Below are 72089 nucleotides of genomic sequence, written 5' to 3' on the forward strand. Positions count from 1 at the left end.
ATTTTTGCAACGTAACAAACATCAATAAAATATGATTAAAAAAAGTATAATAATAGTATATAAGATAATCAGAAGACGGCAAAGTTTAGGTAGTGATCCCTCAGCGGGAAAGTTTTGAAAATCAGCTTGCACAAAATAAGAAAGAATGCCCAAAGAAGTTGATAATGAGTTACAACTTAGTAACAAAATACTTCTCTACCTTGTCCGTTTCAAAGTTAGAATTGGTAGTGTCGCCTTTTGTTACATGTAGTGAGATCAACATACAAAATGCCACTAACTGTTATTGGAAAAAATGAATTTGAAACTTGTCATTCTACCATAAAAACAAAATTTCTTGGCACTTCAATACAGTCCTTCTGGATTTGGGTGCGATGTCAATATTCCAGAACCGCAAAGAGGGCCATAAACGTTTTTCTTACGATTTCAACGTCATACTTGGGCGAATCAGCATTTTCTACAATGAAAGTAATGAAACCTAAACAGAGGAATAGACTGGCACATCTTGAGGATGATTTGTTGGCTTGTCAAACATAAGGCACCGTGTTGACAAACTCTGTGGAACTCACCGAGCGCAGACTTCACAATAATTTTAGTTGAGTTTTTAAATAAACAATAATATATATATGCATTTATATATTTTTTTTCTTTTCTTTTTTTTGTCGGGTCTTCGGTAGAGATAGATCAGTATTCCATGTATTTACTTTTGTGTTTCACTGATGCCGCTCGACATGCTACTTGTATTTAGAAGAATGCGCCAGCTTGCGCGTTAACATCGGTCTATGTACACTGGATATCTTATGCTTAGAATCAGATAATAATATTAATAATACCAGAATATAGTATACTACTTACTATACTATTCGTACATGTTCCCGCATGTTCAAAAATTTGGGAATGTTATGGCTAAATTTAAATGTGGACTTTAGATAAGTTCGTAAAACTTTACACAAAATCTAAATAAATTATAATCTGAAAGTCAACATCACCTGAAATAAATTAAAGTCACTGTCATTTTCTTGTAAGTTCATTACAATGCGTTTTACCTGATCGTCCCGCAATCCTTCTTTATGGAAATCTTCTGCTTGAAGGTTTTCTGCGTGTCTAACGCATTTTCTCACCATCTGTTATTACGGAGTTTATGGCAGCTTCCAATAACGTTTTTACGTTATTTATTTGAAATGTACTGATTTTGGCTGCCACCTAACCTTTTATCTGAGCCCAATTATCTCGATTGGTTTATACTGGCAATGATCCGGTGGTATTCGAACGACTTCCAAATGATTTCAAATCTATTATAAAATAAATCTAATAAAATAATCTAACTAAAATTATATCATTTACTATATAGTAGATAATACAACAATAATAATATTATCATTATCAGAATCATCACCGGTATCATCATTACTATTAATAAAAGACAAGCGTGTCGTGACCTCGTGGGCGTTCAGTGAAGTGTGGCGTTGTCTAAAAAGCTTGAGAACCTTCAATAAGGAGGTAACCTTAAATACCTTTTTTCATAGTTAATATGATATCAACAAGATTTGTAAAGGAAAACATATTAAGATTGCAGAAGTTGAAAGATATATAATAGATAACTTGACTGTTGACTGTATGTCCTTTTTTTTTTTAGAAAGAAACTTCTAGATTTTACTGGAAGAGAACTTAATATTTTCATAAGCATTGGTTATAGTCATAATAAAAAATTCACTCTCGCGATGAACGCTAGATTTTGTGGGAGGGAACTTGTATTAGCTTCCTAATAGACACGGGCATTCCACCAATACCTCTCAACCGATCGCCCAACGTTGCCAAGTCATCGCGCATGTGCATGGAGAGCTTGCTCCCGCCATGTATAAATGAAAAAGATATTATGTAGCTGCAGTCTTGCAACCACCTGTTAAGCGACCCTTTCTTTTTCAGCGTACAACTCTGACAAATGTAGGAGTAGTAAATAATATGTCAGATCAACTATTGCATAGAACAAGAAGGAATTTGTATGTTAGTAAACTAATCCTCTCAGCGCTAAATAGAATTTGATTTGAGTAAAGAAATTTTCTTTAAATAATATTTGTTTTAATAAAAAATAAAAAACTATTCTATTACGGTTCTTCAATGTTTACAGTTATAAATACAGTATACTTTTTTCACAAGAATTATACATAAGGAAATCAATTATTCTCATTTTAAGACCACTCCCTCTGTTTATATTAAAAAAAAAAAAAAACATTTTAATTATCGATTCATAGTAGACAAATTGATCTTTATTGTTACTTTTTTATCTTTTTTTTATATTTGATTTCCTGCGATTATATAGTTAAATTTAGTGACAGTAATGTTATACTAAAAAGGATTTATGATCCTTTAATGATGTATCATATTTAAAACTATATTTATACCTTAATTTATCATAAAATTGTAATAAATTGACAGTAAATATTATGAATAATGATCATGATGTAATAATAATGATAATTTTAATAATAAAGCCATTCACCGAGTGCGTTGACGCATTACCTTGATCCGGTGAGACGCCCTCTATTAAACTATAACAATTTATATGGGTATATAACTTATTTATAGATATTTATTTTTATCAGACGATTTTTACATTGCATGTCATTCATTCATTCATATTCTAAAAATAGTACTTATAAAAATGATTACCTTATGTTAACATGTTGAATTAATTAACAAAAATTCTTTTTTCGATATACGCCTGTTTTTATTGGTTTGTTTATGGTTGTAACTGATGTGTGATATTTCTCCTTTCGATCTGATCTCTAAGGATCGCGTTTAAGCTCAGATTTCTTTATTTTCCAAAAACCCTTCAACCTTCTACATATCTTTATTTTCATTTTATCACTTAATTTACGATTTGACGTTTTCTTCTGCTCTTCTGGAAATTCAGATTCATCTATCTTTTTTTTTTTTAAAGTTTAAATGTCCAGAATTCTCGGCTTTTTGATACATTGAGTATTTTTAAAATCCTTTTCTGCTTCTCTAAACCAGCTTATTGTTTTCCTTTTTTTCAAAAAAATTAAAAATATTTTTGGTTAATCGCCCATTCATTTTGTACAGGTGAAAACAGATTTTCATCTTTTTTTTCCTCATTGTATGTTATTCTTTTTCGAAATCTTCATAGATCTCCTCTGTGTGTTTTTTTTTAATACCTTTATTTATAATCGCATTAAGAATTAAAACTCATTAGCGACTTATCAGAGTAATGTAACTGTACCGGCAAAAGTGTAGTCTTGAACAAACTCTGGCCGAAACATGTGATTAATTGAAATCGAACACCAAAGAACACTGGTATCGACGATCGGTTTTTCTTAATCTATAAATATTGTTTTCATATTTTGGACCTTGTATATTTAAAATTCCTTTTATGAAAATTTTTGTAAATTCTCCACCCCATACTTAACTTCCGGAAGTGTTATTGTCTTGTTTCAGTTTTGTGTTTGATTTTTTGTTATATATATGTTTTCTTTGTTAAATTATATGCCATTTACATCTTCCGTAATAAAGTTTTAATTCCTGTTGTTTTCTAATACATTTGGTGTTACAATTTTCCCTAGATTTTTAGTTTTTGTATTCTTTTAATTGTTTATTTTTCTATTTGAGAACCATTTTGTTTATCTTAAGAAATTTGATGTGTTTTTATTTATACAAAAAAACAAAATTATATTAATGTTTTAATATTATCCTGTTGATAACAGTAAAGATTATTTAGTAATGTAAACTTTTGAGATAGAAAAGAGTTTCGGTACATTTTAGAAGTTTCTTTGTAGTAAGATTTGAGTTGTCAGATGTCTTCTACTGACCTGAAGACTAAATAACCATAAAATGATGTCATATTATTTAATCATCATCATCTCACGATTATCTGCCCTAAGACAGCTCATTTGCACCATATCTTCTTCATTATCGTCTATTCCCGAATAAACGTTTAAGATCTTTGATTGTTCGTATTTTCTTTTAGGTCTTCTATAACCTTTATACTTTCCACTAATTTTTTTTTTGCCCTCCCTTATACTGATTTTTAGAATTTTTAAATCAATTCAAAGTTTTACTGTTTCTCATTCATTCTTTTTCTTTAGTCAATCTTTGTCAGTCCGCTTAATTTTCTTCAATCTCCTTTTCATGCCATATTTCTCTTTATTTTTATACTCTTTCTTAGTGTCCGTATTATTGTTTTTTTTTTTTTTTTTTTTTTTTTTTCTTCAGTCATTTGACTGGTTTGATGCAGCTCTCCAAGATTCCCTATCTAGTGCTAGTCGTTTCATTTCAGTATACCCTCTACATCCTACATCCCCAACAATTTGTTTTACATACTCCAAACGTGGCCTGCCTACACAATTTTTCCCTTCTACCTGTCCTTCCAATATTAAAGCGACTATTCCAGGATGCCTTAGTATGTGGCCTATAAGTCTGCCTCTTCTTTTAACTATATTTTTCCAAATGCTTCTTTCTTCATCTATTTGCCGCAATACCTCTTCATTTGTCACTTTATCCACCCATCTGATTTTTAACATTCTCCTATAGCACCACATTTCAAAAGCTTCTAATCTTTTCTTCTCAGATACTCCGATTGTCCAAGTTTCACTTCCATATAAAGCGACACTCCAAACATACACTTTCAAAAATCTTTTCCTGAGATTTAAATTAATTTTTGATGTAAACAAATTATATTTCTTACTGAAGGCTCGTTTAGCTTGTGCTATTCGGCATTTTATATCGCTCCTGCTTCGTCCATCTTTAGTGATTTTACTTCCCAAATAACAAAATTCTTCTACCTCCATAATCTTTTCTCCTCCTATTTTCACATTCAGCGGTCCATCTTTGTTATTTCCACTACATTTCATTACTTTTGTTTTGTTCTTGTTCATTTTCATGCGATAGTTCTTGCGTAGGACTTCATCTATGCCGTTCATTGTTTCTTCTAAATCCTTTTTACTCTCGGCTAGAATTACTATATCATCAGCAAATCGTAACATCTTTATCTTTTCACCTTGTACTGTTACTCCGAATCTAAATTGTTCTTCAACATCATTAACTGCTAGTTCCATGTAAAGATTAAAAAGTAACGGAGATAGGGAACATCCTTGTCGGACTCCCTTTCTTATTAGGGTTTCTTTCTTATGTTCTTCAATTGTGTTATTGTTGTTGTTTGGTTCCTGTACATGTTAGCAATTGTTCTTCTATCTCTGTATTTGAACCCTAATTTTTTTTAAATGCTGAACATTTTATTCCAATCTACGTTATCGAAAGCCTTTTCTAGGTCTATAAACGCCAAGTATGTTGGTTTGTTTTTCTTTAATCTTCCTTCTACTATTAATCTGAGGCCTAAAATTGCTTCCCTTGTCCCTATACTTTTCCTGAAACCAAATTGGTCTTCTCCTAACACTTCTTCCACTCTCCTCTCAATTCTTCTGTATAAAATTCTAGTTAAGATTTTTGATGCATGACTAGTTAAACTAATTGTTCTCTATTCTTCACATTTATCTGCCCCTGCTTTCTTTGGTATCATAACTATAACACTTTTTTTGAAGTCTGACGGAAATTCCCCTTTTTCATAAATATTACACACCAGTTTGTATAATCCATCAATCGTATTACTGTTTATTCAATATTATTTCATATTACATACAAACGAAAAAAAAGATTGGTTTTGAAGATATATATATATATATATATATCTTACAAATTACTTGAACGAAAAAATTGAGTTTTATAACCTAATACGGTAAGCAGAGTATGCTTGTTGTACTGAGTCTGCTTATTGTATTATAATACAATTAATAAGCAGAGTTTTCTGTTTATTGTTTCAAAATTTATTTAATGATATTGGATGAGAATTGAGTTTTATAACGTATTATATTACGTTAAGCAGAGTATCCTTATTGTATTGAGTCTGCTTATTGTATTATAATACAATCAAAATTTATTTAAAAATATTGGATGAGAATTACTGACTAAAGCCATCCGTATTTTTTTTCGCTACAAGATTAGTTTTCTAGTAATAGAATTTAGCTTAGATCTCCTATATGTCTAATCATCTAACAAGTATGTGAAACAGTTGCATCTCGAGATGCCCATTCGTTTAATAAACACATTTCTCATGTTCAAAATCTTATTCCATTCTGTTTTTAAATAAAATGTTGAAATTACCTTTCATGCACCTTGAGATTTTTATAAATATTATTATTAATACTATATAATAAAATATCATTTTCATTGGTATATATACATTAGAAAAAAGAACGACACAAAGACTCGAACTCCGAAATCTCTCGATTATGAGAGTGTTACGCTCGCCAGTCGGCTGTTACTGTTGTGACTGTAATTATAGAAATAAGCTACTTGAAAATTTTACTTAGAAATGGGGCGAAGTTGGATGCTGCATGTTGGAATTAAGTTAAGTATTCTCCCTTACCACCCTTCAAAAGGGAATCGGTAAACTTCGATGTAAGTTGACCTTCTTCCCCTGTTAATAGTTTTCACTCTTAGTCTAAGAGACGAGAAAGGATTTTTTAAAAAATGATTGCCTTATGATACCTGCTCTTGTTTTCCATATAAGCGAATTATCTTGTTGCCCTTTGCCAACGGATATCTAACAGCAAAGACCATTTTATTTTCTTGCGTTATGATTTATATAATTTAGGTTATATTTTTTTTATTAAAAATAAAACGTGGGCCAGATTTTAAGTTAAACAAATTTTATGTGAAAGGAGAATTTTTTATTTCCCCCAAAAAGTATTACAGTCACGTCAGCGCAACTCTAGATGCACCATAACTCATTTTTTTATGCAGAAATTAAAGAAGTACCCGAAAATTAGATAGTGGGCTCTTACAAGAGCAAACTGTCAGAACCAGAAAACTTGTGGCATCTAACTGAAATACAAATAGTCTATTCAGACCCCACCTAGTATAATAATAGTATTGGATTAAATTATGCAGCAGATATTTATAATTTTTTACTGGTATAAAATGTCAATAAAGAACATTTTCCTTTTTTCATTCTTGTATGAAGTAAAGGAAATATTGTGATCGCGAAAAATTTCGGTATTCAGATTTCAACGGAATTTCCATTTTGACCATCCCTGAATCCATTTTGACTAGTTTTGGCGTGACGTCTGTACGTACGTATGTATCTCTGATAACTCAAAAACGATTAGCCGTAGGATGTTGAAATTTTGGATTTAGGACTGCTGTAACATCAAGTTGTGGACCTCCTTTTTTGATTACAATCGACTTGACCAAAAACGCCCATAAAATTGGATTTTGGACTTCTGCAGCAATAAGCCCTCGTTGAGAGCTTTTTAACGAATATATCATAAGTGGTACATATTTTCATTGGTTCCAGAGTTATAGCCGAATAAAAATTTAATTTATGATATATTTTGATCTTACAATGGGAAGGCACATGGGTTCGAATTCGATTTCATCTGTTTTTTTTTTTAACTCTTTTTTTATTTTAAATATTGATTTATTAATAATTTTTAAACTGGAATTGTCAAAAAATTTTACAATAATTAATAATTCAATAATAACTAAAAATATATTTAAAAAAATCAGAAGTGAAATAAAATGTTATGTACTTCTCATTTTAATTCAAAAATGTTTATAGAGGTTAATAATTATTAATAAATCTGTATATTTATATTAAAAAAGAAAGGAAAAAAAATATATATGTATTCTTACATGAAATCGGATTCGAACCGATGTGTGCATGGTTACGGATCCGACACGTTCTCACTTAGACCACATGTGGTATCCACATCTTATTTTTTTCTTATTTTATTTATATAAAAATAAGTATATCAGCAAGGTTTCATATTTAAAATATAAATCATTTAATATATAGATAATATAAAGAACGTATATAGATTTTTATTTCTTAAAATGGAAACATTCTTACTTTCTTAAATATCGCATTAATATTGATAAATATTCAAACAATTTTTTTATTGTTATGTACAGACTAAAATCTTGTTAGTTCCATTAGTTTCTTTCGTCGTGAATGTAGGGCAAAGGATAAAATTTCTGGCTTTCCTACACAGTCGATAAATTTTATGTACCAGTTATACTGATTTTAATTGGTTTAGCCATAAAAAAGATTTTTCTCAAAATTAGGAGTGTTTAAAAATATAAAATTTCTTAAACTCTATTTTATTTTGTGTTGCAGAATGCTTTAAAAAAAGGTCCTTTAAATCCTTTTTTTTTAAAAGGACTTTAAATTGATATTTCTTGTGTTAATTAACTTGAAAATCCATTACAAATATTTAAGAATAAAGTATTCTGTGTATGAAATCGTGATTTTAGTCCTTTAAATGTGTTACAATGAGATATAAATAAAAATAAAGGTCGAGTAGTAAAATGCTTCCTGGATTTATCCTATTTCTTGGAAAACTTGTTTTTTCTTTATTAGAACAAAAATTTATATATACGACTGTGTGTGTGTGTGTGTGTGTGTGTGTGTGTGTGTGTGTGTGTATATATATATATTTTATACTCAATAAAATATTAGATATTTGCTGTCACCGTTAACCAGTTAATTATGTTTGAAAACTCCTTTAACGTTTAAAATGGTAATAATCTTTTCTTAACTAATTATTTTTTTATTTATGTAAATAAACTGTGATTTGTATGTAGCAGTACGCGTTGTATTTACATTGGAACAAATTTAATTATCTCTGTTACATAGAAAAAAATTTTTATCTCTTATTTTGCTTGTAATTGTAGTGTTTTTATTCAATGTCCAATTAAGATACCATCTTTCCTATTCATTTTATGTATTTTCTTTAATTGGTATTTTTTCTTTCTATCGACTGTTGAAAGCATCTTAAGTTTGACCCAAATAATTTATTTACATTTTAATTATAAAATCTTACTGATTTACTTAATTGCATATAAATAAAGAAAAAGAAAATATTCTTCTTTATTGACATTTTATACCGGTAAAAAATTATAAAAATCTGCGTAATTTTATTCCAATACTGTTTTACTGGTTGGGGATCTGAATGGACTATTTGGAGTTCAGTTCAGTTGGATGCTACAAATTTCTGGATCCGACAGTTTGTTCATGTAAGAACCCACTATCTAGTTTTCGGGTACTTCTTTAATTTCCGCATAAGAAAATACGAGTTATGATGCATCCAGGATTGCACTACGTGACGGAAAGGCACTGCTTTTTTTGGGTAAGTAAAAAATTGCCCTTTCACAAAGAATTTTTTAAAAATTTAAAGTAGGTTTACGCGTTTTATTTTAACATAAACAATATAATCTAGATTATAAAAATTATATTAGAATTTTTTTAAAATTTAAAGTAGGTTTACGCGTTTTATTTTAACATAAACAATATAATCTAGATAATAAAAATTATATTGCCAGAAAATGGTCCTTGTTGAACCATTTTCAACAAGGACCATGAACGGTGATAAGGTGAACGGCGATAAGATAAGTCGCTTAAAATTCTAATTCACGATAAAGATTTGACATGATAAGTTTTGCTTCTTATCTAAGTAAACATCGAAATGATCGTCCATTTTTCATATGTCATGTAGTCAACCGCTTGTGGCTGTGGACCGTATTTTTGCGATTTGCTGTAAAACAAAATCTTATTCAGGTACAGGAAAATTAGAGTGCACCCCTGGGTGCATCGTACGCGTTTAAGTTGGTTAATGTAAAATTGTTAAGAGAAAAAACTTTTAAAGGATATACTTTGGAACGAGTAGTCAACTTGTCTCTGAATGGAGATTTTATTTCGTACTGCAGTCTGAGGTATAGATCATCCTTTTTCAATACCGATTGTTATTTTTTTGGTTAATTTTTTCTTTCTAGTTTTGAACTTTGTAAATACAGGTCAGACTGATAGGTAAGTCTACGCCATTGCTTCTTTGGTGTGATATAAGAGCTGCCTGGAAACCGATCTCGGGATCTATCTGATGGCTATTCAGTAAGTTGAATGGACCATTACAAACAAATGTCCTAAGACGTATCATAAAATGTTAATACATCCAAAATGGCAATTTTTTTTTTTAAATTGGTCTTTTCCCATTCCGATTATTTTTTAATTAGAGGTAAATCAAAATCTCCGAAGGTTAACCCGAGAGGATGAAACAAAAATAAATTAAGAAATTTATAAACTTTGTAAAAAGAATTTTTGTGATGAAATATTTTTAAAATGTTTATTATTTATTTTTTATTTATTATAAACGTGTACAAGATTCATTAGTTTAACCCGTGCGATGTACAACATAATCTCAGTATTCTCCATCTCAACATCTGATTTTTTTTTTTTTACCGACTTTTTGAACAAACGATTGTATTTTTTTCGCTCGCATGTTGGGATCGGGGGTTTAATTTAAGGTCGAAAAAATTTGAGGGGGCAAGTTAGAAACTAGGTTCGTTATGATGAACTTGACGTTTCTTTATCTCTGTATCTATTGTTTGCAATATTCAACCAAATTTAAAAAAAAAATTAGATTAAAATATTAAATTCACATTTAATTAACGAATAATCGGTCTTCTTGAGCAGAACTACAACTTTTTTTTTTACATACATCTGAAAAAGTGTTAAGGTGGCCGGTCGTAACCGTTATTAATGAATAAGCAGTAGTATTAAACACCAAAAACTAATAAAATTTTCCTACTTAATATTTTTTATTTTTTATTATGAATATATAAAATTTTATAAAATATACTAAAGATAGTTCAAAAACTATACACTAGTAACTACATGCAATTAGATTTTTTACGGTGTATCATCCCTCAGCCATCCGAAAGTTTGCTTTTCTGTATTAAAAAAAAAAGCTGACAACAAAGTTGTAATAATTTTGTGGCGTTGGTTATAAGTGGAAAAATAATTATACATGAAAAAGTTACCTACAATTTCTTTTTTGTGGTGGGGATAGTTTACGATGAAATTTTATTGTAATATTATTACTTAAAGTTTATTATTATATAAACTTTTAATAGTATTTATATTTCAAAAAAAGTTTCGAAAAAGACAAAAAATTTATATTTTTAAACTTTAGTCGGCACCCCCATTCCCAATGTTTCCCCCAAAGTATTTTTATTTTTTTGTGGATCGCTTGAACCACTTCTATGCCTAGGAAGACATTAAAAAAAAAATCAGTTAAAAATATGTAATAAATAAAAAGATAACTTTTCGATTTTTTGGGGAAGGGGAAATGTTGTCAATTTTTTTTTAAATCGTAAAATAAGCATGCACTTAGCTGAGTTTAATGTAAAGTGGGGTTATGTTTGCAGAATTTTGAGAAAATTTCCCTCCAAATACTCACTCATCTCCTGTAGTTATTGACCCTAAAAATTTTACCAACAAATTGTCCTATATACACAAGTCTCCGTACAAAAGTTAATCAAAATCGGTTTATCCAGTCAAGTGTTACGTAGCTTCAAACATGCCAACACACGTACGAACTTTTCATCTTTTTATAAAACAGTAATAAAAATGTACTTAGAAAACTTTTTGTTATCTAAATTTTTTAATGTTCTAAATAAGATTATAATGTTAATTATAAAATTCAAAATTTACACTTTCAACAAAAGTAAAATACACAAACACGTAGTATTTATTTTTCATTAATTTTTTTAATTTTACTTCTGTAAAATGTTTTTTTTGGTCTGTTGTAATATGAAATTAAAGCCTTAAAATAAAAAAGTTTAACATTTTTTTACGTTTTTATTGCTAACTTTTAAAAATGTATAAGTATCATGATGTCTAGAGGTTGAAACTTTATTGCTTATTTAAATTTTTTCACCAATAAATAAATAAGAATTTATAAATATTAATTTTTTTATTACTGTGCAATACGAAATAAACATAATAAAAACGTCTGATTATAAAACATAAGACATTTTATACATATTTTTAAAAAAATACATGAAAATGTAATACAATAAAAGCGTAATATCTAATTTTTAAGTATTTTAATTAGACAGTGTTTTTTTCTTTAACATTTTATTTGCTTTTTCTCTCGTATTACATATTTTTCTTTTCCGGTTTCCTACCGAAGCAAAGTAGATGTTAAAAATGTCATTAAAATATTCTACAACTGTATAAGTCCGCTTGATATCGAAGTTTGTGAAATTCTATTTTTGCATCACTACCATTTAACTTTGATAGTTATTCTTTGCTTAATTTCTTTAATATGAAGCTCTAGAGCAAAAGAACAAAAAAAAAAACTATTTCATTTTTAAGAGATGGGGGTTATTTTTCGAGAAAACATTTTTTTTTTTATTTATATATTGTAACAAGACCGGTATAAAAGATCTGAGTAACGTAATTCGTACCAATTAAGTAGAAATTAGTAGAAAATATAATAATGGGAGGAATCCAGAAAGTGGCTAAAAGATACCCTTTTACTGCAAGTAACAGGTCCGTTTAACAATCGTATTTGTAATACTGTCTACTGACACAGCTAAACAAATGTTGTTCCGTGACCAGGTTAGGAATGCATGCGAATTAAAGGGCTCGGTCGATCGTTCTCACGCTCAGCTGCGATCTGGTCCTACAGGTAAAGAAGATAAGAGTATAAATACTTCGGGGAAGACCAGTTGAAATTAGTTCTGCAAGATGTCGGTCTAAGCGAGACGTTACGACGTCAGCCTGCGAGATGCGAGTCTACGGTGTCATTCTGCGAAATGGAGTCTGAGCGAGACGTTATGATGTGAGTGTGCGAGGAGAGTTCTGTGAGGTGTCAGTCAGCGAGAGTATTCTGCGAGGAGGTCTGTGAAGGAGCGAATTTCTAAGGCACGTTCGACGCGATTAAGATGACGTCTCAAGTAATTCCAGTACACGTAAACAAGAAATGGTTCGGTGAGTTACTGTAAAACCAGAAAGTGAAAGAGATAATGTACTAAATTTCATTCATAAACTTAGGGTAATTTTATTTGTGAACAGCAAAGGTATTTGCAGTTAAAGAACTTTATAATTGTCTTATCTGTTGTACTATTGTTGTTAAGACAAGACTAGTTGTTAAAAGTGTTAAGATTAACGGTCATGTAATGTCTTTGGCAATGGGACTTAATACTGGTTTTCATTATTTATCTACCTGTGAATAAATCCTGACGATTACTTTAAATATTATTTTGTATGTATCCACTGTTTATTATTATTTTGGTTGTGATTACTATGATTATTATTTGTTTTACTATTGTCGTTCATTATTCTTATTGTCATTGTTATTATTAATCTATCCTATTTTACTTATGTTCTTAAAGCAATAAATTGGAATTATACAAACATTTTAAATTGTTCATCTCTCAATATCCTGATCGACCGCGAACACGCGACCCAATATACGTTATAGTTAATAAATTTGCTCTTATAAAGTTTTCTCTGAAATGCCTCTGAAGAAAATCAAAATTTGTTTTTACTTCCTCTTCCTTAACGAATTTTGAAATTAGTATGACCAGTGCCCATGTACAGAAATATTTTAGCAAACTTTGAAGAAAATTGGTTGCGTCAATCCTGAAATGTAAGGCCAAAAGCAGTGCAACTCACATCCGTACGCACATACATACTTTTTTTGGTCTAGATGTATTGGTTGGACTCTAAAACGTAAAGATTTGCAATAAAACCCGAATTTCATTTTAGACATGGGTCACCATATTTTCCCCTTTAATGTAACTTTTCTAGCTATATTCTCCGGGAAAGTAATATACTTATATATATGTGTGTTTACGGTTTTATTTTAGATGTAATGTTTTCAGTTGCTTTTTTACAACGAAATTTTTGTTTGAGTCAGTCTAATAATTAAGTTTTATCCTAATACATTTACTTACTTTCCTAATGTTTACGTTGCTTACTGTTCAACTAGTGAACCGTAAGCAACCCTTTCACGGCCTGATGAGATGAAATAATAAGTATGTGATGAGGTGGTCTTATACAGACTTAGGCCGACCAATCCTGAGATGTGTAGTTAATTGAATCCCAACCACCGAAGTACCCCGGTAACCACCATCTAGTATTCAAATTCGTATAAAATCAACTAACCTTTTTAGGATTTTAACCTCTAATCCTTTTGACTTCGAAAATCCGTTGTTAAACAACTAATTTGTGACGAGTTAACCACTAGACCAGTCGGGTGGGCTATTGAAATTATATACTAATATTATTATTTTAAGTATATAAAATTAATTTAATAGCCATTGTTAATATAATTTATAAAACGAATAGTAGAGGAAAGAAATTTTGGTGTAATGTTGTTAAGGAATTGATTAATTTTGAATTGAGATATCAGAGTTTAATTAATTTGGTAATGGGGAAATATGTAGAAGATAGAAATTAGAGGAAGGCAAACCGATGAGTTTGTAGAATGTACTGATTATTTTGTGGTTAAAAGATTAAGAAGCTAAGAATTAGTTAAAAAAAAAAAAAAAAACCTAAATGCTATCTTTTCATTTATATATGTATCCAATTTTCACTGCTGTCTTAAACCGTGACCTCAGAGACAGACAGAGAAAGAAAGAGCGAGAGAGAAACTTAATTATAGCCTGTACATAATCTTACATAATGATTTTTTTTTGTTCTTTATTTTTAACATAAATTCGTTGAATTGAATTTTCCTATAGCAACTTTTCAGAATTATGATTCAGTTGATTATCATTAATACTTTTTATTTTAACATCGATTAATTATTAACTTGATTGACGTTGATCAGTTTTAATTAATGTCAGAAAATTGATTTTTTTTCTTTATTAAAAAGTTGTTTAATTTATATGTTTTCTGCATTCACCTCTGAAGTATGTGCATTTTTTTTTAGTCAATTGTAACTACGTCATCATGAGCCAGATGGTGTTTCTGCCTGGTATAGGAATAAATCATCTTCGGTAAATAATTATTCAGTAATAATAATAGTTTTATTAACGGTATAATTTCCACGAGTCAATGCTAACAGATGCATTGCAGCTAATTAAAGTAGATTAAAAAAAATCTATGAAAACTATTTAATAATGTACATTAACTGCTAATTCACATTCTTGATTTTCAATTCCTTTACGAAGTAAAGGAAGTATTGTGACCTCGAAAAATTTCGGTTTTCAGGTATCAATGGAAATATTTATTTTGACCATCCCTGAATCCATTTTGACTAGTTTCGACGTGACGTCTGCATCTCGCTTAACTAAAAATCGATTAGCCGCAGGATGTTGAAATTTTGGATTTAGGTCTGTTGTAACATTTAGTTGTGGACCTCCCCTCTTGATTGCAATGGACTAAACCAAAAGTGTCCAAAAATGCCCAAAATCCAAAGAAATTTGAATTTTTGACTTTTATTAACTGCAGTAATAAGCCCTCATTGAGATCTTTTCAACGATATGTCATAAGTGGTACTTACTTTCATTGGTTCCAGAGTTATAGCCAAATAAAATTTAATTAATGAAATATTTGGATCTTACAAAGGGAAGGCACATCCGTTCGAATTGGACTTCATTTTTTTTTAAATTTACTGATTGTAAAAAAAAATTACGATAAATAATAGTTGAATAATAACAATAAAAAAAGAAAGAATATCAGAAGTTGTTAATGAAATAAAATTTTATGTATTTTAATTTTTTTTTAAATGTGTATATGTAATTTAGTAGGCGTACAAGGAAGTCATGTGGTGTCCACATCAGATTTTTTATTTGGGTCTTTATTTTTTATAATTTTTCAATATAATTTCCACCACACATACACTTCGTCATCCTTCGAAACCAGTCTTAAAAGAAATCCTGCCATGTTTTGTGGAAATCTGGGTACACTCGTCGTCCCAAGCCTTTAGTAGATTATCATCGCTCGTAAAATGCCTCCCTTTCGACTTTGCTTCATCTGGGGGCAACGAGAAGTCATTTGAAGCGAGGTCAGGACTGTAGGCACAGTGCTCCGTTGCTGGACAAATACTTGGAAGAAACTTTATAGCGGTTCGGTGGAGCGTTTTCGTGGTGAAGAAATTACTTCTCAGTCTTTGAGTTAGAGCGCAGCTTATTGAGAGCTTCGTCAATTTTACATGGGCATTCTCAATATACCACATTCCTGTAACTGTCGTCTGAGTTTCCAACACAACTTGTTCTAAAATAATCCGGCCACCATTCTTGTTTTCACTGCTGCATATTTTCGAAAAATCCGCAGTTTCACTTTGTTTTGAGACGTCATAATAGTACAGCCAAGTTTCGTCACCTGTCACAAATACTGTTACATAGAAAGATTTGCCATTTTCAAAGTTTTTCTGCGTTTCACTATACCTTAATACAGGACGTGCCATCTGATCGTCGGTCAATTTATGCAGCACCTAATGGGTAAAAAGCTTTGAATTTTGAAGGTCATCTCGCAGAATAGCACGAACTGTTGGTGCATTAATGTCCAAGCATACCTCTATTTGGTGGCAGGTCACATATACCTGTCTTGTCTTAAGCGTTTTTCTCGTTAAGCATTATTGCACCAATGCTTCCCTTAGCGCATAGGAGTCATTTCCTCTAAACACTTACATTTAACCGAGTATAAAATTTCCAGGTATTCAGTTTTCGACCACTACCAATTTTTCACTAACAGCGAAAAAGTAAATAATGACACTGAGACAGTGACTAGTGCGTCTACAGAGCAGGTTGGGATCTGTCTAAATACGTGCTAATTTGTAACCGTCTGTGATGATCCGTTCCGTCGTATTGAAAAACTTTCCTGGTGCCCTTTGTGTATAATTTTTAAACGGTATATGTTTACCACGCCTATAAAAATGTTTGTTATTATTTTATACAATATACGTAGGATTCTACTCCTAAATTAACCTCTAAATGAAGAATAATCCCTCTTTAAAATCTTTTTGTAATATAGCCGAACAATTGGATTAATTTCATAATCACTCTGTAATTATACTATATGAAAAACAAACAAATTTGTTTACGGTAAATATCATTGCTTTCTAAACTGATAAAATAAAATTGTTTGAACCTCGTCGATGGGGATACATAATAAAGGTGCTTGAAGAGCAAGCAAATTTCAAATATATTATATTTCGTGATAATAATGTTATGCGTGAAAAGTAATTATAAAAGTTCAAAATTTATTCGCTTATTGGAAGAGATCATGAAAATATTAACTAAAATAATTAAAGTAAATTTGAACATAATTAAAAAAAATTAATACTTATGTTCTCACGTTCAAATCCTAATAAAGATAGTTGCTTGTATTCAGATTTGGATACTAGTTAGTGGATACCGGTGTTCAGGTGTTCATTGGTGGTTAGGTTTCAAACGTCTCAGGAATGGTGTCGACCTAACCCATCGGGTTGGTCTAGTGGTGAACTCTTCCTTAATCAGCCGATTTGGAAGTCGAGAATTCCAGCGTTCGAGTCCTAGTAAAGTCAGTTATTTTTACACGGATTTGAATACTAGATTATGGATACCGGTGTTCTTTGGTGGTTGGGTTTCAATTAACCACACATCTCAGGTACGGTCGAACTGAGACTGTACAAGACTACACTTCATTTACACTCATACATATCATCCTCTGAAGTATTATCAGAACGGTAATTACTGGAGGCTAAACAGGAAAAAGAAAGAAAGAAAGAAAATAAAAGGAATGTTCGACCTGAGTTTGTTCAAGACTACACATTCACCGGTACAGCTACATTACACTGATAAATCACTGATTATTTTAATTGTTGATGCAACTATAAATAAAAGTATTTAAAAAAAATTACGTATGAATTATTTATTTGAAATATTTTAAAATTGTATCAATGGGAATTTTTTTTTGAGAATTTTTTGAAATTTACAAATAAAACAATAATATGCTGTAACTGCATGGTTGTATTTAAGGCAATCGAAAAAAAAATTTTCGTAAATTTGGAGACCCGTTTTTGAAAATAAAAAAATTAGCCTGGTATAGAGATAGATGCTATACAATTTGTATAACCCTAGCGCTAACTTATTAACAAAAATGAAGACTGAATTGTTTCCCGTTGTCTTCTTTTCTGAGCCAAATAATATATCATTTTATCGTTAACATATTGTTTTTTATCATGACAAATCAACCGAAATGCATGTGGTACTCAGCTTCTTCACTCTGTTCATTATAGATATCGGACGTCATTGTCAGAGGAAGGAACTCTGGTAGATGTTTCTTGTATCACAAGGGAGAGATTGCTTAAAGCAATAAAGTAATGTATCTCGTTATGTTAAGAAACATTATATTATGCAGGTATCCAGACAGGTAAACTTAATCGGCCGGTTCAGACGTGAAAATAAACAAAAAGGTTCATGTAGCCAAATGTCCTAGCTTGTTCATTTTCCCCTCTGTTCATTATTTGTATATTTAAAAAATAATTTACATCTTAAGAATGAAATTAGATATTGTAATAAAATTTGGCGCACAGATGTACCGCAAAATATCTTCTACAAAATAAATAAATAAGTTTGAAAATTATAAATTGGCGGGCATTAAAATGTTTAGCATCATTAACAATTATGTAAATATTATAGTTGTTTTTATTAGTTTCAGTTTGAAAAATATAACGGCCAATTTTCTCAAATCAGCGGAAAAGAGCTGGAATAGGGCTGAAATTATTATAAGTGGATCACAAAAATTATGCAGTCTGGTAATTTTGTGCTTGTAATTCAACCACAAAATTGCTTATAAATTGCTTTCATCCAGTAGATTTTTTAAGTAAATGGTGTTTGTGAACCTCCTTTTGCCATTTTTAAGATTGACATTCCTTCTGCCAAAACACATACTGGTTTTATTATTATTCTTTCGTAACAATAATAACAATAATTTTTATTACTTTTTTCTGGATAATTTTTTTTACATAAATTAGTAAAAGTTTTGGGTTTTTCGTATTTGAATTTATTTTTTTATATTTTTCTCCATAAAAATAAAAATTGTTTATTTAGAAGACCGATTTTTCGTTAATTTAATTTGATTTTAATATTTTTTTAAAAATTTTATTTAATATTGCTAACAACAGATAAGGCAGATAAGTAAACGTGAACGTTCCAACTTGCAACATCATAACGAACCACGCTTCTATCTTGTTCCACTCAATTTTTTTCCAAAATTGAGGGTAACTCGAGAACTCATCAAAAAAAAAATTTCACATGCCAAACTTCAGATAAACTGCTACATCATATTTAAATTTTAATCAAATTAATATACTCGTAGTAGTTTTTGAGATTTTCGAATCGTATATGAAGGTTAATAAATATATATATATGTATGTACATATGTATTTTTATATATATAAATAAATTCCCAATTGAAATGAATAGTATTTTCGCACCCGTCACCCTTTCACCCTCCACCCACTCACCATGCGACCGTAAGTAATCCTTTAAAAAAAGTTTTATAAAAATAAACAAACTTAGAAGTATATAAAAATTCCAAATTAGTGTTACATAAATAATAAATTGATGAAATGGTAATTAAAAAAAAAACAAACTAGGATCAAGTTTCAACTCGCTCACCTCTTTGACAAGCGCGTTTGAAAAATACACCACTACACAGTCAACATAACCTCAATTTTTTTTCGACCTTAAATTGAGCGTAACTCATGAATTACTCAACCAATCTTTATCATATTTTAGCATGAACAGATATATTAGCTGTAGATTGATCAGATATATTACTACAGCATATCTAAATTTCAATGAAATCGATCTAGTAGTTCTGGAGGTTTTCGACCCACAAAATTTTACATAAGTCTATATGTATATATAATCTTATATAAATTTTATACACATCTCAAAATGTAAAGAAAATTCATTTTCACTCCTCAATCCCACCATGCGACCGAAAGTAATACCGTACTTTCCTTTGCAAAGTCTGTAAAAAGGTATGATAAACAAAACATTAAATATATTTAGTGCTATTTATATTTTAATAAATATACGTTAGTTATTAAAATAAATTCGAAGATTAGAATATGGTTAAAAAGATTTTAAAACATTGCACTGATTGTTTAACAATCAAATAGTCGTTGTTTTTCTTATACGGTTTTTGAGCTTTTTCAAATTTTTGAATTTATATTTTTTTTAATGAGATGTGCGGGCATCGACTGCTTTGATCATTTAGCCCGAATGGAAATTTTTAGCGTACGAAAAATACTATGCGTGACCGGGATTCGAACCCAGGACATCCGTGTGAAACTTTTTATCTTTCTTAATGTGCCTCCTGTAAATAAATAGCTGACCGAAGCGCACTCTTAGGGCTTTCATTGGATGACAATAGTGTACGATCGGTGATAAATTCCAATTGCCCACTGACTCCTACTCTGCAAAGGTACCAGTGGTTTACCTTTTTTTCTCTTTATTTCACATTCTGTATTCCTGTTATTTGGTAATCATTGTTTGGTTTGTACCTGCTTTCATTGTAGATGATGATGTTCCCCTTTTATGAACTTATTTTATTTTTTAATTATACAAAAGTACTGAAATTAATAATTAACTTGTATATTAAAAAATTTAGCTGAAACCTATTCCCATTCCGTCTGTTCTACTGGAGGGATCGGGCTGATTTTATTTTATTGTGTTCGTAATGACCCATAAATATGTCATCAAGTGTCATCGAACCCAAACTTGAGTCTCCTCTGAGAAATCCTATTTATTCCTTAAGGGATAAATAAGGATTTCCTCATAATATAACCTCGGAAACGTTCCTTGAGGAAAGTTTCGAGGTTATTACTCACAGGAAAAAAGAGTTTAAGGTCCGTCGATGCTTGATTACATATCCGCGGGCCATTACGAGCATAATAATAAAAAATTAGCCCGTTCCGTTCAGCAGAACGTCTGGACGGACTGGAAAAGGTTTTGAGCACACATTTTACCAGTGGTAGGAAAGGAAAGAGAAAATCAAAGGGGGGTTGAGGTTAAGACGTGTTATAAATGGAATAGATTTTTAGCTAATTTAAAAAAATATATATAACATTACTTTGTAATAATAACTCTGCGGAGTAGCAAGGACCACTTGTTTATTAGTAAATTAATTGTTTAATTTGCAAAAAATTATATAAAAAAAATTGAAAGTCATTTTACTGTATATAATATAAATAAAAATAATATTGAAAATGCAGTATATATTAAGCTGTTACAATCAGATGAAGTAAATGCGGCCACTCTTTGCTAGTCTGTGGAATATTGTATATCTGTAACTTGAACAGCGACATACCGCTCACCGTCAAGCCACAGAATTCAGCGTACCGTGTACCGTGTTTCGTATGTTTAATCCTGTTTACTTCCATGTAAACTCTGTATGCGTACACTAATATAAGGTCTGCGATAACTCTCATGACTGTGTAGCTCTTACATTTTAAATACACGCACGCACGGGCATACACACGTAATAATTTGAAATGGTTTTGGGCTTAGTAATTGTATAGTGTGGTTATTCAGTTCTATTATATAACAAATTTTAATGTAGTGTATAATTTAATAATTAAATGATATCAGTAATTAGTTTTAAAGTTTTAATAGCATTATTTAACATTAAACACATTATACATTTTTTATCCTAGCGTCTGATATATAATAATTAATTATAGATTTACTCATATTAAATCTCATTGTTTGATACTGGTAGAATTATCTAATATTACATACATAACTATAATTATTCTACACTGAAATGAATTTGAGGCATCTTATTTCATTTCTAGTTTCAGAATCACTCACTGTACAATATTCAGTATTTATTTCTGGTTCAATTCCGTTTACCATTTGTAACGTAATATATATAGTAATTTCATTAAATTAACTGCAGACAACTTATATATATAAATATGTACACAAATATAATATATATATATTATCCGGAGGTCCGGTTCGAATCCCGGTCAGGTATGGCATTTTCACACGCTACAAAAAATTGCCATTCATCTCATCCTCTGAAGTAATGGATATTATTACTTTTAACTATTAACCTCCGGCCCCGGAGGTTAAAAAAAAATTATATATATATAAAATTGTTGAAACATACTCTAACATCGAAACTGACATAAGGAAAAGACGAGTGAAATTCTTCGGACACCTTCGGAAAACCGACTGGCCAAAAGAATAATCGCGTACTTAACATCATTAAAAGTTGCAATCCCCTGGCTCACAGAAACACGAAAAGATTTAGAACACGCCGGAATTACGCTGGAGGGGATCCATAGACAGAAACACATACAGACACCAAATAGATAGATGGGAAATTAAACCAGTAGTGCCGAAGCCTAAACAACATCGAAATGGTCTGAAGAACGGAAGAAGGCCTTTTCCGAAGGAATGAAAGAATTTTGGAGGGAAAAGAAGAATGCCAAGCGAAAGAAATATGAATGCTTAACGTTTTTCATTGGGAAGTTCTCGATTTATAATAATAATAATAAAATAATATATATATATATATATATATATATATATATATATATATATATATGTGTGTGTGTGTGTGTGTGTGTGTGTGTTTATATTTTAATATTGTTTATTCATACTAACTTGTTAAAGCAGATTATATAGGTTACATAAGTGTTATGATAGAATTACAGTATTGTTATTTATATTATAACAATGTTTGATGCATTTCGGATTTGTTATTTTATGAAACGTATTATATATTAGTTATATTAATTAATATATAGTAATATATATTCTAGTCATGGGGCTCTGCCCCTATGACCTCTCTGTATTCATTAAAGCCATACTTGTGGGATTACTAACGATAAATAAAAATTAAAGCCTGTTCAATTTATAAAACTCAGTGCATTGTAATTTCTTCTGAGCAACAGTTGATCACTACAGAACCCGATACTGTTACTGATTTTAAAAAGGCGGCTTTCAGAATAGTCGGCCTCCATCTTAAAAAATATTAATTATAACTGGTTACCCGGTAAAATTGTATTTTGCTTGGTTGTTAGCGTTACCCGACAAATACCACTAGGATACGACTGTACTTCATTTCTCTATTTTTTTTTTATTTACCTTTTAAAATGATATCACAATCCTAATAATTCCATTAAAAATATTTTGAGTTTCCCCCAGCTGGTGCTTGAGGTGTGGTAGTCTCATACTCAAAAATAGATCGTTCGAGGAAGGAGCGTTTGATAAATTTCGTTTTTTAAATTTATTTAAAAAAGAGTCGTCTGGTAGGACAATACATTTTTGTTTTAAAAGAACGAATAATTTACAGATTTTGAAAAGAAAATATAAATTTTTTATGCGAAACAGACAGTTAATTTTGTAGTTTTAAATGTAAAAATTTCCAAATATTTCTTAATACAATTCTAATTATTATTGTAAATGTCAGGTAGCTCAGTTATCTTCCTTTTGGTCTTAACAGATTAATTATGACTTAATGAACCTTTCCATAAACGTTATGAGAAGTTACAACCTTTGCCAATAGTCTATTGTAGCTTTTACGTATCTTTAATTATCAATTCAAATAAGATTTATAAATTTGGATGTTATTCTTCAGTATAGGTTGGGGGAAATGCGGTTAGAAAAACCGGTTTTGTTCTATTTATAGATATATTATCATACTAACTTTTCAGCCGGTATTCTGTCTACAAATGTATTCACGACTACTGGGTGGGCTATTTTCATATATATTTTTTACTCAGATGCTATAATTGTATTAACAGGTCGAACAAATTAGGAAGTTGCAATTCTTTTTTTTTAATTTGCGTCCCCGAAAATTCGCACGGAAGGAAATTATTAAGTATAAAATATCATGGTTTTAGAACATAATAATTTTACTGACTTACTCAGTGGTTATAAAATAAAAAAGTTAATAATAATGATAAATTTAGATGTCAGTAATTAACTCTTCCAACTTCCTTCCAGAATTCTTTTTAAATGATGTATCTTTCGATTCGGTTACTGCTATAAACATTTGTGTCTGTTTTTAATTCATTTTTTATTATTATTTTTTTTTTAATAACAGCTATAAAATGTTTATCGTTAATAAGTATGTTGTGAATAAAGATAAGTTGTTTATTTTTGAGTCACTTAATTGAACTTCTAGTTTTTAGTCTTCTAGTTTTCTAGTCTTTAATTACAACAAATTATTATTATTATTATTATTATTATTATTATTATTATTATTAAACATACTAGCTTTATCACATACTTTTCATTCTTAGATTGTTAGTTTTTATTTAGACTAACTTTAATTAAATTCTATGATTGGTTTTTATAGTTCTCATTCTTTAATGTAGGTATAAAATTATTAATTTTTTTTAACATAATAATTTACTCTTCTTTGGTAATTGGGTCAATCTATTATTTTTTTAAAAATATTTTTCCTCCTTCCAGGTCGCCATGGTTTTGGAAAGTTACTCTCTTTTATGTTGCTGATTAACATACTAGGTGTTCATTTAAAGACTTTTCACATTTTGTATTCAGATACGTTATTTACTAATTTTGTTTGGGAACATGTTTATCATCATTGTGGGGAATCTATTTTAAAATTATTTTCAAAGGAGAGAAATTTTTTTCTTCAACCCCCCACAATTAAAAAAATCTCAAACGGCAACGTATAATTTCTAAGAGCTTAAATGAAAGCCTGTAGAAGAATGAATTTTTTTGAAAGAAAATCTGGTACCAACCTTTCTCTGTACGGAATAGTGGTCAGTGATTTTGCATTGACCAGTTTAAATATACGTTAAAAAACTATATGGGAGAAGAAGATTTTTAAAGGAACGTCACAAACGGAGGTCAGGAGAAATTATTTTTTTTTTTTTTGTTGAAAAGTCATTTGTTCTTTAAAATAATAACCCACAATTGTCATACGAGATGTTATCTATTTTTTTGTGGACCTTGATAGATTATAGAATTTGTGAGAATTTTTACAACTTTTTTCTGTTTTATTAATTTGTATTTACTAGAACGTTTTTTAAATAATTTTTCTTAGATTAAAAATATATAAGTAATTAGCATTTCCCGTCGCGGCTTCGGTCGCGAAATCAGAATTTGAATATGAATACATAAATTAATTTCTGAAAGCCAAGCTTATTTTATTTCCAAATAATAAAAAAATGAGTAATTATTCAAAAATACAAAATATCTTAAATAGAAATGAACACAACTAGTACGAAATATGCATAAGGCGAAAAAAATATAGTAAGATAGACGGTCAGGGCTCGCTTCGTTCGTCCTTCCCATTTTGCCAGGGGCTGTGCTTCCTGGACGCTCTGTGTTTATTAAACTCGTGCTTGTGAAAATAATATCGATAAATAAAAATTAAAGACTGTTGAACTTATAAAAAGCTTCAGTATATAATTTCTTCAGAGCAACAGTTTGGTCAGTTCAGGACTCGAAACTATCGAAGAATGCAGCTTTCAAAACAGTCTAACTCCATCGTAAAAATATTAGTTACATCTGGTTACCCGATCTCCATACGAGTAAACATGAATTTGGCCTGGTTCGTAGTGTTACCTTACAAAAACCACTAATTTAGTTTAAATTAGATCAGTAATAATTATAATATTATAATTATTTGTGCTAAACAATATTGAGATCAAATTTTTTATCACAAATGTTGAAAGTGTCCGCCATTGTCATCAGTTCAAACCTTTTACCTTCTTTTTCATATTCCGTGCAACCTATCGAAGTGTACCCCTTCCAACGTCTCGTAATTGAGTTGTGTTGGCTTTCAGTTCTTCAGTGGTGTGTGGATTATTTTTGAATATATAATCTTTTAAATATCCCCAGAGAAAACAAAAATCTGCAGTAGAAAGATCGGGTGACCTAGCTGGTAATAAGCCAGTCGATATTACTCTTTCACCAAAGAAATTTCTCAATAGCTCTATTGTTGCTCTTGCCGTGTAACATGTGGCCCAATCTTCCTGAAACCACGAATCTCTCTCGTGTAATTCTAAATTTGCAGTAAATTTCTTTACGATTTTTTGGTAGAGGTCTGCATTAACAGTGTTTTCAGAGAATATAGGGCCAATCATTCTTCGCCTGGAAATTGCACACCATACACCAAGTTTCTGTGGGTGTAGAGGTCCTGAATGAATGATGTGAGGATTGCTGGAGCTGCAGTAACGATCATTCATACTATTAACGTAACGACTTAAATGAAATCAAACCTCATCTATAAAAAAATACATTATCCAATACTTTAATGCTCTCCCGAACATACTGTTTAAACCATTGACAGTAATGGGTGTAATTCATGTGATACATGAATTCGGTATGGCTTCAAGTAGCCGGGTAGATTAAATGAACTATACAGAGATATTCCTTTTTGTTGCGCAAGTTATCATAATGATTTGTTCGGAACGTTTAAAAAGCTTACTCTAACATCTTCCAATGCTTCGTCATTAAATATTGAACCGTTTTCGGCTACGTCTCTGGTTGCTAACAGATCCACTCCCTTTCTATTTCGTTATCAAACCATGAATTGAAAATTTATTTGATACATTCTTGCCCGGGAACTGACATTTAAAATAATCTTCCCACAAAATAAATAATTTAGTTGTTGATTAATATCAGTTGTTGTTTTATCTATCCAACATATGCATTAAAGTAGTAGTGGGAAGTTTGAAGTAATTTACATTATTTCAAGCTAAATTTACATTTTTGATCGGGTGGAATTGCAAAAAACGACAACTATTATATTTTTTAAACTTATTTTAAAGTTGAAAAAACCGCTAACAGTACTCTTTTACCCGGTGTTAATATGTACTCAATTTTTTAGCTTATGAAAAAAGCCATGCCTGACCGAGATTCGAACGCGGGACCTCCGAATGAAAGGTTAAGACGCTACCACACCACCACGGAGATCGGCGGAGTGGTAAACGTAAAGTTAATATTTTACATTATTATTTGATAAATTAATCCACCGCGTAAGCTTGAAGCTTGTGCGTGAAAATAAGAAAAATGAAAATTTCATAGCTCAATATTAAAAATTATTAATCAATTAACCATCATTAACTATTGTTAATTATTTTTTTAACGATTGAAATTGCTACCTAATTTTAGATTTAAAGTAAAAGTCTCATAAAGTTCTGACCTTTCATACGGAGGTCCCGAGTTCGAACCCCGGTCAGGTATATTATTTTTCAAACGCTACAAAACTCTGTCGGGCTAAATGATCAAAGCAGCAGCAATCGATGCTCGTAATCTCATGAAAAAAAAAATTATAAACTTTTTTAATGTCTAATCTTCCAGTCTTCAGTCTATTTAAATAATTATTTAACATAGATTTATATTTGTATTAAATAAGTTTTTTGATAAAATTTGTTATTATGAGGACACTAATATTCTGTTGTACAATTTGTTCATAAATTACGAGCGTTACGCTCAGAATTGTTTATTTTATAAATTCGTTGATTTATCCGATTTTCTGGTATCAATTCATAATTAGAATTTTGAGCGAGTTTTTTTAAACACATTATAATTCCTTTCAATGTTAAATGTAAATTCTTTGGTTGAACATTTTTTCACTGGTTTTCCCTAGTAGACTATTTAATCTAATTTGAATTCATCTCTGATAATTTTAGTATTGTTTATTTACCTTTCAACTTTGTTATTAGGTGTTCCTTTTAGCATCTGTTTTGGAAGTCTATTTTAGAAATCACGGTATTATTTTGATTCGATTTCTGTATGTAATGCTGCTCTGATATAGTAACAAAATATTTAAAAAAAAGATTAAACAACTTAGAAATTTTAAATGTAAAATGGAATTTTCTAAATATATTTGTAGATGTTTACGAAATATTTGAGATTTATGAAGTTGTAGAATTTAAAGACTTCATTGTGTAACTATAATTAAGCATTCTTGTTAATCAAATATTAATTTTCTACGTATTACATAAAATTTATAAATCTTGTTTTAGACTGGTATTATGATCATGGATGAGCGTTAAACTTATTTTATTTTTACGTTTCCCAGAAATATTTTTAAGTTGAAATTTTATCTGCAACGATCATAATTATAAAAAATTATTTTTCTACAAAATTTAAAAAAAATTAATTTGTAAAATAACAGATAGATTAAAAAGGTAAAGCTTTATATTACAGCCCATTAAATGATCTTGTAACAAAACAACTCATAACCTTTAACTGCAAAAATTATTCCTTTTTTACCTTGCGGTTGAATAAAGGTCTCTTTTTTAAGAGCTTTCTCTGAAAATGACTACCTGTTGATTATTTTGTCCTGCTATAAAACCGAATACTACCAGTTGAAATTTTTTCTTCAGGAATTACGATAATAAACATTATTACAGACTATATAATGTCTTCTTTTCGTTTTACACACTTGCGATCTTCCTTCTAAACCGAATAGTTTGGTAAACAGCCTATACAGTCCGTTTTGAAACATTATGACCATCCTTTTTAAAAAAAGAAAAAGAGTTTCTCTTTACGTACGTTTGAAATTTTCCATCTTAAATCTTATACATATTTTAATATAATTTAATTCATATTTTTTTTAATTTGAATATTATTTTATATCTATAAAAATATATGCTAATATTTTTATGTAGTACATATATTTTTTTTTTCTGGGCGAATGTTTCTAGAATAGCTATATTAAAGGGGAAAGAATGGTGTGAAGTCAAAATTGGTGTATCAGGTTTTGTTTGAAAATCTTTACGTCCAACTAGTTCATCTAGATAAAAAAAAATGTGCATACGTATGTGTTCATCATACTGCTTTTGGCTTTATATGTCAGGACTGACTGAACCGATTTTCTTCGAATTTAGCTCAAATATTTTTATACATGGGGCGTTGATCATATTATTTTTTTTTCGAAATTCATTAAGGGGTGGGTGTTATCGCGAAAAAAACAAATTTAGATTTTCTTCAGAGGTAGTTACAGAGGTAGTACATATATAAATAATCGTAATTATTTTTTTTACAAAAAAACCCCCGCCTTTTAAAATTGAAATATCTGTTTTTTGTTCTTTTGCGCTATCTTACTTCGGTTCAAATATTTTTCAAAAATTATTTGAGAAATCCCTACGATATCCCCTACCCTCTTAACAAATTTTGAAAAAGATAAATAAAAAATATGATCAATGCCCATATATAACAATATTTGAGCTAAATTTGAAGAAAATCAGTTTTTATATTTAAGCTTGAAGAATTGGAACTACATATTATTAGTTTACATTGTTTGAAAGTACACTTTATACCATTCCTTACACATATCCCTTTTTATAAATTATACCTTCAGGTGACCACCATAGCTGGTAATGCAATCTTCGACACCAGCACGCACACTTACTATAATCTTACACAGAGTGTCTCTTGTTATTGCCTCAATTTCAGTGCGAATATTTTTTCAATTCCTTGCCGCCCTGCTGTCATACGCGCTATGGCTTTCAGTAATCCTCACGAAAAAAACAGAGAATTTTGCAACATAACATCATAACGATGTGCTATGACACTGTCGTCTTCGTCATTCACAAAAAAAAATAGGGACCAATAATACCTTGAGAAGACACTCTATACCACACTGACATGTCAGTGATGGAACGACCACTAATGAAGTGGTCGTTCAAGACGCCGATAAATGTTGTGAGGCGCCTTGTTCCTAAATTTTTGTTTGTATACGTAGCCAGACAAATGAAACTGGGTCTCGTCAATCATCATCAAATTGTTAGAAAGTCGGGTTGAGTGTTTATCATCACTAGAAGCTGTGTACAGAAATTTCAATGTGCTTCTAGATATCTAGGTAATAATTCTTTCCCGATTTGCCTCATGTATAGATATAACCTCATGTATAGTTAGTCGGATGCAACATCCGACTAACTGATCGCGTTGGACTTTGCTCTGAAGCAAATGTTGTTCTGGGTGCGAACCGTAGCAGAGGCTTCTTGTTTGAAGCAGATTCTATTCTGAAAGACCTCTTCAACTCGAAATCGCCTCCCGCGACGGAACTTGTCGATTTCGAAATGTTGCCGAAACAAACGTTGGATTCATACGACACTATCAGCACACTTAAAAAAAGTTTCAGTTGCTGTCGCACGATTTAAAACTGGTCGTTGTTTCAGCCGCACTTTGTAAATTATAAGTTTATTAATATTTGTTTAAACGCATTGTGATACTTGGGAAAAATTGTTGAGTAATTTAATATCTAACAATATTTTCGTTATAAAAAAAAAAAACTGTTATAAAAACCTTTGCTTGGCTACAAAGTGCTAAAATTGATATTCTTAAGGAAAATATATTTTTTTCTTAACTAACAGTAATAAAATCGAGTTTCTGAAAAGAAATAAAACAAAGAAATAATGTATAATTATTTATACAGAAGCGGACATTGTTTTTAACAAGAATTTCCTACTCTATTCTAGTAAAATTTATATGGAGTTAAAAAAATTACTGTTTAAAACATAAACTGTGTAGAAACGAATTCTGGACTATCGGAAGTATCAGAGAAAAATACTAGAATCTTTCTAATTGTGATTCTATTAACGGATGAATAACGTAGTTAGATAAATATAAAGGATGAAACACAGGAAACACATGTTTTTTAAACCGCTAGTACTCAGCCGCGAGTAGGGATATTGACCTTCGGCGACCTCTTGCGGACAACTCGACTACGCAGTTTCAGTCGTTATGGAGCGTAGAACGTCGTGAATTTGCTCTCGAACAGTTTTTTTTTTGGAACCAATGATTCTGTGGTCACGGTTCAACGTCTTTTCCGTCGAAATTTTAATGTCGAACGTCGAGGTGTAGTTCTAGATCGAAACACCATACTCCGATAGGTTGAAGCGTTTAGAAATACTGGATCTGTGATGAAGAAAAAACCACCTGGCCTTCTCCGTTCAGTCCGAAGTCCGGAAGACGTAAACAGAGTGAGAATTCTGAAAACTTCCTTGTCTGAAACGATCCGCTAGGCGACAGGCTGTAGCGTTGGGTATGTCACACCGTTCGCTTCATCGCATCTTACACAGTCATCTCAAATTTCACCCGTACAAAATAATGATCGTCCAGAATCTAACTAAAAGGGATTTTGTGCAAAGCAAAGAATTTTGTGGCATAATGAACGTCATTCTTATGGAAGATGCAAACACCCTAATAATGATGAGTGATGAAGCCCATTTCCATCTGGATGGTTATGTTAATGTACAGAACTGTCTGTGCTGGACGTCGGAGAACCCATGTGAACTACACCAAAAACCGCTCCATAGCTCAAAAGTAACAGTCTGGTGCGGTGTCTCCAAGATAAGGTTTGTTGGTTCTTACGTTTTTGAAGAGGGTTACAGTGACATCAGCGCGCTACATCGACATGTTTAACAACTTCCTGAGTCCAGAACTGGAATGACATCGGATGAATATGAGAGAAATGTGCTTCCAACAGCATGGTGCCACAGCTCACACGGCGAGAGCATCGATTGAAGTAGTTCGACAAATGTTTCCTGGACATGTCTTTTCACGATTCGACGATGTTTCTTGGCCTCCACGCTCTCCCGATCTTTCGATTTGTGACTTCTTTTTGTGGGGCTTCCTGAAACCAAAATTGTACGTGAACAAGCTACACACAATCGAAACCGGAAAATTTTCATTCATCAAGAAGTTGTGTCGAATGAAATGTAAGAGAAAGCGTGTTCCACACCTAATTAACGTGTACTGATTTCAAAAATATTATTATTTAATATAAAACTTTTTCTATAACTATAACAACCGAAGTTATTCAGTAGTGAAAAACATGCGTTTCTTCTGCTCTACCCTTTACAAGTGGAGAGATACTTGTAAGGACAAGTGAAAGACGATTGTTCTTGAAAACATTAATTAAAAGAAAGTTATGTTAATTAATCATATTTTAAGACACGATGGTACGCCTATATCATTATTGAATTAATTATAGAGGGAAAGAAACGTAGAAGAAGCAGACTGGAATATAGGATAAAACATAAATTTATATAAAACAAATTATGAATGATGTTAGCTGCTCAAGCTCTCAAGAACCTTTTTTTAGATGAAATCACAGGATAAAAAGATTTAGAGACTTTATTGCAAACCATTCCGAGAATTGATAACATCCAGCGAGAAAACTAAAGATTGTTATAATATTTAAAATAATTAAAATTCAGGTAACACACTTGGTTGGTCAAGTGGTGAACGCGTCTTCGCAAATCAGCTGATTTCGAAGTCGAGACTTCTAAGGTTCAAATCCAAGTAAAGGCAGAGGTACATTTATACGAATTTGAATACTAGATCGTGGATACCGGTGTTCTTTGGTGGTTGGGTTTCAATTAACCACACATCTCAGAAATAGTCGACCTGAAACTGTACAAGATTACACTTCATTTACACTCGTACATATCATCCTCATTCATCCTCTGAAGTAATCCTGACGGTGGTTCCGGAGGCTAAAAATAAAAATAAAAAAATTAAAATTCAGGTACGTGCATTCTATTGATACACACAATAGAAGAATAAATTTATGAAAAGTAAAGATATCACAAAAAATAAAATATTTTAGTAGTATATATAGGAATATCAGTTTGTATTAAATATAATTTGAATATTAAAAAAACAATTGTATGATGAAGCAAACATCAAGTTATTTATTATAATAGGCTACTTCTTTTTTAATGATAAACAATACTTAAAATAATTCGTAAAATATGTTACGACTAGAATCATATTATAGTAATGACTTTAATGTTCCCTATACTGAATATATATTGTTGTGATGAGAAGGAGGGGGTGAGCAGACTGATTTGAAATAAATTGTTTAATTGAGACTAATTATTAACAACAGCTGCAATGAGTGTAGTCCTTGCTTTAGCTCGTTCACTAAACTAAACTAGTAACAAGTGAGGATCCCCTCTATTGTAGTATAATATATAACCTAAATTTGATGTTAAAAATAACTTTGGAAATATTTTTTTAACGTACTTTATATCATAATTTTACTTTTTAGTCGATTTGTCATTAATTTTTTTTTTGTTTTGTTTAGCAGTTAAGTCTTTTTATTTTTACATATTTATAATAATTAATATTAATATCCAAAAGAAAAAAAAATTATAATCTAAAGGAAAGAGATTCAAACCAGAGTAAACTTCAAGTGGCGTAATATTTTATATAGGCATAAATAATCTTTCTAAAGTAATTAATAGAGGAAACGTTTTTTTATTTGATGATAGTATCAATTTTTTGTTTTGTATTTTTTGAAAGCCGAAATTCGAATTCAATAACCCTTGGATTGGTCTAGTGGTGAACTCGTCATCGCAAATCAGCTGATTTCCAAGTCGAGAGGTCTAAGGTTCTAAGTCCCAGTAAAGGCAGTTACTTTTATACGGATTTGAATATCAAATCGTGGATACTGGTGTTCTTTGGTGGTTGGGTTTCAATTAACCATACGTCTCAGGAATTGTAGACTTGAGATTGTACAAGAATACACTTCATTACATTCATACATCATCCTCATTCATTTTCTGAAGAAATATCTTACTTCAGAGGTTTGACTGTAGCATTTCAAAGTGTATAGCAGTCTACCTTAAGTAGACTCCTATATACTTTGCTAAATAAATCGATACTGCTACACCAGAGGAACTGAAAGCCGAGATCCAAACAGCAATTTCTGAAATTCCTGTTGAAATGAGGCATGCAGAATTTCACTACGATGACGCATGAACTCTACGCAGAGACGGAGCTGACCGGAAAAATGTGATCTTCGTAATATAAATTTTGTGTCTTATTAATAAGTAGGATCTATTTTTCTATTTAATTAATAAATAAATTGGTTTCACGTAATATTTTCTCAAGAATATTTAATTTTCAAAATTTCCCTGAACCACTCTGAATTATGCCTATTCGATACACTTAATTTAGTTAAAATTGAAAATTTTTACAATTTTTTAACAGTGAGAGAAGACTTGTCACAGGAGATACCCACCCTAAACAATATTACTGTAAAAAAAATTGCACTTTGCAACCACAGTTAGTAAACAACCGGATGCATTTTCTTTAAATAAACAACCAGTTAAGTACGATCCAATAAATCCGTCAGGTTGAGAGGTTAAACGTTTAAAAAATATATATACTTCTGAGTAAACTATGGCGGTAAATTTTTTATATGGGAAAACGATTGTCCTTGTCTTTGTGTTAGTTACCACAATTTACCCTTTAATTTAAGTTCAAGAATTTTAGTAAATCTTCATTTTACCCTGAGAAATCAGGGCGAATTTTTCGCAAGCTCCAACTTGAAAACGAAGCTTTTCCCGGTCCATGTTTATAACATGAGCGTGTTTTCTTTATTTTCACTTGTAAAAAATATCCTGAAATTCCGTCCATTTCTTCTTGAGATACTCTGTATAAAGATTAAAATGAAAAGATTATTATTATTTTTTTTTGATTCAATACATACTAAATATAAAAGAAACGGGCTTGATATACTAGCCATTGATTTGCTTGACATTACTCCCGCCATTACCTTATTTGGTCGCCCCAAAGCATAAGACCGAATGTCTGTGCTACAAACAGCTACTGAGCCTCGAAACAGTTTAGCGACCAGTGTCCTAACTAGCTCCTAGAGCTAACCTAAAAGCGTGAGCGGAGTAAGCGTGGTACCATCCACCACTCGCTTGCGTGTCCCACTGCCTACTTGTCATATATCACTAAAATGGGTAGGCTCACCCCGTCAACTACTAAAACATATATGACTATCTATAATTAAATTTATCTCGTCAAAGACAGCAATTCGCTGCCACGCCTAGGCCGCTTAATACCAACAAGTACCTATCCACGATTAAAGCACTGGAGCCTTAATCTGGCTGGTAGCCAGCCATATCTCTCGGTTAGCTTCCTACAGCAGCGCGGTAGGAGTCTTTTCCCTTAGGCAAAAAACTGATGTCGGTTGAAAAAAGCAACTGCATCAAGGAACTCTCACACGGCCCGACAATGCGGCTCTTGCCACATTGACTCGCCGCTTGTGAGTGGTCAAGTTTCCCCTTGACCTCTAAGTTCCAGGGTGGCTTGAGTTCTGCCCCCCTCCCAAGAGCTGGGAAGTCGAACATCTTGAGTTCGTTCGACTTGACCTCCCCGAAGACGCACAGCTCATCAGCTGCCAGGCGGAACCGAAACAAATATTGGTTTAAATTCACATGGTTGGAGAGCACTCGGGCTCCCGTTGTCCTTAAAAACGATGGAGGCATACCTTCCCCCTCCTCCAGATCTTGTGTAAATCTATACAAGATTTAGTCGTCGCGTGTCATTCTTGCTGCCGTGCTTCCATCGCGAGGCTGTAAAGCCCTCCTCCGCAGGCGGGAGATGGGCAACTGTTCGAAATTTAGAATCGGTGCATTGAGATCACCGTTCCGCTCCGGTACAGGTCCGGCTCGAAACCGCATCCCAAATACCTCGGCCTCCCTGCCTTTTCGCAATTTCCACATGGCCACCCGAACTTTCACCACTAAATCGATTGGGAGAGCCTTTTCCAATACAGTGGTAGCCTCGTAGGAGGTTGTTTTAAAAACACCAGTGCGTACAATTAAGGCTCTGCGCCGGGCACTCCTTAATTTTTGAATAAGTGCTCGATTTCTTTCCAACCTATGCGTCCAAACGAACGCCGCGTAAGCGGTCATACTTTCGAAGACACCTCGATACACTATGTACAACTGACGGTCCGAAAGCCCATAGTCCTTCCGAGCAATCATCCTAAGCTTGTGCGTTACAGAGACGGCGTCCGCCCCTACGTACCTAATGTGGTTGCTAAACAGCAGCTTCTCATCAAACAAAACACCTAGGTACTTATGAACTCGAACTCGGCTGATTACACAGCCTTTATACTTAATACGGGTGGCACGACTGTATGATAATTTGTCTGCACCGTTCAGAAGCATAAACTTCGTCTTGGGCACAGAAATCTTTAAATTTTGAGTGTCCATCTAGCCCTCTGCGGTTGACAAGCCACCTGCGCTTGGACTTCCAGCTGCGATCGTGAGTTATCATGAACTAACAGGAAACAGTCCGGCGAAAGCCTGGGCATATGTATAATAGGCATATTTACAGTTAGTTTTTAAGTATGGCATTATTATACACGGGGAGTAATGTTGAAGACTTCTATCGAGACTTTACGCTCACTTACAGCAATATTGTAAAAAATGCCTTGAACAAAAATCATCTGCCTAATTCGTTGACATTATGAAAGTTCTTATTTTCGTCAGTTTTCCATAAAAATAGTTTTACCAAATTTGTAAATAAAATACTATACTTATATTGATTTACAGCTTAAATATTGAACAAAAATATATCTAAGATAAGCAAAATACATTAAATTGCGTAAAATAATTCATTCACTAAAACAAATCCATATTTTATATCTCAGTTTTTATATTAAAAAATCCTTCGAATTATTAAATTAAAATCAGCTTGTTAAAAAAAGGTATTGGGTTGGCTGATCATGCTGGGAGGCTGCAGAATCCTTAGGTTATTTTAAGTAGTGAGCTTTTCATTTTTAAATAACTTGCAGATTAAGAAAATACCCATGCACGTAGGTTTACCAAATGTGGGCATGCATTACCCTAGAAATAAATAATAATTTTGCGATTGAGTAAATGAATAATAATTCTTTGAATACTTCTATAGGTCATATAATTATGGAGTTAAACAAAGGTATTCTTTAAGAAAGCCTGTTCATTGTGAAGGAAAAAAATGTATTTTAGCATGCTGTTGAGCTGAAGAACTTAAAATCGTGTATCAGTAATATACTTCTCCCATTTTGATTAAAGATATCGTGAGAAACCCTTAAGGGATTACGTATGGAACAGATGAGCCAGTGCTTAGAGAGTATCCTTCAGCAGAAGGGTAGAGCTGATGGGGCAACGAAGGGATGAGGGACAGCTTTCTGCTGAGCTGCCGTTCGTTTGTACATGCACAGATGGATGACAATGATGAGGCACGAGAACTCTCTTGTCCTCTTATGGGGAAGAAGAGACTGTAGTCCTAGCTGAGATCCCCTTTCGGGTGTTTTTGTTAGAGGCAGGATGGCATAATGACCGAGTCCCGGCTCCTGGAGTGGAGGAACAGGAACGACATAGTCGGGCCTGGTAACCCTACTCTGAGAGTTAGAGGCAGGCTATAAATTTATATCCGACCGGCGAGCCGACCTGCAAGCCGGTAGGCGGTGATGCACGTTAGAGTGAAAGGACATTCTCCCGGACTGTGTTATGCGTCATTGTGGTGTCCGGTCCAGGAGGTGAGGGAAAAATGCTTGGAGAATGCTTTGGGTAAGAATAGTTTAGCGATCATTCTGAGTGTAGATGATCTTTTTCCATTACTTATCATTTACTTAATCTATTCCTTCTGTTTTTATTTTTTTTGGATTTTAACTGACCGACCATTGGATATTTGATAAGGATATCCGGAAACTCTTTTGTCATATCCGATTGTATCAAATGCCCAATGATCCTAGAGTGATTATACGACAAAACTGTGTATTCTAATTCCTCTTTATATATAAAGCTGCGTAAGGAGAAAATATCATAATGTTAATGTATGCTAATGATATTGTTGCGTGTTCGCGGTTCGACCAGGATATTAAGTGACTAACAAACTAAAAATTTCTTGTATATACAATTTATTACTGTAAAAATAATAATTAAAGTAGTAACTATAATAATGACAATATGTACCTACAAAATAGTAATTCAAATAAAAATGTGACAAGATTTGTTTAAATGCAGGTTAATTATAAAAACCAGAATACAGGCTAATTTACTAAAAACGTTACAGTGACCGATAGAAACTAATACTGCATTAATAACAAGATAACGATAAACAGTCTAAATTCATACAATTCACTTTCTGCAAATATCATTTTACTTTTACTGCTTACAGTAGAACTACCCTACACTATATGAATGACAAGAATACCGTCACTTTCAATACTATTTACCAGTAACTCGCCGAATAACTTCCTGCATTCACCCGTTGTATACAACGGAATGCTAGTGACGTATTCCTCCTCCCTTGTGTTACCTACTACACGCTTACTGATATTGCTTTCACCGCAACCGCGTCGAACTCGGACTCGCGAAACTACTCTGTTATCGCTTGTTATTACGACTGCGCCGAACACGGCCTCGCCGAACTACTGATTCTCTCCGCTGCTGGTTCCTGGTAATATTTATATACCCTAGCCTGCAGAACCAGTACCAGCCTCTTCTTTTTAATTGGTGAAGCGTAATAATTTTCATCGTCCGCGCCCTTACGTTCTTCTATAAATTTTTATTCCGTCCGGTAATCCTTGTCGAATAATAGCTGTTAGAGGTGCCATTGTCTGTATTACAAAGAAGAAATTGTTAAACGGACCTATTACTTTGAGAAACGAATCTATTCTAGTTCCTTCTGGATTCTTTTCATTACGATTTTCTCTTCTTAATTGGAATAGAGCCGTTACCCTGGTCTGTTACATGATCATGTTACAATATAATGGCTAAAAGAAGCGTTAGGAGCAATGAATGGGGTAGATTGTTAGGCAAAAAGTTCAATTTTAAGTAAAAACGAAGAAAAATAAAAGATATGAATGTTTTAAAAAACAGGATAAAAAAAAGATAAATAATAAGATTGGAGGACCTAATATCTCATCAATTTGAAAAATTTTGTTTTTCATGAAGTAAAATTATAAAGAATGAAGGATTATAATAGAAAAGCAGATTGCATGGCAAAATTTCATACGTTAAAAATTATCAGATGTAAATTGATAAAAATAAATTCTTTAAAATATTTGCAATAGATATAATAATAATATGGTAGCTTACAGTAGAAAAGTCGTAATAACATAGAATAGAAGCTAATCTGGTATTGAGGAGATTCTTGAAAATTTAGGGAGAAATTTTAAGCAAATTGGAGGAGAGAGAGTTTGCTGTTTACTAAAAACTCGTAAAAAGATAAGCATCTAACGTCAATGAATTTTGGACAAATTATAGAGGATAAAAACTGTTAAAAAGAAAGAAAGCTTAGAATATTTGAAATAAGCTTAGGTAAATAAGGATGTAGAGTAGAGAACCTTTGTTGAATTTAACGGAGGAACATAAAATAGAAAGTATTAAGGAATTTCATTAAATCAATCTAATGGATTATGGCAACAAAACATAGTGTAAAATATAATTTTTAAATACTGATAATTTTTAGTTATGAATACATAATATTCATAAGGGTTGGTCTAGTGGTTAACGCGTCTTCCCAAATCAGCTGATTTGGAAGTCGAGAGTTACAGCGTTCAAGTCCTAGTAAAGCCAGATATTTTTACGTGGATTTGAATACTAGATCGTGGATACCGGTGTTCTTTGGTGGTTGGGTTTCAATTAACCACACATCTCAGGTACGGTCGAACTGAGAATGTACAAGACTACACTTCATTTACACTCATACATACCATCCTCATTCATCCTCTGAAGAATTATCTAAACGGTAGTTACCGGAGGCTAAACAGGAAAAAGAAAGAAAAGGTCTTTCAGCTAGTGCCGTGTTTAACGGCACCAATTATATGTCAGTGGGATTGAGTCATTTTCAATATGACTACGCTGTACCCTCATCAGTTCAGTTTATTTACATGGTAGTACAATAGTACAAGGATAACTTAATTAAATTTAATTTCATGTACCGTACAGAAATAGCATTGATTACGAAGAATTACGCCTATCTCTAATAATCTTGGTACGATAAAATTTTCTTTTTGGTAACTGATATCTCAATAATAGAATCATTTTAATTAAAAAAAAAAAAAAAAAAATGCTTACAATAGAGTTGTTGTGTTGTACTTTCCTGCCATTGGTTTTTATTTTTTTATAGTGGAAAAATAATAAATGCAAAAATTCAAACAATAGATATTTTAAAAATTTGATCGATTTCCAAGATTCAATATTGCCCCCAAAGTATTTTTTTCGGTCACTTTCTCTGTTACTGTGCCTAGGAAGACAACAAAAAATGGGTTAAAAATATGCAATAAAAAAAAAAAATTTTTTTTCGATTTTAACTGCGCGGGGGAGAATTGGGGGATCATTTTTTTTTTAAATGGTAAAATAAGCATTTACTGAACTTAATATAAATTGAGGTTATGTCAGCAAAACTTTTGGAAAACTGTATCCGAAAAATCTACCACAAAAAAAATCTATTTCACGAAGTGAGATAGATGCCCCCCCCCCCCTAACCCCCCGGTAACGTATACCTAACAAATTCCCCCATACACACGAGTTTGTGTCAATTTCATCAAATTCGGTTTATCCAGCCAGAAGTTATTAAGTTTCAAATACGCTAATACATACATGTACGTACATTCGAACATTACTCCTATTTTTTTTTGGTGGGATGCAGGGGTGACGAAACTTCGAGAAATGTAAAAAAATTACCTCTTTTTTGACCGATTACCGTACTTTTCTTCTCGCACGTAAAAGAATTTAGTGCAGTAGAAAGAAAAACTGATTATATCTTGCAGGAATTGGAGGAAATACTTTTTTTAAGCGTTAAAAAACCTCTAGAGCCCGTTGTAAATCATGATAAAGAACTGTTTAATAATTTAAATAAATTTATCAATACACGAAGGGGTACAAAAAATAACAGAAATTTTATTGTGGTGGGGGTAACATCGCAGTTGGTGCTTCTGCCGCAGGAAAAGTCTAAGCGGAATCCTTCCAAGTTAGTTGCGCGGCGATGCCGTCTAGAGAGATGCTGCGGAAGGACAGTGGATTTTTAATGGTGGTTTTTTCTGATTTCGACGAAAACGTGGTAGCTGAAAATCATGAGCAACGTGCAGCCGTCATTCTGTTTCCTTTTAGGAAAAAAATCCGATGGAAATAATTGAAACGATTCAGAATGCCTATAAAGAATTTACGACGAGCGAAGCACTGTTTTAAGTGATTTTTCATCACGCTTTAAACGAGGTGAAATTCCGATCGAAAATCATCAGCGATCTGATCTATAAACGTTTGAATCTACGGAAATGTCGAAAAAATTCATGACAGTATTACCTGGAAGTTTTCAGAGACTTGCTTGTTTCTGTTTGGAGAAAAACTACCGGAATTGTAGCGAACAATGTTGTGTTATTGTGTTTTTTCCCATCACAACAACGCCTCCACCAAACCGTAATCACTTTGCAGCACTTACTGACAAGAAACGGAATGACCGCCTTGTCCTATCCTCCGTATTCGGACTATCTCGCACCTTGTGACGTCTTTATTTCCAAGGATGAAAATCGACCTCAAGGGAAAGCAATTTGGTACGGTAGAAAAGGTGAAACAAACAAAAAACCAGACGATGCTTTCAAATGACACAAATGAAGAGTTCAAAAATTTTTGAGCGATTGAAAAAACGTTTGGAGAAGTGTATTGGATGTAATGGAGAGTACTTTGAAAATGTAAATTTTCAAAATGTAAAAATTAATACACAATTTAAAAAATAAACATTCACGTTATTTTTAGGATTTAATCAATCTACTAAATATGTTTTAATCATTCAGATTGCATAATCTGAATGATTGAAATATATTTATCTGATTTTAACATCTTGTAAAATAATTTCAAGTTTTTTACCACGTTTCGAAGAAAAGTACGGTATTACTTTCGGTCGCATGGTGTGAGTGGGGGAAAAAATTCATTTTCTCCCCCACCCCACACGCACACCATGCGACTATAAATATATATATAGGGGGGGCCTATATATAAAATTTTTAGGCTCGAAAATCTCCAAAATATCTAGATCAATTTCATTGAAGTTTAGATATGCTGTAATATTGAATTTGAAGTTCTGCAAATGTTACAATTGATTGTTACAATCAATTTAAAGTCGAAAAAATCTGAGCGGCGCAAGTTAGCATAGCTCGTTATGATGCTCCAATTCGGAACGTTGACGTTTATTTATGTACGATTTATTGTTCGGCGTATTCAAAAAGCGTTACCTACTTTGAAGGTCATGGGGTACTTTGAACGACTGAGTGAGTATCTGTTTGGGCAAACAAAAACAAAATAAAGTTACGAAAAGACATCTTCTTGCGCAGAACTGCGCAAGAATCATCCTTTTTTGTTATATTATATGCGATATCCTTTCATAACTATTAAGGGATAAGAATAAAACTAAAATTTATACTGTATTCCATCAAAAAGTTGTTTGATGTTTTCATCTAATACTTTTATCATGATATAAAAATTTACTGTTTTTTTTTTTTAATATTTTTAGACATTGGTAATACATTTTACATATCCATAGAATAGTTTGCAAGTTTCAAATGCTTTTAAATTTAACTCTGTGTATGTGTGCGAGCGCGCTTGCGCATGGCGTAGGCGTCGTCCTCCCCAACTAATAAAAATCCAGTACATCTAGGATTCATTTGAAATGCAGAATTTTGATTAATCCGGATACTCAGTGATACGGACCAAATTGTTATAAATATTAATAACATTTGATATAATAAATATTAAACATCAACAAATTATTTTTTATATATACTCATAAAGTTTATAATACAATTAAAATATAATTATATGTAACATGTATAAATCCTTATTTAGTTATAAAATAAAAATTTAATTCAAATTTTATTCCAAGAACAAATACGTTTTATTTTAAAATTAATACCAATATTAAACTTTTTTTTTGTTTACGAACTTAATTCAATAACATGTTGGCCGAATTGAAAAGTAAGGACTTTTCATAATAAATTTATTCATTTTTATATAAGTTCTAGGAATTTTTAAATTTAAATAAAACATGAATATTGTTCGTGAGTGTTTTTATTTCAAATGTTACTAATTCTAATATTAATTTTCTGTGTAATAAATAGCACGTGTAGTCACTTAGTAACATGTGTTGACCCCCTGCCTGTATGACATTTAATATTCTCAATCGTTCATTATGAAAAAAAAATACTCGTGTCATTTCAATTTTGTTTTAAAAGAGTTCTGTTTAACAGAAAAGCAAACGCAAAACGTTGTCATCTTAAAAGTATTTTTCTCTATTTTTATAAATAAATGATTATTTATTTATTTACTTCTTTCTCTCGCTTGTTCATTTTCCCCTTTCATACTTCTACTATTTAGTACTGTTCTCATATAAATTATATTCTTTTATTTGCTTCAATGCCAAACTACAGTCACGTGGAGGTAGGTACGTGTGAAGCGAATATTATAATTGGCCTGCAGTAGCGGTGTCTGGTTTTTAGTTACTTCTGTAATGACTGATCGGGCAAACTAAACAAGTGAATTTAAGTTAAATTGTTGTTCCTTAGTCTTAGTAAGAATAACAAATTTGACGTATGAGATATTTAAAATTGAGTGTGAGGATTTAATATTTGTCATCTTCTTCCTGTTTTCTTTGGGTTAATAAAGTACCGATAGATTCCTGGTATAAAACATATAATGGATTATGTAGTGTGTTTTTGGAGCCACTTATCAATGAATCTTTAAAAAATTGAACTCGTGCCTCGTTTTAATAAAAGCTTGTTTTTTCTCAATTAATTGATCTAAAATGTTCGAAATAAAACGAACGATGAGTCTTCATCTTTGATTAAATGGATCGTACAGGTTCGAATGGTTTATACCATTGATTCCCTAACCGTTTCGCCCACTGCCGACATTGAGAATCAAAAATCTTCTACTACCCCCTTAATTTTTAAACTTACCATCTGTTAAAAATAATAATTGCAATTGCTATTTTTAAGAGCGCATCTTTAAAACGGTAATTACAATTATTGTTTTTAAACGTAGCATAACTTATTTCCGTGTTGAAACTTACATTTTAGTTTGAAATATCAGGAAAATATCATTTTTGCCTTCTTTTAATCAGCCATCGCCTTTCTAGACTGTCTGAACTCCCCAATTTTTTGTGGGTCTTTAACCCCCCCCCCCCCCATGAAGGCTTCCACCGCCCACAAGGGGACTTTTCTTTATTTTTTTTCTGATGACTTCGAGAATGGATGGTTTATACGAATTCTAAATGCAGTTTGAGTAACCAAGTACTATATTGTAACCTTTTTCTTATTATTGCTCAAAAGTGAATTAAGTGGTTTTTTATTTTTAAATATTTTTTTAAGTGTATATTATATTTATTAATATTGTCCCACTATCTATTGGTAAATACTTACAACATTTATAAAAAGAAACGTCAACGTTCAAACCTGCAGCGTCATAACGAACCACTCTTCTAACCTACCCCGCTCAATTTTATCGACCTTAAATTGAATAACTCGATAATAACTCACCCAATTTTCATCAAATTTTCACATGCAAAACTTCAAAAATACTGCCACAACATATCTAAATTTCAATGAAGTTGCCGAAATTTTAGTGATTTTCGAGCAACGAAATTTGAGCCTTAATTTGAGCATCACTCAAGAATGACTCAACCAATCTTCATCAAATTTTCACTTGCACAACTTCAAATATACTGCTATAGTATTTCTAGATTTCAATGAAATTGATGTAGTAGAGATCTTCGATCCACAAAATTATATATATATATATATATATATATTAATATTTTTATATTTCTCTTTAATTATTTTAAAAATATTTAAGACTAGAGGGCGCGATGCCTTGCATCAACTCCGTTTGAATTCTGTTTTCTTTTCCTTTAGAAGACCTCTTAGTAACTTCCCTTTCCTTTTAAATCGCATGTCATTTATAATATTTCCCAGAATCTTTTTTGTCCAATTTTTTTGATCATTTTAACAATGTTTAAATTCAGTCCTGTTCTCTTGATGTTTCCACAGTCAATTAGTTTTTTTCTGAATTGTTCAGATTTAAGCTTCTATTCTTGTTCATTCTCCTGATCACTTCATTTTTCACATTGTCTCTTTTACTTTTCATGTTCTTATTTTCTTGATTAACATGTTTCACATCCATCGTAAACACACCCCAAATGCTAAATTTTTACAAGATGCTCAAATCTAATCCATCTTACCATTTAATATTTTTTATTGTTTCGGGTTTTATTGAGCTCTTTCTTATTCCATTGCTATTCTGATATTTTTTTCTTTTTCACAGTTGCAATTCTTGTTTACTTCCTATCTGTAATTACACTGTAGGCTGTATACCTTATTTATTGCGGTTGATTTTTTTATACCTTATTGTACATTGATCCCTTTTATAATATTTAAAGAAAAAATAGATTTATATTATAATTATAATTTTTCACCTTTTCTAAATTTTAAATATTAAAAAATAAGTTGGGTGGAGTTTATAATATTATATGTTTGTTTATATATTTATATATAATGGTAAACAAAAGGAAATTCCTTTATTAAAAAAATATAACGTGCTGTGGAAAAAATATTGACAATTTCTTTCTTTAAAATTCAAATTGCGGAAGCTTTTTCGCGGTATAATCTAACCAGGGAAAGGGACTTCTACCCCATTTCACGTTTTTATCTATTTATTGTCGACTTCGAAGAAAAGTATATATTACTTTCGGGAAGTAGTGGGGTGAAAATTAATTATTGTTTTGAGGTATGAATACAAAAAATACAATTCGTTTAATATGTAATTTCCTTATATATAATATATATATACGGAGGCCATCGTATAACATTTTGTGGCTCGAAAATTTCGAAAACTACTTGATCAATTTTACTGAAATTTAGATAAGTTTTAGCAATGTGTTAGATAAGTTATGCATGTGAAAATTCGGTGAGTCGTTCTTGAGTTACGCTCAGTATTAGATCGAAAAAATTGAGCGGGGAAAGTTGGAAGCGTGGTTTGTTATGATGCTGCAAGTTTGAACGTTGACGTTTATTTTTATAAATTTGTAAAGTGTTTACCTATAGAAGTAGCACAAGATTGTGTTAGTTAACTAAAACAAAATTTTAAACATTAATATTTGAATAAATCATTGCATACATCGTATCTAATTTGTAAAATAAAATAATTATTTTTAATTCTTTCATTATTATATTACGGTTATAATATAGTTTTATTTTGTTGTTGTAAACAAAAAATATATTTTAATATTAAAAATAAAATTTTTACCTCTTTTAATTTTTTGATTTTTTTTTTTTTGTAAAATTTTAGATTAGAATGACTTGATACCTTTCCAAATAAAATAAAATAACGCAAAGTCCGTCTTCTTGCGCAAAAGGTCTCTTCTCTTGTGCAGAAATCCGTATCAGATACCTTCAACGGTTAAGGATTTAGCTAGGTTTTCTGAGAAAATGGCGGTTTAAAATTTTTGAAAAATGTACTCAAGGAATAGTTTCGAAAAAAAATTGTTAAATTCGGCCCGTTAGTCTTTTATATAAGATAATCCTATATATTTACCCATTAAAATTACTAATTTTGTTAACAATGTCACTTTTTTAGGATTCTCAATGAAGTTCTAGTTGATACTATTTTTCTTGAAGCCACTCTTTAATTAGAATGAAAATGAACGATCGTTTGAAAATAGATACCAACAGTTAGCAAATACATACGGTTGGTATATATAAGGATTTTCATCCTAATTAAATTTATATACCTAAGAAACGTCCCCCACTCAATAGAAAACAATAATTTTTTCCCTTCGTCTGAAACAGTTTCCTACTATGTGATTCGTCTGTCTGTTGTACGTAAAATTACCTGACACTCTTGTGTCAGGTTATCCCTTAATTAAATGAAATGGATGATAAATAATTAAATGTAATAATTTAAAAAAATATTAAATATAATTTGCAATATAACACATCGTTGCTCTATTACTGTTATCAAAATCGTATTTGTTTCGGATTTTATCATGAACTTTATTTAATTAAAAAAATAACTGATTGGTGATAGTCTACAGTAATTTTTTGAGTTAATTCCTGTTTTACAACAAAATTTATTACTTCTTCCGTGTGTTGGATTCTCTTGCCATCTTCTGCCTATTTCATTAAATATTAAATATTTGCTCAAAAACATTAAATACCTATTATATACCAATATAATTTTTTTTTAATTAATTTTTTTTTATTTTCGGCTAATTTAAAGATAATATTCTGTCCGTAACGATTTCTTTAACTAAGCCCAGATTAGGTTAGGTTAGGTTATTCTATTGGATTATATTTGCTGTAGTAACGAAATAATCTGATCACGGGCGACTCTTTTCTACTGCTATTTAGTTGGAAAAACATTGTATTAAGTTTTAACTCTGATTTTGTTTCTTTGTCAGTCAATGCGATACTATTTTGCTTGCAGCTAATCTTGAATAGGTTACTTTCATTAACACATTGTCGTCTAATTCTTGTAATTAAGTACTTGGCTTCAAGATCAGGCCATAATAGGACGCCAAAATAGTGCATTTGACGCAGTATTTTAAGTTCTTTCTCTTTTTAGTCTATATCTATTATAATACCAACCGTATGTGTTTGCCAACTGTCGGTGACTATTTTCAAACGATCGCTCATTTTCATCCTAATTAAATTTTTATACCTAAGAAGCGTCCACCACTCAATAGAAAATAAGTTTTTCCCCTCGTCTCAAACCGTTTCCTACTATGTGATGCGTCTATCTGTTGTACGTAACATAATGTAGGGGAATTGTATTAGTTAATATTTATTCTTGCTGAAAAATCGAAAAATGTTGCAGCGTATATAAATTGCTGCGGTTGACATCACCTGTTACGTCACATATAGACTGGGTGGCCAGATCATACGTCAGAGTCATTTGGGATTAATCTGTTTGATGTTACATAATATAATGATCTGAAAAAATGAAAAAAAAATTACGATCTGTAAACGATACTATTTACAAACCACAATTAACAGTAATAAAAAATGTCACAAAAAGTCGTTTTTTCTTTTTCTTCTTTCGTAATAAAAATCATTTTTTGTATTCCTTAGATGTATATATGTTCACATAATTTATTAATAATCAACTGTTAGATGTATACGGGATTTTCCGAAGTTGCTCTTTTATAATTGTGTTATGATATCGGTTTTCAAATTGTTTGTACAACGTTATACTGTTTTGAAGGATAACATGATGTTACATTAGCATATACCTTGTTTGTAGAAAACAATTTAGGATAATAACAATATCGTTATACATTAAAGTTTATTTAACAGTAATATTAATAATAATAATAGTAATTGTTTATTTACTTGATTTAATAGGAATTAATTGGAAAGTTATACTGTGCCGTTATTATATAAATAACTTCATTCATTCATTGTGTTTATTATGAAAATAAGCTAAATTCCTATCTGTTCGCGACAAACAGTTGGTAATATGGTGTTATGAATAAGCGACACAACTTGATCTGACGAACTGAGTTGTTTACTGTATTTTGTGTCATACTATATGATTAAATGAGTCTTTATTACCCTTACAAATTATGATAAACGTTGTCTCGCACCGCATTTCTCTAATTTTATTCTTTTATTCTTTCTCTTTGTTTTCCTTTCTTCTTTTCCGTTTTACATAGCATTGGCATAACTGTACTCTTATCATATATTCACTTCACTAGTCGCGTTATATTTTTGCCGATGAGTTTGATATTCTGTAGCTAGTTTCTTAATGATAGAAATTTATTTTATATACGTTTTGTGATATTAAAAAAAATTTCACCCTGATATAAACTATCATGAAAAGACTATCTTCTAAATAATTATTCTGTTAATTCATCCAATTTCATTTCACTAATTAAATTATTACTTCTTTATACTAAATATGAGGTACCCATCTTTTTATCTAATTTGTAATCTCATCTTAATTAATATCTGTGTGAAAAAAAATTTCTAAAACTGTTTCTTTCTAAATTGTCTAATAATCAGTCTTTCGATTGTTGTTCTCATCAAATTTGAGCCAATTGTTTTATGAACCAGTTGTTTTTCCACTCTTGGCTACTTTCTATTATTTCAATCGGGAAAGTTATTTTTTCAAATTTATTTGAAAATGTTTCGTTGTAAAAAACAAAAAAAAAAAATGTGTTGGTTATGTAGATCATAAATAAATCTCAGTGAATTAGAAAGTACGTGTAACAAATAAAATTGGCCAAGTAATCCAAGACTTTGCCGGCTACGCCGGTCAATTCATACAATACTGCAAAATTTTCTGGCGAAGCCGGAAGGTTTTGAAATATTAAGGGATACAATTCAAACATTAAGATCTGACTTTTATTTAAAAAAAAAAAAATATGTAAAAGAAAATTTTTTAATAATATTAAAAATGAAAGTATAAATTTTATAAAAGCAATGAAAAAAATTGCTTCTCATTTTGGGTCCGGAATAAAATATAGGTGCCAAAATTACTTTTAATAGCCCTTTAAGTGATGAAGAAAAATACAAAAAAATTTTTTTTAATAGCGCATTAAAGTTTTACGAGCCAAAAACAGAATATATATATATATATATATATATATATATATATTAGAAGTGGGGAATAGATTTTAAGGAAACTTTTTCTAATAATATTCTTATATTTATGCTTAACAAATTTGGGTAGTCTAAATATTTGAGACAAATTTGAAGAAAATCGGTTTGGTTAATCCTGAGATATAAGGCCAAAAGTAATGCGACATATTTACGTACGCTTATAAATACATACATAATTTCTTTTTGTTTAGAAACTAGATGGGCTCTAAAACGTAAAGATTTGTAAAAAATCCAATATCCCATTTTATACCTGATCACACCATACTTTCCCCTTTAATATAGTAGTTATTCTAGCTACAATCGCCGGAAAATTAAAAGTAATTCTTAGATATTCTCAGATCTTTGTAAATAATCGATAAAATTATACATCAAATTGAATAACAAGTGAAAGATTCATTTGTTTATTTGCCATTGTGAGAAAATAAACAAAAACTCAAAAACCAAACTGAATATATAAGCCAAAGCATTACGGAACCACAAAGCGAACAGAAAAAGAAAAAATTTAAACATCCGACTGAAATGAAGGTTTGTTAAGGGTTCAGTCCTAGCGATTTTTTAATTTTTTTTTGTATTCTATTGTAAACCACACACACACACACACACACACGCGCGCGCGCGCGCACGTTATTCCAAATTGCACTGTAATCTCTCTGGAGATGATTCTATAGCCAAAAATAAGAAAAAAGTTCATATATATCTATATAGGTTCGAAAACGGTTCGTTAGGGAGTTGCGGCTCTCGAAACATTTAGCCCAGCTTTCTGCTTCCTCTGTGAAATTAAATCGTACCTAAATTCTCGGGACATATATAGGGGATAAATTTGGTGATTCTTTATGGTTTTTTATTTAAGAAACTGAATAAAAGTGGTCCCAGACCTCTATCTCGCTTAACTTATAAGAAAACGAGGTAAAACTTGGAAAAAGTTTGTCGGAAAATAAACTTTTAGATTTGGAATAAAATAACTTTGTTAATTTTCCAATAAACAAATAAAAATTTCTAGTTAACTTTGTAGAGAATTTAATTGTTAGAAAATTGATGTAAATAACACCACCGTTAATATTAAACACAAATTTGAGAAGTTCAACTTTAATTAGAAACAAAACAGTTTTAAATAAAAAGCAAATCAATAATAAGGTAATAAATAAGAACAAAACAATTTACATACAAAACCGCAAGAAAGCACCAAATTTACTCCTCGATTTTTACCCCAAGAATTCTAGTACGATTTAATTTTACAGAAGGAGCAGAAAGCAAGGTTAAATGTTTCGCGAGCCGAAACTCGTTAACGAACCGTTTTCTGACCTATGTTTATATGAACCTTTTTTCTAATTTTTGGCTATAGAATCTTCTTCCGAAAGATTTCCTTGCAATTTGGAATCACAATTATTATATATATATATATATATATAAATTTAAACATTATTAAAATAAATTCATATACATTACAGTGTGAAAACTATAACATCACATAAATTGTCTTTTTTTATTTTTATTTATTTTGTGTAATTCTTAACTTTTATTGTATACTGCACTAGCTTTTTTGTGTCTTATTTTAATAATCGATAAGATATACGCAATTAGAGAAGATAAAAATAAAATTTAAAAAAAATAGGTACGTAACGATTATTTCAGATTAATCCTCTTTTTCTTATTTTAGTGACAATTTTTTTATTTTCTTCCATCCTACCTGATAAATATTTCTTCTTTTTTCTTCGTGGATTAGGACACTGTCCTTTTCCGGCGTCCACTTTTTCCTCGGTCGACCTATGTCTCTTCTGTAATGGTAGACAATGCGGAGACTTTTCGAAAAGGTTTCATTTTTTTTATTAAAATACGGCTTTAAAAGTTCATTTTATTCAAAATCAGAAACGGGATGTAGAAAAATAATTTTTTACATTTATCAGTTTTTGTTTTTTTTTTTTAAATTAAATGTATAACTTGTCTGTTTTTAGCATTCTTATGTACTCGTAATTAGATAAATTTTATGATTCTAAAATAAATATCTTATTTATTTTTAAATTAACTGGAAATACAATTTATTCACGAATAATAATAATATAATGGATAATTGTAGAAAATATAACTACGGATATTGTTTTTGGTAGTCGATTAAATTTCTTTATTTGTTTCCTGTAGGTGTGAGATTCTTCTTTTTTTAAATAAAGTTATGAAAAAACTTGATTTAATTCTTTTTTTCCATTTTCTACAGATTATGTAATTTTGATTTAGGCAGTTGTATTTATTGTCAAATTCTTGATATTTATTTCATTTCATTTGTTCAATAAATTTTTCCATTCCTTCAACTTTCATTTTATAAAGATTATTTCGACATTGAAAGAGACCAATCAAGACCGGATAACAGGAGACGAAGAAATTTATAAAAATAGAAATGTAATAACTGAATTGTTGCTACAGGGATGACTTACCTTGTAAAACAATTTGTATTATATAAAGGAATGAAATAAAAATTTCATTTTGTTGCCGTATATTACCATTACAATTCAATATAGTTCCATCCACTGAAATCTATTTATTATGGAATGTGTGTTTGTGAACATCGTATTTATTTTTCCGGCAGATATCTTCATAATTCTGAAATGTTATCAAACGATATATTATTTCAAAATTAGGTACTTTAATTGGGATGATTATTACCTGATATGTGGAGAGAATTTATATTAAATTATCTTTAATGTTTAATCTGTGCTTAATCTTTTTCTGTAAAAGAAATGTAATATCTGGTTCTGACCACATTAAGATATTTAACTGTAAAGAAACTTTAAAATTGTAAATTTACCTCTAAATAAAATAATTAAAATAATAATGAAAATAAAACCATATAAGTTTTACTTTCGTGGCTGTTACAGAATATAAAAAAAAAAAAACAATTACTACGAGGGTTATTTTTTTTCAAGGTCCGATCGGTCGCGAAATAAAAACCTGCGCAAAAATCGGATGAACCTTTGCGCATATGTGTTGCGCAGCGTCTCTAGTATGGCCTTCAATCACGCCGCGTCACTTCGTTTAGTTCTGAACACGCAGCTAGCACGTAAACATGCCTACAAGAATAGCGTCTCCCGCCAAGTGTGCAGCGCGTGCGGTAATTCGATTTCTTCAGGCTAAGGGGTGTAATGCAGCTGAAATTCATCGACGAATAAGTAATGTGTGCGGTGAAACTTCAATGAGTGACAGAAAAGTGCGACAATGGTGGAGGAACTTTAAAGCAGGATGTACAGATGTTCATGATGCAGGCGGTCAGGGAAGGAAGCGAGTGTCAACCGATGATCACGTTGAGCGAGTGGATGAGGCGATTCGAGAAAATCGTCGGTTCACAATTTCTGTATTGAGTGATTCGATTCCTAAAATTTCAAGTTCAGCTCTCTACACCATTGTGAGTGAGAGATTCAGTACCTTAAATTATGTGCGAGATGGGTTCCCAAGATGCTGTCCGACCATCACAAAACAATGAGAATGGACGCCTCCCTAACGTTTCTCCAGCGCTACCACAATGAAGAAGAAGATTTTTTGAACAAAATTGTCACAGGGGACGAGACATGGGTCCATTTCGAAACTGAAGAAACAAAAGAACAATCCAAACAGGGGATGCATTCTCATTCTTCCAGTAAACCAAAGAAGTTCAAGCGAACCTTCTCCAACAGAAAGTTAACAGAAAGGCTACTGTGTACTCGGACCGGAATGGAGTTCTCTTGGTGGAATTCATGGAACGTGGCACGACCATCACTGCAGCCTCATACTGTGTGACTCTTCAACATCTACGAAGGGCAATTCAGAATAAGCGGAGAGGAATGTTGTCATCAGGCATTGTCTTTCTCCATGACAATGCTCGACCGCACACTGCAGCTGTAACAAAGAAGCTCCTGAAACGTTTTCGTTGGGAAGTGTTTGATCACCCACCATACAGCCCGAACTTGGCTCCATCCGATTTTCACCTCTTTGCTCACATGAAACGCTGACTAGGGGGGGACAACATTTTGGTACAGTCATCGAGCTGCAGACCAGCGTAGAAACATGGCCGAAAACACAGGCGGCTCCGTTCTATGACGAGGATATTGGAAAGTTGGTACCACGCTACGACAAATGTCTAAATCGGAGTGGCAACTATGTAGGAAAATAGCGTAACTATGTAAGTACTCGTTACAAATAAAAATTTCTTTATTTTCACTGTGATTTTAATTTCGTGACCGATCGTACCTTGAAAAAAGAATAACCCTCGTATATACAAGACGTGATTTCATCATTCGATTTTATGTTTTTTTTTTAAGGTACTCTATGTCAAAAGCCAATCGAGTAGCATTACTTTCCCGAAGTTAGTGAAACTTCCCCCCCTGACAGACTATTATTTAGGAGGAATATTATTAATAAGCCTTTAGTTTTAATTACATCGTCATCTAGTATCTTAACAATATAAACAACACTGTTTATTTTCTGCAAATATTGGCAGGATTAATATGTACTGGACACTTTTTTCCTAATGTGTACGTTGCAATCTGTTCAACTAGTTGTAAGCAACCCCCCACGGTCCGATGAGATGAGCATGTAAATGAGATATAGTCGTGTACAGACTCAGGCTGACCATTCCTGAGATGTGTGGTTAATTTAACCTTAACCTTAAAGTAAATCGATGTCTAGTATTCAAATCTGTATAAAAACAACTAGTTTTTTCTAAGATTCTAACTAGCTCAAAATCTTCGACTTCGGAAATCTCCTGTTAAACGACGATTTGCGTCTAGTTAATCACTAGACCAGCCCGGCGGCTAAATGGATATTTTTCGTTGGAAATAAAATTTTATAAACCTCTTAAGAGATACTGAATATGTGAAAAAAAGTATTTTATTTTTTTGGGTAAAATTTTGAGATATACCCATGGTGATCGTATCTCTCCTTCCCTTGACCGATTTTAACCAAATTTAAAGGGCATCACTGATCCATTGTTAGAAGTCAACGTATAAAATTTTATAAAAAATCGGTTCGCCCTGTTTTAAGATGTAAAGCAAAACGACAACTGATAAAAAAAATTAGGCGTACTAACTCCCACCCCTCAATGAAATTTTCTAATACAGTGATTCTCAGACTGTGCGCCGCGGTCTCTTCACAGGGGCGCCGTGAAATATTTTAAAAGCTTCATAATTAATTGAACCAAGGACATTTATAATTATTAATTTAATGTTAATGAAGTAAAAAAGTAATGAAGATACACGAGTTTTATTTATTTTTATCTCTTACGAATAGTCATATTTTTACTTAGGGTAGGGCACCATGGAAAAATTTTAATTGAAAAAGGACGCCGCGACTGGGAAAATTTTGGGAACCACTGGTTTAATACATAAAAAAATGACATACTAATGTTTTTCATTCAAAAGTGACATGAATGTCACTTTTGAATGAAAAAACAACAAAAAAGAAAAAGTATTTTTTGCCCCGAATTTCCGTATTTTCCTGGCCCCTCGACAAGTTGTAACCAAAATTAAATGACAACTTATTTTCATCCAAATTTCATGCAATTTTATTCATCCAGTTCGGAAATACGAAACAAACAAAACGGTCCAACATAACTACGTACGTATATACACAATTATCCGTAATTTTCAAATGCTAAAATTTAGGTTGTTGGTTTGAGAAATTCTTAACGGGTCAAAATCCTGGCGTGCAAAATTTGATTCGATTACCATACTAGATAGATATGTAGTAAACTATTGACCCGGGAAAGCAAAAATACGAAAAAAAATTGTTTACAGAATTACATATTCTGTAAGCAGTATATTCTATAGTTTGGTGGTTTTGCCAATTTATTTTGAAAGTTTTTTAAAGCAGTCGTTTTATCCGTAAAAATATCATCTGTGTTTGGTTTATACTTTAACTTTTTACATAAAAATAATCACTTTTTATTCATTACATGTTAATATGTTATAATAATATTAATGAAGTGAAAAATTGTATAGTCTTGAATTAGTCATGCAAGTGTTCCCAATTTAATCTTGTTACGCTGCATTACATTCTGATTGGTTTTAACTTTTGCGTTATTGAATATTATAACAGACTTGTTCTTTTTCTTATACTTGCAAAAGTATAAAAAAACATGTTTTACTCTGCTCCACTTTGTTGCTACCCAAATCGTACGTATCAGTAATGCATTTAAGATGCGCATTTCTGGAATTACCATAGAAATTTTCCAATCGTAAAGTAGTAGGCTACCAGTAATTTAAGTAATGGATTTTTTTTGTTGTTGAAAAATAGTTAATTAGAATACAAAGTTTAAGACATTTGCAATAGAGATATTTTTCTGTTTTTTTATACATGTAAATGCTAAATACACTGCATGATAGTAATTAGACTTGACGTGTTATATTTCTGGTTTAAGTTTTAAGTTTATCCTCTTTTATTTCATTACGTTAATTTTGTCTTTAAAACACTGATGATAAAATTTAAAAAAGTACTCTTTTGATTAATTTTTAACCAAAATTAGTCAATATCCTTTGTGAAAAGCTAAAAAAAAGTATTTGAATTGATGCCTTCCGAACTATCTTTTCTCATTCTACTTCCCTAAATTGGTTGTTTATGGTTTGTTAGTCTTCGGATATTCAGCCACTGTTTTACTGTAAAAAGGTATTTAAATCAGGAGTTATTATGGGTCTTTTCTCTTGTGCGCCTGCAGTGCTTTTTCAACCGACTTCAAAATAGGAGGTTATATATTCGACCCGTATATTTTTTTTATGTTTGTTCGCGCACAACTTTTTTCTTATTAGTCCGATTGAAATAAATCTTGTTACAATCGATGCAGCTGCCTTTCGCGGTGGTACCATAATTTTGAAAAAATTACTAGACCCAAAAAATCGTTCTGAAAATCGACAAAACATTTTTTTTTTGCCGTCAGACGGGTAGGTAGGGACAATGGTAATCCTGATATTTGATATGTATGTGTCACGATATATGATGGTAAATGGTCTTTTGTAGGGCATGTAATGTGAGTTTCCGCACAAGAAATGTAGCACCGTTAATAAAATCGAGATATTTCGTCTTCAGACCCAATATACATTAGCATCGGTACAGACAGTGGGAATCTTATAATTCTATATATGTGCATCACATTACATGGCCTTTTGCGGTCTCTCGCAAAGTCGGACAATTATGCTTAACAAAAAAGTTAAACCATCTAAGTTTCTGACTCGACTTAGAGCAGCATAAACCGATAAGTAAAAAAATTTATCACTGGCTTCATAATAACGGGAAAATTGAGAATAGTTTAAAAAACGTGTCTTTTCTGTTATGGGCCCCGCATCCTGTTTTTTATTTCTCACAGATTTATAAAATATTATGATATAATATCGTTTAAATCATTATATTAAATGATTTATGATATTAAATGTCAGCTAAATAATTCTATAAAACTATTGTCTGGATTGGTCTGTACGTCTTACCGAAAAGATAGCGATCTGGTATTTTCTAAGTCCGATCACGCTGTTAGGTAAGCTCTAGGAGCTATTTAGGACAATGGCCGCTAAACTGTTTCGAGGCTCAGTAGTCGTTTGTGGCACAGACATTCGGTCTTATGCTTTAGGGCGAATGGGGTGGTGGCGGGAGAAATGCCAAGCAAACCAATACTCATCGGTAAATATATAGCGCATTAAATTTAAAAATGTGCTTGTATAAAATCTGGAACCGTCGATATTACCTCTCAAATCAGTTTGATTTTCGATATGCCAGTATGAAAAATCTCGATGTATCAACGTCCTGCTAGTGTCTACATTAAATAGACTCGGGTTCAATTCTCGGTAAGAATATGATAATTTTTCCTCTGTTATTTAACTCAATCTATCTCTCATTACAAAATGTTTTTCGAAGATCATAAAATTAAAATAAAACATGCACTAAAAATTTCTGGAAAATGAGCATGTTTGCTAAAACTATACAGCTATTTATATAACTAAAACTATACAACTAAAACTATATACAGCTATTTATATCGTGCCACACCTACTTGAAAAGCTGTGTCTGTTCTTTGATTGATTTATTAGGAACCGATCAGGAATATTTCTTTTAAAATATCACTGGCCAATTATAATTTGCCAACTTAGAAATATTTTTAGTTTTATATTTTTAAAGAAATTAAAATTTCATTTTTTGTAATAAAAACAAATATTTTTATGAAGTAAATAATTCCGTATGAAAAAGTGTTTATATAATATTTATGAAGAATGTAATCTTTTAAAATAGAGGAACAATATTTCTAAAGTTTTATTACAACCCTTCCTTTTTAATATATTTTTATTAAATAATAAAGGAGTAAAAGAAAAAAATTAGACAGGATGTAAAAACATAAAGTAATGATGGTTACCTGAAGATATCATATGAACGGGTAAGTGCTGTCAGTTTTCTTATCATTCGTGACACTGATATCTTATATACAATACAATGCACTCAAGACTATATTGTATTTTGAATGTTACTGAAACACTGAAGCACAATGAAAAGATTCTGGTGTGTTATTTCCCCCTTCTGTCTCATTACATTCACTGTTCGTATTTGTCCATCTTTCTGACGTACTTTCTTTTAAAATAAATTATTTGGATTGAATAAAAGATAAATAAAAATTTAGGATATAATTCATCGCTGCGGGTTATACTTATACTTGAATTTTAAGAGTTTTTTTTTTCTGAAACGAGGTGCTTTTTTCAAGATTGGAAATTTTTGGTTTGGATTTCTTTTTAAAAGTGACCATAATATTTACATTGTTTCATTATTTATCCGCTAATTGAAACAACTGTTTTGACTGTTATAGATACAATTATTTGTTTAACCTTGACATGCCATTTGGAATAAAATCTGTTCCTTTATTTGTTTTTATGTTTATTATGTGATAACTTGAATAAATATGTACCGATTTAATGAAAATATTGCGTTCTACATAGTTCATTATTATTGTTCATTGCACAGCCATTATGTTCGTTCATAGCGCAAATGAAACGCAGTCATCAACTAGAAAACATTTACGTAATATATATATATATATATTTATATCATACAATTATCCTTGCTTTTTTAGTTTATAAAAAAATTTACTAATGAAAGTAGTCCTGTTTTTAGAATAAACAGGGATAAATTGTAATCTATTATTGAAACCGCCTTCAAAAAATCCATTTTATATAAGATATCATGTTTTTTATTTATAACGATTCTCTAATTTTCAAATTTTTTAACCAAATAATGAAAAACAGTTCGCTTTTTATTTCAACGAATAAAAAAAAATTACATATTTAAAGATGAGGGTATTTAAAGATGAAATAAATTCATTTTTTAATCTTACTTTAAAAGCTCAGGTAAAAAAAATAATTTTGGAAGTGTTGTTTATTTGTCAATTAATTTTTATTAGCTCTAAAACTACGCTGCAAGAAGGCAAGTATGGTAATCAGTTAGAAAATGGGATAATTTTTTTTGTCATTTCTCAACGGTTCGTGACCCAGGGACCCCCCCCCCCCTTCCAAAGTGCTGTAATGTTCGTATGCACGTGTGTGTTGGCGAGTTTGAACACACTTTATATTAAGTGAGGGGTTTTTCCCCAAAATTACCCTAGAAATGTTTAGAAAATTATTTCTTAAAATTTATTCTTATTACCCGCTTCTAAAAAAAAAAAAATATGTTTTTGGGTCTAACTCTTTCGATTTTTATTTTTAAAATCGTTTTTTTGTTTTGTATTTTTCTTTATCACTTAAAAGTTTAATAAAGTAAAAGCAGCTTTGGCACCTATATTATTTTCCGGACCCAAAATGAGAAGCAATTTTTTTTTCATCACTTTCATAAAGGTTTTTTTTTTACAATTCCTTTTTTAAAAAGATGAAATTATTTTCTTATAAAAATAAAGGTTAGGCCCTTAATGTTTGAATTGATTTTGTAATAAAATAAACGTGCTTTCTGCTTTTCCCGACTTCGGCGTAGCCAGTAAATCCGGGAACCACCTCTTCTTTTAATGTCTGTTAATATATTTTTGTTTTTGTGCGAGGGAATGTACGAGTAGTGCTTTTCTAGTTTAGAAAAAAATATTACAGATTAAATTACACATTTTTTGCAAATATATTTTTAATTATATGTTTAAGTTTAATTTGTTTCGTGCAAGTAATTCTTTAATAAACGTTTTAGTTAGTAGTAAATTTAAATATTTTTATAAAAATTATATTTTTAAAATAAATTTTTAACTTATCAATCTTGAACGTTAAAAAAATATATTTTTATAAGAAAATAAATTCAGGACATAGAATAAAAATAATTTCCAAATTTATTGTTTACGGGTAGAGAGATTAATATTTATTCCCTTTTTGAAAATTTTCAGCAACATTTTTACCGCTCTTTTTTAATGATCACTGACAAATTACACAGTACAAAATGTATTTTGGCATATTTAGAATTAAACACAATGTATTCAGATAAGATTTCTGTATCATATAAATAGAAGAAATCATGTATTTAATAAACCATTAATCAGTATTTATTACGATTTTATCTAAATGAATTTTTATGACTTTTCTTATCTTTTATTGGGTGATAATCAGAATCGTACTATATTCATTTTTAATTGGCCATAACAGAACAAAGTCCAACAAATGGACTGTTCTTATATATGGTAAGAAAGATGCATTTTTAATATTCAATATAGACCTAAAATCCCCGTACATATTCGTCGTTTAATGCACAATTTATATTACTAATAAATGTGAAAATAAATAAATAAATTTTATGTGATATTACATTAAACTGACGCATATAGGAAATTCATTCCCTGTGTGATAACTCGTGTTAAAAAATGTTATTTTAGATAATAAGAACAAAGAAAATGAAAATTTGCATATTATTTAATATAAATAATGTGAACTATGCTATAAACAGTTATTGAATTAAGATAACGATTAAAAAAACACACATAAAAGCCGATAACAAAATTGTAATACTTTGCTAGCATTGGTTATTTATTCTTATATAGTAGAAAAATAATTATCCGTGAAAAAATTTACCTAAGATTTCTTTATGGGGGCGAGGGTAATTTTTTTTATGAAGTTTTAGTGTAAAATTATCATCACATGTTTAAATAAACCAAGAAAAGTTTTAAAAATGAGAAAAACAGTGTATTTTAAACTTTTTTCTGCGCTCACCTCAAAATTTACCTTCTAGAAAGGTTTTTGATTTTTCTACGTTTACTTTATTAAGTGGAATAAACTAAAAAAAAAAATTCTACTAGAATATGTACACCCAATAAAGATTACCTATGATTTCCTTTTTTGATGGTGGGGATGAATTATGCTGAAATTTTATTGTAATATTATTGCTAAAAATTTATTATTTAAACTTTTAACAATATTAGAGTTCAAATAAACGGAAAAAAATTTGAAAAATTTTAAAAATCGATATTTTTAAACTTTCATCGACTTCCCCAAGAATTTTATCGGGTCGCTTGAACATCTACTATGCCTAGGAAAATAATTTTAAAAAGTCGTTTAAAGATATGCATGCAATAAATAAAAAGACAGTCTTTATAATTTTTGGGGAAGGAAAATTTTGTGGGAAAAGTTTTTAAAAATGGTAAGATAAGCTATGGATACATGTACTGAACTTAATATAAAGTGAGGATATTTATCAAAATTTTGAGAAAATTGACCCAAAAGAAACTACCTACCACTCCTCTTGGAGATATTGACCCCAAACTTTCTTCATGTAGATATGAACATTACTTCACGCTTTTTTTTGTTGGCATAGCTCTAGAGTTATGATGCCAGAAAGTAAAAGTTTTTTTTTTTATAGATCAGTTCCCTTAATATTTTATTTGTACAGACTACTGTAAGAGTGTTGTCTTAAGCGTCTCAACAAAAAATAAAATTTAAACTTTTAAAGATAATTGTCCCTATTTTAATTCATTTTGCATTGATAAATATTTTATTTCTGTATCTATGTTTAAAAAGTATATATAATACAGACATAACTTTTATCCCCGTTTAGCCATTCATCTATTTGAACGCCTTATCTCGTATATAACTGGGTCGAGTTCGAAATTTGCCGAATTCGGTTAGAATTTTTTTTGTATAACGTACGTGTGTGTAAATATATACACATTCTTGTTTGTGTGTGTGTATATTCTGCTCTCTAGTTAATTTGTATTTCTCTTTTCTGCTTGATGAAATGGAAATTTTTTTGTACATAGTACAAGCTGTAGTAATTTGAGACGCTTTATTCGGCTTTTCCTTTTCAATTCAAGTTGTCATAATTTAATTTATAATTATGAGTTATTTTATTTCTTATTCGATTATTTTTACTTTAGTTTATTAAAACAGTAAAAAGAATTGACCGTTAATTGCACACAGTTTTATCAGTATGTCTTTATCACTAGTCCTGAATTACAAATGATTCAACTAATGCTGAAGTGATTTATTTTATATTAGAGTAAGTATTTATAGAAATATGATTGTGAAGCTTAAAAACGTTTTAATCTTTGGATCAAAAATTATAACTTCGGGAATGATGAAATGTCGAGATCCGGTCAAAAGTCGCTTTTTGTAATACGTTTTCAAAGTGTTTGGTCTTTTTGTTTTTTTTTATTTTGCTAAAAGGGGTTAAGACCTTATTTAGCATTTGGTAGATTGACTTGCATGTACATTAACATCATTAAACTTTTTAAAAAATCCGGTTAGTAAACGGAGGGAGTACAAAAATGTCCGAAGAATAAATTATTTTTTTATCGATTTATTCCCTTCTTGAGGTAATTAATGTAAAATAGTTTTTAAACCATTTTTCTGTCATCGGTATTTCATTGTTAATCTATGTAGAATGAATTGTATGTTATTAGAAGAAGAAAAGTGGAAATGATTGTAGTATAAAAAAAAGAACAATATTGTCTGGGTGAGATTGATTCTGGGCAGAATAAAATCGTTGTACTTTTAATAGATTTAAAGTCTAAACCTTTTAAACATCTCTCTCCAATTCCATATACGTACAAAAATGAAGTTGTAAATTGAAATATCTCATATCTTTTTGATGGTTTTTGTTTTCCACTAGACAGAATACTAATGAAAATGTCACACTAAAATCCTTTTGAGGTAAAAGATAATGGAAAGAAAATTTAATTTAATATAGATTTTTTTTTATCGTAGGAATAACTCTAGTTATTCTTTTAATATCGGGTTTAGTAGGAAAATTAATATATATAGCCTTGATAAAATCCACCAATAAATATCGTTCGGATCTTTTACTCATTCATACATTGATACATACGCACATGCACGTAAATTTTACGTACGCATTCTGATTGAAATATTTTACATTATATAAATCGTATACGTTAAAATAAAGCTTGTCCTTGATAATTAAATGATTTCATTTTTTACATTAATATTAACTATATTTACAAATGAGTTATTACAAATAATCTTTCCGATTAAAAACTTTAACGACTCACGTTTAATAAAACTCAGATACATAAAAGTAGCTACTGTACTTTTGGAAAGGAAAACTCAAAACTTTTCAGTGGTTGTATAACAGTCGTGTAATTATTGATTTCATCGCTAGAGCGATAGGAGAGAAAATATCTGCTAACGAAGATAGGAAGGCTATATGTGTGTTGGATTTTCACGTTTGCCTGTTTATCACTTTGCAGCGTAATTTTAAAATGAAGTTTGGTGAAGATGCACCTGGTGGGCCCAGTATCCGTAAGTGGAATTCTGATTTTAAAGCAAGAGGATGTACCTGTAAAAGAAAGTCAACCGGCCGTCCACCAATAAACGACGCAACTGTGGAGCGTGTGAGAAAGTCTCGTACCGAGTCCAAAGAAATCCATCATCACAGCCAGCAGAGAGTAGACATCCCGCAACCAACTGTGTGGAAGGTAGTGAACTGGATAGTCAGCTACCAAAAATGATGTATTGGGCGTGCTGAACGTGACAATAGTGAACGCTTGCATTGGCTCCCCGTTCTCCCGACTTTTCACCCTGTGACCTTTTTTTCTCTGCGGTTTTGTCAAACAACACGTGTATCGGCTACCTTCACCACGTATCATCCAGGATCTTCGTTTTCGCATCACAGAGGCCACTACATTAGCGGATTGTTCAGTGTTACAAGGTGTATGGCGGAATTGTACTACCGGCTCGATGTTTATTGCGTGGCACAGGGAGTTCATATTTAGCACTTATGTGATGTAAACCAAATGCGATACAAAACCTTTTGAGTTTTCCTTTCCATTTATTCTACTTTAATGAATCTGTGTTATTAAATGTAAATTATAGTTGAAAAGATCATTTGTGCTACGTATGGAGAGCACGGGGTAAAAGATCAATCCGAAGCTTAAATATTAATAACTAAAATAAACTTTTAAAAAAATAATTAACAGAAATTAAAAATTACTATAACAGAAAATCGAATATTTTAGTAGTATTTTAAATTTCAACTTTCTGAAGGTAGTTCTTCAAAATAAACATAACCAGCTTACAAACTCTTTATTTGACCCCGACTTGAAAGAGTTTTGAAATTGAACAGGTTGACTGCTACACTAAAACAACAACACTTGATTTCTTTCCTTTCTAATTTATACAAAAATTTCATTCTATCTTAAATTCTGTATAATTGTAATTAAAAAAAGAGTGAGAAATACATTTAGGCTTTACAGCATTTCAATAATTGACATATAAACTAGTACCACCAAAAAAAGATAATTCTGCCTAATGAGATATAAATGGGCGTCTTATAATTACAATACACGGCTTTGTTTACAAGGATGAAATAAGAGAAAAAATTGTTCGTCTTCTGAAATGAAATCCAAAAATGTAGATTTACGTCATTCATAACGCTCATGCAAAAACGTCATTTCTAGTTTTATTATATCGTTCAACTTTTTGTTTTATCATCACATTATAATAACATAAATCAAAAGGAATTTTAACATAGAAAAAAATATAATAACATTAGTAAAAAGTAGCAAAAAATATTTAAAAGAAATTTATTTATACACTATTCACAAACTTTTTTATCTATAGTTACTTCGATCTAATAGTGATTTAGAAAAAAACAATTCAGGCATGTTTGCATAGCACCTCCCGCACACTGGCTGTTAACTTGTTTGTCGACCTTAATAATAAAATTATTCTGCAAAATAAATTTATTTCGTAAATATCATCGGTTATTTTATAAAAATAATGTAAAATTTATTATATTAAAAATTTTAAATGAGGCAACGCACAAAGTATACTGTTAGAATCGTCCTAATTTGTTTTATTAATTAGCTTTATTAAGTTGAGATTGAATAAATATTTTTAGCAGTTCGAAATCAGTATTTCACTGACATCAAAACGGGTCTCATAGCCCAGCTGTGCGTATAACTTAAGATCCAGAATCGGGTCTCATTAGTAGTCAACCTATTAAAGAGGAAGCTGAATAACCTAATATTATGTTTTACTTTATAGTGTGGTTTTTGATTGAGGATGTTTATTTTTTAAACATTTATTTTATTTTACAGAAATGTTGGTTATACAAAATACGCGACATGTATGAAAAACTGTTCGCAAAAAAAAGAGAGAGAGAGAAAAGTAAGAAATGAATAGAGAGAGATGTGACGTTAAGTAACTACTACTGAATGTCAAATAAAGAAGTCTGTAATGCGGAATTATATATTCATGTTTTCTTGAAGTTTTCATAAAATTTTCTTGAGGTTTCGCGTGAGAATATTTTAAATATTAAAATAGCTTTTTCTGTAGTATTCCGAGACAAAGTAATGACAAACTAAAATATATCTTTAAATAGGAATTTATAACATAATAACTTCCAGTTATTTAGATGGATTCGCTATAGTATTTTCGTAAAGATTAAATCTGGTTCAGTTTTCTAAAACCAAGTTAAATAATAAAAATGAAGTAACTAAGGATTGAGTACAAAATGGAATTGTCGAACTTAAACGTTTTTAAAAGGTATAGGCTTTGCTAAAATTCATATCACTGTGTAAGCAATATTAGAAGCATTATTTTTACTGACCTACGGAAACCGGATATCACATATTGTTGTTTGTCAAGTAGAAACTTCCGCTACATTTCCGTGTTTATTATATTTTTTTGATTACTTAATGGGTGATTCTTGAATGTAACTAATTTTCAGTACATACTCTACTGGTGAAGAAGAAAGTTCATTTACCATAAACATAAGTTCCGAAACAAAAATTCGTTAACGAGTGTCAGCTGGCGAAAGATTTCGCATTGATTTCTGTGCCTTCGGTAAAATTAAGCAAGACAGTAATTCTTGGGACTAAAATTAAGGGGTAGATTTAGTGGTTTTATATGAAACCTTAACTGAAAAACTGTATTTTTAGTAGAGAAGTCTGGCGTAAAAGACAAAAGATTGGGGTCTAACAACATACTATTTATGTTGGCGTAAAAAAAATATTTTTTAAATGGATAATAAACATGTAAAAGTTTTAAACAAAACTTGTAGAGAATTTTATTTTGAGAATAATGGTATGAATCAATGAAATGAAACCCTTTTGAAATACGGAAAGCCACCAAAAAACATTTGTTGCTGTATCCACTATGGTGGAGGACATCTTCGGCAGTTAAGTGATTATAAGTTGGCTTTATTGTTTGTATTTATAATTTTTCTAAAATATTTAATGTTTTGTTTTGTAATGTTGAAGATTTCGTTTCGTTTAATATCTAATTAAAATCTGCCACATTTTGATATATTTTATTTTTAATAAAGTTCGAAATTCTTACTTTTGTATTTAATTGTTGTGGATTTTATTCATTATTTATATATAAAATACAAATTGAGAGCTATGAAAATGGATAATCGGTAATTTAAATAAATTTGAAAATAAGATTAAGCTCAAAATTCATTTAAAAAATTGTATCTTTGTAATTTAAATCTAGATGGCTGATTTTCGATTAATCGAAATCATAAAGGTATATTTCATTTCTGGGGATAATCATTTTTTAAAATAAATTCTGAAAAAAAAACATTTTACCCAGATTTATAATAATTATTATATCCATTAAGAATTTAATAACCGAAGAGTTGGGTTACGAATTACAATTGATTGCTTATTATATACATCTTTCGTAGTGTCTTAACTAGTGATGATTATTAAACAGTTGAAATGGCATCTAAGTATAAATTTGTTTTTTTAAATTGTTTTTGAGTGTAATCTTGTTTTTAGATTTATTGCGCGCGCGCGCGCACACACACACATACACGAGTTCCCGTCACGGTTAGGGGATGTTTAGCCGGACATTTCCCGTCTAGCCAATCTGACACCCGTGTGTTCATTAAACTCATGCTTGTGAGAATAATAATGATAAATAAAAATTAAAATCTGTTCAGCTTTTAAAAATTATCGATGTATTGTAATTTCTTTAAAGCAACAGATTGGTCAGTACAGGACCCGAAACTTTGAGTGATCTGGGATCTGAAGTATGCGGCTTTCGTAATAGTGTGCCAACATCTAAAAAATATTAGTTGTAGGTGGTTGGTTATCTGTCCTTCTTTTTATAAGAGTAAAAATGTATTATGCACGGTTCTTAGCATTACCTGACAAACATCACTAGGAGGTGACTGTACTTCATTTCTCATTTTTAAATTGTTTATTTTTTAATTTATGATTTTTAGTCGAGCAACCGGAGACAGTCGCGTCGCACTCCTTAAAAAATTGAAATTAAAAAAAAACCGAAAATATTTTTTAGATATTTTTCTGAAGATTATTTGCAAGCTCATATATTTTGAATATCTCGTTTAATATAATAATTATTGGGAAAAATTTTCAATCATTGTTCAAACTTTTTTTTTTTATTTACCTTTCTTCATTCCTTTCAACGTCAAAATTAGAAAAATCTAGAAATTTGTTTTTAGATATTCACATGAAGAATACACACACCAATAATCAAGTTGTGATATCATTTGTTACCGAGAGATTAAAATTTTTAAATTTCATTGTTACTTCATTTTAACCCTTTAAACTCGGAATTTCAAAAAATCCATTCTCAGTATGTACTTACACCGCAAGAACAACATATATACACAAATTTTCTGAGAATTTTATTCTTTTTTTTTTTTTAAAGAAAAATTCGACGACAGTTTTATTTATTAAAATTTTTCTTGAGTTTTAATTTTCTTCTTAACTTATGGGAATATCACTTCATTACAAATCTATGTTTAATAAAACTGAATCAGTTGTGTTTAAAAGGAAAACTTAAATTAGATAATTTTTTTGCTAATTCTTAATTTGATTTGACTTTATGCATTCCCTTGTATATATTTTTTTTTTTTAACCGAGTACTCTTTCTTCCTTGATTAATTTGTAATTAATGTATTGACGAAAGGTTAACGTAAATTAAATACATTAATTTTTTTTAATTTAAAACAAATAAATAAATAATAATTGCTGTTGTCCGGAAAATAGTGATTCAAAATGCTCAAGTTAAACTAAGAACTGTGCGTATTTCACTATTTTAAGATGTCTTAAGTTATTTAAAAAGATTTGTGAATAAAGAATAAAATATGTAATGTTTATGGTATTTGTTGACGAATTGATGTAAAAGGTTTTATTTCATAAAATGTAAAAATCATTATAATTATTGCGTTATCACAATATTATTAAAAACTGGTAATAAAATATTTTTTCTATAAAAATTATTCGCATTTTAATGTGTTTCATATTAGTATATAAAATATACTACAGTTTTATTATTATTTTATATTAATTTATTATTGTTATTACTTTTTATTGTTATAAGTTGTTGTGTTTTATTACATACAATAATTTATATTTATAAATTAATTAAAAATTATTAAACTCTTAAGAATTTATAAAAATATTTTCATTAAAATTTAATTAAATATTTTTAAGCTTTATTTATCATCTTACATTATTATTATTATTATTATTATTATTATTATTATTATTATTATTATTTTTAATAATTTTAATTAGTTTTACATTCTGTAATAAACAATCAGGAATGAACTTGTCACAATTCTCTCGTTATATGCTATACGTAATTTTACTCATTTAGCACGAATTTGTTTAAAAATTATTTTAAAGTTTTATGAGTAATAATTTAAAAATAATTATTCTTACATTTAATTTTCTTTCTGTAAATCTTTATTCATAATATTCGTTTGTTAAGAGCGATTTATATGGAAATGTGTTGAGAAATGTTAGTTTATGTATTTATTTTAAAAGAGATAAAAAAAAAATAAAAATACAAATTGGAAATGTAAAAATTTCATTTAACATTATTTTAAAAATTTAAAGTATTCTCCGTTTAATTACATTGCAAAATCTTCTTTATCTTAACAGTAAAGTTTAATTATATACTAAAGTACCTACTATAATTTCTAATGTAGCATATCATATTTAATCTTTATAGTCTTAACCATAGTCTGTCTAAAAGGAAATTATATTTAGATAGATTACTGATACGCATTCGATACATGAGCACACAAGAGTGGTGGAAGCGATGTACTGATCATTAGATGTTTAGAAATTTAGCTTCATTTTAAATAGAATCTTTAGTAACCGGATTAACTGAAGGATGTTTTAAAATATTTACTTTTCTGTAACATTCTTTAACATTTAAAAAAAAATTAATTTGCAATTAAAAAAAAATTAAAATTAAAATTGATTATTTTATTTGTCACTGGAGTGTTTACATGTTATTAGTTTAGACGTTTAAATAAAAATGCGTCCAAAAGGACAAAATATTTGTCGACACAAAATTTGAGCGAGAGAATGAGAGACTAAGAAGAAATGAAACAGACGAAGAAAGAGCACAACGAAATGGATTATATGTCAAATATAATAAAAAATTTATTTAAATTCATACACTCAAATTTATCAGTATATATAATTTTATCTATCATTAGCAATTAATAATAATTTATAATTGTAGCAATATATAATTATTAATGATATATTATTTTATATAGGCATTACCAGCAGAACATTTGAAAAAGATTCAAAGAACATTTGAAAAAGATTCAAAGAACATTTACAGGATTTTAATTATGTTAAAGTAAAATCTAATTATGCATTCAACATAAAATGTAATAAACATAAATTCATTAATTTATAACATCTGGAAATACGTATTAGAAATAAGTTATAGTAAACTTAAAATGCAATCTACAATTCTATACACAAGAATTGAGAGGATAGTGGAAGAAGCGTTAAGAGAAGACCAATTTGGTTTCAAATTATAGGTTTCAAATTATTGGTTTCGAAAAGTATAGGGACGAGGGAAGCAATTTTAGCCCTCAGATTAATAGTAGAAGGAAGATTAAAGAAAAACAAACCAACATACTTGACATTTACAGACCTAGAAAAGGAATTTGATAAAGTCGACTGGAATAAAATGTTCAGAATTTTAAAAAATGTGGGGTTCAAGTATAGAAATAGAACAATTGATAATATTTACAGAAACCAAACTGCAATAGTTATAATCGATGAGCATAAAAAAGAGAGTCACATAAGGATGTTCTCTATCCCTGTTATGTTTTAATCTTTACATAGAACTATCAATTAATGATGTTAAAGAACAGTTTAGATCCGGAGTAACAGTACAAGGTGAAAAGATAAAGTTGCTACGATTTGCTGTTGATATAGTAATTCTAGCTGAGAGTAAAAAAGATTTAGAAGAAACAATGAATGGTATGGATGAAGTCCTACGCAAGAACTATCACATGAAAATAAGCAAGAAAAAAAGGAAAGCAATGAAGTGTAGTAGAAATAAAGTAGATGGACCACTGAATATAAAAATAGGAGGAGAAAATACTATGGAGGTAGAAGAATTTTGTTATTTGGGAAGTAAAATTACTAAAGATGGACGAAGCAGGAGCGATATAAAATGCCGAATAGCACTGGCGAAACGAGCTTTCAGTTAGAAATATAATTTGCTTACATCAAAAATTAATTTAAACATTAAGAAAACATTTTTGAAAGTATATGTTTGGAGCGTAGATCTATATGGAACTGAAACTTGGACGATCGGAGTACCTGAGAAGAAAAGATTTGAAGCTTTTGAAATGTGGTGCTATAGGAGAATGTTAAAAATCAGATGGGTGAATAAAGTGACAAATGAAAAGGTGTTGCGACAAATTGATGAAGAAAGAAGTATTTGGAAGTATATAGCTAAAAGAAGAGAGACGTATAGGCCACATCTTAAGGCATTCTAGAATAGTCGCTTTGATATCGGAGGGACGGGTAGGAGAACCCGTGGCAGAACGGTACAAAGTTGAAAATATTTAAAAAAATAAAATAGGCTGTAATTTTTTATATGAACACATTATAATGTAATAATCACAAACACACAATAATATTATTAGAAAACAAAAGAACAATTTCAAAAACAGAAAATTATGTCATTTGCCCCATTCTGATCTGGGCATGGCGCAGAACGGGGTGGTAAGGACAAGTAATTGTAGAATCATGTGAAACTACTAAAAATGCAGAAAAAAATAAGTTTGCTGTGTATTTATTTAGTTTTAAGTGACTATAAAGGGTTAACTATTGTTTTCATTAATTGTGTTCTTTTCTTAAGACTATTCACAAAGTAGACACACTAGGACAGCCTCATCATCTTCGCTAGCTATTTCCGCACAGGAATTGTGCGCTATTTTTTGGAACAAGCGATCCAACCTGCAACTAACTGATTAAAATTCTCTGCAATATAAATATTCACAGCCAGAACAATCCTCAGAATCACTCTCGTTCTATTCTTAATTTTATTCTCTTTCTTAAATAGTTTTATCCTTCCTCTTTCTTCTTTGGCAAATTTATTTTCCTTTTTTCCTTAATAGTGGCTTCTAACTCTTTTTTGTATGGCGAATCTGTTAAGACAGTGATTTTCTTCCTCTTCCAATTCGTCCTTTTCGCGCTTTCTTTACCTTTTGGGATAGGCATCAGCATTTCAGGTGAAACAAGAAATAAAAAAGAGACCCTGTTGTCAGTTATCATCCTAGAGCACCCAGGAGTGACACACTTTGCCTCATTAAATCGGGCCTTTTTAGCCGGCGTGTCATCGTTAGAGCTGGCCGAAACATCGCCATCTTTATCATCCAAACTGATAGGGATATCTTTTCTAACTGGTGTGTTAGACGAAGGCAATTCCAATTGTTCAGCTCCAGATATGATCACCACTTCACTTGAAGGCCTAGAAAGCCCGATGTCAGTTGTGTGTGCTGGGAGAAACTCTGCGTGGGTGAATATGAATGGGGCAGTTGGCCATATTCCTGTAGCTTCGAAACCATTAATATCAGTTTTCATTGTTGCGATTTTGATAAAAGCTGATCCAAAAAGCGTAGAAATTTCAAAGAGAGTTAGGACCTTCCCTGGGTTTCTCCGTAGCCATTTTCGAAGTTCATCGCTGTAATGAAGACTTAAGGCTTCATAAAAGAAACTTCAAGTGTCTGTGAGAACATTGTAGTAGTAGATATAACAACGAAAAGCCACTCTCCCTCGCGTAGTCTATAACATCAAGGTTCTTGGTATGTGTTGACTTGTCATCTAATATAAGAAGATCTGAGAAGTCTTTCGATGCCTTACAAAACTTCCACAAATTTTCGAAACCATTCAAAAAATATCTCAGCAGTCATCCACCCAGTGCTGTGCATCTCAGCCCAACCTCCTGATGGCAATTCTAATTCAAATTTTTTCTCCTTCTTCTTTCGTGGAAAAATGATCATTGGGGGCATGAAACCTCCGCTTGCCGACATACAAATAAGGCAGGTTACAGTTTCGTCCCTTTCTGCGGATGTTAACGATCCGATTTGACGTTTCCCCTTGCAAGCTGTGATCTTTGATTGGTTTTTTATG

Source organism: Lycorma delicatula, chromosome 4 (genome assembly GCF_047948215.1).
Source record: "Lycorma delicatula isolate Av1 chromosome 4, ASM4794821v1, whole genome shotgun sequence".
NCBI lineage: Eukaryota > Metazoa > Arthropoda > Insecta > Hemiptera > Fulgoridae > Lycorma > Lycorma delicatula.